At 38.1% G+C, this 71,086-nt stretch overlaps 5 protein-coding genes and 2 long non-coding RNA genes across 15 annotated transcripts; 3 read left to right on the top strand and 4 right to left on the bottom strand.

The window, feature by feature from the left end:
* Positions 1-6,205: 6,205 nt before the first annotated feature.
* LOC147548954 (Cysteine proteinases superfamily protein) lies at positions 6,206-7,901 on the bottom strand. The gene is made up of 2 exons (XM_086671763.1): positions 7,358-7,901; positions 6,206-6,983 (listed from the first exon to the last, which is right to left on the bottom strand). The coding sequence occupies exons 1-2, from the start codon at positions 7,863-7,865 to the stop codon at positions 6,370-6,372; spliced, it is 1,122 nt and encodes a 373-aa protein (XP_086527889.1). The 5' UTR covers positions 7,866-7,901; the 3' UTR covers positions 6,206-6,369.
* A 204-nt stretch (positions 7,902-8,105) lies between these two features.
* Positions 8,106-11,013, top strand: LOC147548955 (uncharacterized). 2 transcript variants are annotated; one of them, XR_015237250.1, is made up of 4 exons: positions 8,106-8,456; positions 9,130-9,281; positions 9,603-9,957; positions 10,661-10,939. It is a non-coding gene; the product is annotated as an uncharacterized LOC147548955 (long non-coding RNA). The 2 variants fall into 2 exon arrangements; XR_015237251.1 differs by having other exon boundaries at positions 8,118-8,456; positions 9,742-9,957; positions 10,661-11,013.
* SKIP (chromatin protein family) lies at positions 10,376-13,846 on the bottom strand. 6 transcript variants are annotated; one of them, XM_086667679.1, is made up of 4 exons: positions 13,739-13,817; positions 13,538-13,634; positions 11,290-13,158; positions 10,376-10,861 (listed from the first exon to the last, which is right to left on the bottom strand). In XM_086667679.1, exon 3 carries the CDS (start codon positions 13,148-13,150, stop codon positions 11,324-11,326), a length of 1,827 nt encoding a protein of 608 aa, XP_086523805.1. In that variant the 5' UTR covers positions 13,151-13,158; positions 13,538-13,634; positions 13,739-13,817; the 3' UTR covers positions 10,376-10,861; positions 11,290-11,323. The 6 variants fall into 6 exon arrangements, with proteins under 6 accessions (XP_086523805.1, XP_086523804.1, XP_086523806.1 ...); XM_086667678.1 differs by lacking the exon at positions 13,538-13,634 and having other exon boundaries at positions 13,739-13,846; XM_086667680.1 differs by lacking the exon at positions 13,538-13,634 and having other exon boundaries at positions 13,688-13,758.
* An 8,765-nt stretch (positions 13,847-22,611) lies between these two features.
* Positions 22,612-23,883, top strand: LOC147548957 (uncharacterized). The gene is made up of 2 exons (XR_015238768.1): positions 22,612-22,705; positions 23,441-23,883. It is a non-coding gene; the product is annotated as an uncharacterized LOC147548957 (long non-coding RNA).
* An 8,944-nt stretch (positions 23,884-32,827) lies between these two features.
* Positions 32,828-40,379, top strand: LOC147548958 (apoptosis inhibitor 5-like protein API5). 3 transcript variants are annotated; one of them, XM_086666307.1, is made up of 17 exons: positions 32,828-32,989; positions 33,145-33,238; positions 33,361-33,522; positions 34,336-34,435; positions 34,524-34,589; positions 35,448-35,545; positions 35,623-35,697; positions 35,850-35,999; positions 36,508-36,573; positions 36,678-36,743; positions 37,583-37,693; positions 37,942-38,031; positions 38,120-38,226; positions 38,904-39,018; positions 39,107-39,172; positions 39,256-39,359; positions 39,881-40,379. In XM_086666307.1, exons 2-17 carry the CDS (start codon positions 33,152-33,154, stop codon positions 40,062-40,064), a joined length of 1,647 nt encoding a protein of 548 aa, XP_086522433.1. In that variant the 5' UTR covers positions 32,828-32,989; positions 33,145-33,151; the 3' UTR covers positions 40,065-40,379. The 3 variants fall into 3 exon arrangements, with proteins under 3 accessions (XP_086522433.1, XP_086522432.1, XP_086522431.1); XM_086666306.1 differs by having other exon boundaries at positions 32,944-33,048; XM_086666305.1 differs by lacking the exon at positions 32,828-32,989 and having other exon boundaries at positions 32,992-33,238.
* A 456-nt stretch (positions 40,380-40,835) lies between these two features.
* On the bottom strand, positions 40,836-41,990 carry LOC147548959 (mitogen-activated protein kinase kinase kinase 20-like). The gene has a single exon (XM_086665291.1). The coding sequence runs from the start codon at positions 41,988-41,990 to the stop codon at positions 40,836-40,838; it is 1,155 nt and encodes a 384-aa protein (XP_086521417.1).
* A 1,458-nt stretch (positions 41,991-43,448) lies between these two features.
* On the bottom strand, positions 43,449-46,081 carry LOC147548960 (uncharacterized). The gene is made up of 5 exons (XM_086670002.1): positions 45,180-46,081; positions 44,984-45,112; positions 44,511-44,680; positions 44,139-44,352; positions 43,449-44,047 (listed from the first exon to the last, which is right to left on the bottom strand). The coding sequence occupies exons 1-5, from the start codon at positions 45,657-45,659 to the stop codon at positions 43,883-43,885; spliced, it is 1,158 nt and encodes a 385-aa protein (XP_086526128.1). The 5' UTR covers positions 45,660-46,081; the 3' UTR covers positions 43,449-43,882.
* Positions 46,082-71,086: the final 25,005 nt, after the last annotated feature.

Genomic DNA, 71,086 nt, shown 5'->3' on the forward strand with positions numbered 1-71,086 from the left:
TCGATTAGTCGAGTTAATGTCTCATTTACCGTTGAGAAGTGAATTATTCCATGTTCGATGTTGCTGTCACATCTTGAATCTAGTTGTTCAAGATGGTTTCAAAGTCCCTCAATTTAGAGAAATGCTTATACGGTTGAAAGGTCCTCCTGAATACATTGCTGCGTCGGAAACCAGAAATGCACAATTTCGAAAACATTGTGAATCAAAGGGTTTTTCTCCCAAAAAATTACAGTTGGATGTGAAACATCGGTGGAATTCAACTTATCTTATGTTGAAAATGTAGGGTTTTATCCTAGGGTATCTCATACACCTAATTGTCTAGTGTTGGTAGCGGAATCTCAAACATCAATATGTTTAACACTAGTTTCCAGGATCTATACATGAACATACCACTGAACTAGATTGGAAAGATGATTACCTCTTAATCGCTTTCCCACGAACTAAATCCTGACCAGTATTCGGAAGATAAGAGCTCCAAATGTAGCTCCTCTACTTGAGACACCGAGTAACTTGAACTCCCTCCTTTCAGTTAGCTAGGACCTTCTTGAAGGTTGAGATGAAGAACTCCTTCTTGACTAGATACTTGAGAAAACTCATTTTCTCTCCCTCTCTCTGAGATGTATATTCTGAAACTCTTTCAGTTAACTCTCAAACCCTTTTGAGAATTCTTGTCCTTCCAAAGGCTCTCTCAAAAGGCTCTTGAATTGTCTCTTTCTTTAGGTTGTATAATTAGGTATATATAGAAATCCCTAGAAGAAGTATTAGACTTAAACTAGGATTCCTATAACCTGATTTCAAGGCAACTCCCAAAATACCCTCTTTAGGGTTACTTGGATTGGCCGGCCAATATAGCCCTTTATGGGCCTCCTTGGCCGGCCCACTTAGGGCCTAACCGACCATGTTATGGCCGACCCCTTGCCTAGGTCGGCCATCACAGGGCCGGCCCACCTAAAGCCTTTCCGGGCCTCCCTTTTGGGCTCGGACATGTTTGTATCTCTTCGGAGTTCTCCGAATCAATATGGACTTATCAATAATGGATCCAATCCATCTATTTTCCATTCTCCTTCTAGTCAATTCTCTCAGTTCAAATCATTACTCTAAGTATTATTCGGGCACAACTTCTTGTGCTTAGAACAAGAAACGATAATCTTATCTAAAGGTATACTATTCTACGCAATCACATACATCCATACATACAATAATATGACAATCATAATAAACAAAGTATGTATCCTAGATTCGTTTCTAGGTTTCGCTATGTCTCGTATAGCTATTCGTGGGAATATGTGACATCTCTATGTCTAATGCGCTCTAAAGTTTTGTATTCACAATACTCAAACTAGAAGCACATTATGTTTCTTCCTTAATTGTTTCCTAAATCAATACAAGGAAAAACTCCGTTCGGGTTCTTCTCTAATCCGGGTCATGTCGGAAAAAACTATGCTTGGAACCGGGAGAAAAAGTCTGAAAAACTCCCTTTTAGGTATAGGCCTAAAAGCCCTTGAGTCACACTCAAAAAGACCTAAGTCAACCCTTGTCAAAGTCCTTTGACTGGTCTCAGGTCAACCCTTGACATAACCTGGTCAAGGTCCGGACCATGAGATAGCACCTTCCTATCGTGCTCAGTCTCCCGGGCAGACGCGTCCTAGTCTAGCTAGACGCTTCTGTCCTAGGACAGACCATAGACATCTCGGGTGAGATGTTTAGGATGCGTCCTGGTCGCGTCCTAGACGCGTCCAGACCATCGGGTCATCTATTACTCCTCTCGGATGCTCAGTCCGAGAGGTGTTGGAACATCCAGATGAAGGGATTTATACCCTTATACTAGTGTTTAACACTAATATCCCCAAGATCATCATGCAAAACTAGTAATTAACTAATAAGAAGACAGTAGATTACCTTAATCGCTATTTCCTTCGAGCTAGTTGAATAGATTAAAGATGACCAAGAGCTTCAAATGTAGCTCCTCTACTTGGGACACCGAATAGTGTATTTAATCTCCCTCCTTGAAAGCTCGCTAGCACTCCAATGGTGGTTTGATAATAAGAAGACCTTTTTCTTGCTTGACTAGAAAATAGCTTGGGAATTAGCTCACTTTCTCCTTTCTACTTGATGTGGTAGAGTAAGAAAGCTTAGAGAGAAATTCCACACCTTATTCTCTTCCCTAAGAGTGTTTATATAGAACCCTAATAAGAATCCACCTCCTTTTAGGTTTCCTAAAACATCCTTTAAAATAAGATTTAGGGAAATTGTCGAAAATAACAACTATTGATATTTTCTCAATTCCCTAAGGAGGAGGTGTCCAAACACCACGAAAATTGGCAAATATAATGCTTATTATATCAGCAACTAACCCTCCAAAATTCAGCCCAATCCGAGTCCTATAAGTACCCGAATCGGTCTAGGCCCAAAACCCTTATTTCAGGCCTTTTTGCTATCTTTTGCCCAAATTCTATTTAGGCCTATGAGATATGTTTATGGGACATTACCAATGTTATATCACACTCCCACTAGTCATATCATCCGATTAAATACCCATTCTTATGTGTAACCCGATGTGGGATCCGATCGAAGTTAGCGGCGAATTACTTCGTAATTCGACGATCGTAGTTAGTTTCTAGCTAAACACTACGACCCCTGAATCAGTCGGACTTGATGATCTTCTTCATCAATTGTCCTACCCGACATATTTCTCGCATTTCCATCTTGGTCGAAGGACATCTCCTTCAACTCCTTCACCAGACGCGTCCCATACGTGTCTCAGGCTGGGACAGCACATATGCCATCTCGGATGTTCGATCCGAGATGCACTCGTGCTCCACAGTCGCGTCCCAGACGCTTCTGTGCACAGACGGCACAGCCATCCTACTTGGGATGCCTTCTGGATGTGTCCAGATGCGTCCTAGACGCTTCTGGATGCTCCGGTCGTATCCCAGTCGCGTCTGGAAGCTTCCAGTCGCATCCTAGATGCGTCCGGTTGCTCCAGACGCATTCTGAATGCGTCCGGACCACTGTCCAGTGTCTCAGTCCTAGACCGAGACTTAATAGGATCCCTCGAGCGGGTCCAAGATGCGTCATGGATGTTCGAGACGCTCCTGTCTCGGACTCCTATTCAGTCTCGGACTCGGATATCTCAGGCGCGTCTTCCACGCGCTGGGACGTCCGAGACCCGAGAGTCTCGGACTCCTAGTCCGTGTTGGACTGGGATATCCCAGACGCGTCCTAGACGCTCTGGGATGTCCGAGACCCGAGAGTCTCGGACTAGGATTCCCGGTCCTTCACGGACTGGGATTTCCAGTCCGCGTCCCACCCTGTCTCGGACTAGCTGTCCTAGACGTGCTGGTCCGGCCCGGACGCGTCCTGTCTGGTCCGGCCAGCTAGGTTTCCAAAATTTGGAAACTCTACCGTTCTAACTGAATTCTTTTCTGTTTTTCTTTGTTCCAGCTGCTGTTAGGTACTGTGTTTGACAAATTCATCAACCAATCTTCATGGTTTTGATGATTTTTATCAAAATTCTTAAAACCTAAAGCTTGTTTATGAAAACCCTTTTCATAAAACTATGTTTTTAGTGTTTCTAGGTCAAGAATCACATTCAAAACCCTAATTTGATCTCATCAAAATATGCTTGAATCTCCATTCAAACACCATAAACACTAGTATCTAGTTGTTCAAGTTTGAATCTAATTCGCCTAGTCAAAGATAGTTCATGCAAACGGCCCGTGATGCCACTGTAGGGTTTTATCCTAGGGTATCTCATACACCTAATTGTCTAGTGTTGGTAGCGGAATCTCAAACATCTCTATGTTTAACACTAGTTTCCAGGATCTATACATGAACATACCACTGAACTAGATTGGAAAGATGATTACCTCTTAATCGCTTTCCCACGAACTAAATCCCGACCAGTATTCGGAAGATAAGAGCTCCAAGTGTAGCTCCTCTACTTGAGACACCGAGTAATGACTTGAACTCCCTCCTTTCAGTCAGCTAAGACCTTCTTGAAGGTTGAGATGAAGAACTCCTTCTTCTTGACTAGATAATTGAGAAAACTCCTTTTCTCTCTCTCTCTCTGAGATGTATATTCTGAAACTCTTTCAGTTAACTCTCAAACCCTTTTGAGAATTCTTGTCCTTCTAAAGTCTCTCTCAAAAGGCTCTTGAATTGTCTCTTTCTTTAGGTTGTATAATTAGGTATATATAGAAATCCCTAGAAGTGGTATTAGACTCAAACTAGGATTCTTAAAACCTGATTACAAGGCAACTCCCAAAATACCCTCTTTAGGGTTACTTGGAGTGGCCGGGCAGCCGGCCAACATAGCCCTTTATGGGCTTCCTTGGCCGGCCTACTTAGGGCCTAACCGTCCATGTTATGGCCGGCCCCTTGCCTAGGTCGGCCATCACATGGCCGGCCCACCTAAAGCCTTTCCGGGCCTCCCTTTTGGGCCCGGACATGTTTGTATCTCTTCGGACTTCTCCGAATCAATATGGACTTATCAATAATGGATCCAATCCATCTATTTGGCATTCTCCTTCTAGTCAATTCTCTCCGTTCAAATCATTACTCTGATGTGTAACTCTTGTAGGATCCGGTCTATGTTAGCCGCGGATTACCGAAGTTATCCGACGATCGTAGTTGGCTTCTAGCTAAGCATTACAACCCCTAATTGGACCGGACTAATGATCTTCCGATTAAGGTCATTAAGATCCTATTTGCCAAATTGTACGCATTGCAACCTTGGTCGAAGGACACTCCTTCGGAAGGATACCATTCCTTCTGACTGAGGCAATATATCCTTCAGAAAAGTGCCTTGCCATTTAAGGATCCGATTGATTCTTTCTTATCCGATCGATCTCCTCCGTTTGTTTTATCGAGTTATGATTGGCAACATGCCAATATGTTGTAAAAGTTTTTTAAGCCTATTTATGAGGCATCCAATTTCTTCTCGGGTGTTGACTATGTAATTTCTAACTCTGTCTTGGAATATTTGGTTGATATTGGTAGGGGATTTCTGGATAATCGAAATGATCCTATGTTTGCGGAAATTGTTAATTTCATGGAAGCTAAATTTTGCAAGTATTGGGGTGAAACCCGCGTTTTATTTGGTAGTGCATGCATTTTAGATCCACGAATCAAAATGAAAGTTGATATGCTATTAACTGAACTTGAGAATTGTTTTGAAAGTGCGGCTCATGTTATTAAGTGTTCTACTTCGCAATCCTTCACGATGGTTAGTAAATTACGCGAATTATTTTCTCAGTATACGGCCGATTTGAATGCCCCTACTTCTGTCTCTTCAATATCTATTGATGGTCCATCCGAGACTGAGACCGATGGCTCGTCAAGGTGTGGTGCTTTTTAGAGAAGTATTAAGAGAGCCCGGAGGGACCCTTTAGCTACTGCTTCCGAAGAAATATCTAGATATGATTCTGAGCCTGATCCCTCAGTCAATAATATTGAGAAATTTGATGTTTTGGGTTGGTGGAGTGAGAACGAGAAAAGGTATCCGATTTCATCCCGAATAGCACGTGATGTTCTTGTTGTCCCGGTTTCGTCTGTTGCATCTGAGTCAACTTTCTCTTTAGGTAAAAGAATTTTGGGGGACTATAGGAGTAGTCTAACTCCGGAGATGTTGGAGTGTTGTGTTTGTCTTAAAGATTGGTGGAAACATGAACTTAATGTTACTTTGGTGGAGTTTGATCCGTTAAACGACGGATTTCTCGAAGAAACTCCTAGCACGTCTCTAGTTCAATCGCTCGATTACCGAAGGAGGGAGATGTAACTTTTTGTTATTATTTTGGACCTATTGGTACTTTTTGTTATTATTTTGGACCTTTTGATAATTATGTAATTTTGTTCAAAATATAATCATATATAAAATGTTATTTTAATTAATTATTTAGGCCAATTTGAGTTCGCATCACAATATAAATCGAACTTTAACAAATTTAAACGAAGAGGTACGTTTAGAATGAAAAAGATACAAAACAACCTGAATGATAATTAGAGATAATATTACAGACATAAGCTACAATTACACCTAATAGTGTGACGCTTTTTAGTTGTTTGAAAAAGCCATTGATTTTTTGGCTTATTATGTGTAACATTTTAACTCAAATAGTCATGTAAAAAAGAATTATTAAGAAGGCACTTTCATCGGTGTCATCGGGTCTTTCACTCGTGTAATTTGTAAAATAGTACAATATAATTATACAAATTATATAATATTCATTCTTTATTTCTTAGGTTAATATCTTATCATATTTAAGATGTATTTTTACTTGTCACATTTCTAGAAGAAGAAGAAAAAAAAATAATTGTCACATATTCTCCAGATATACATATAAATTTAGTTTAGGTAGAAGCAAACATTCAAGTCTTTTTAATAGGGTAAGATGCTAACATTGCAATACCACATAGTCCATGCCTACTTGAAACATCACGGCTCATCCTTACATACCCACTTTCACCCCAATCTTTGCCCCATGAATTTTTCACAATCCAATACTTTCTCCCACCACTCTCTTCTTTTACTTTTCCACCTCCATACCCAACTATTGCCACACCATGATTCACATTATGATCACAAGGCCCACTAAATATCCCTTCTGAGTACAACTGAAACCCTAAACTACTCGCATCCATTGCCACCGATATGGGTTGTTTCGTGACTGCAACTCGGAGCCTTGTTTCATTATCGGCACGTATGTTTTCATACCCGCTTATAGTTACCATATTCTTTTTAGTTTTCTCTTTATTACATTTACCATCTCGTCCTATGTAAGGGTAACTTGATTCAGTAGTGAGTCCTCCACTCTTTCTTATATATTGGAAGGCTAAATCCATTAATCCTCCACCACAACCTTCATTGTCGCCGTCAACATCACAATCCACAAGTTGTTGTTCTGATAAAGTTAGTAGTTTCCCCGTTTTGATCTTGTTTATACCTTCCACAGCTACTACTGCTGAAAATGCCCAACAACTTCCTATTGACAAAATAATGAACAAAAAAGTAATAGGTGTTATTCAAATATGATCTTTTGAATTGGGAAATGAGGTTTGTACCACCCACATTACCGTTTAGATGACCGTTTCACGAAAGGCAGTGAAATTACGATGTCTTTTGTGGGACGGTCGTCTAGGCGGTAAAAAAGTAGTTTACTTGTAGTTGTATCTACTTTGCTTTTGATTTCCTCTTAAAGTGTATCAATCAATCAACCATCTTCAGAAATATTTCAACAAAAAAAAAAAAAAAAAAAAAAACCATCTTCAGAAATTAGTCGCCAGGTCACTTTTGTACAGGATAACAGACAAGGGTGTAAGTAAAGTGTAAGAAGACATATCGATATTAATCACATACCACAATCCCCTTGATCCTTAACTCTAGCAATTGCACCCTTCTTTCTCCAATCCACACTATCAGGTAAATCTGATACAAAGTAGTCCTCCTCACTCTTCTGCTCATCATCACTATTATCTCCATAATAACCAGAAGAATTAGGTTTTAAATAACCCAAGTACTTGGCTTTAAATTCCTCATTAGTCATATCTGCAAACTTGTTATCAGTCAACTTGTAAGAGTAATTCTGAGAGTTGAAGTAATTAATGAACTTCAAATTAGACTGGTAGACACGAAACCGAAAACCCCATTCATTTGGGTCGTCTAGACGACGATCCTGCCCGGATAACCATTTTTGGTACCTCTCTTTCATTAGCTTCATATTACCATCATATTCTGAACCAGCAATTGAAGAAGAAGAAGAAGATGATGAAAAAGGTGGGATAGTAAATATGGAAGCTAAAAGAATGAGAAGAAAAGTTTGTAACAAAGTAACTGCGTGGCTACGAGTTAGCACAATAATAGTCATGGTTAGGTATATGAAGATATTTGGGTTGTTGTTTTGTTATATACTAAGAAAAGATGAATTTGCTTGTATCAGAGAGTTTGATATGATGAATTAAGCGAATATTGCACGTTATTTAAAACATGACTTTTGTGCTTTTCAATTCTGTTGGGCCAAGGGTTGCGTTTTTGGTTCTTTTTAATGTTTCTTGTTTTACGGAAATGTAGTCCAATTTATTTTACAAATTAAAGAAGTGTGTTCGATGAAACTGGTGCTATAGAACTTTTTAGTCATGTAACTTCTAAGAAATACAAAATGTATGTACTTTTCTTTTGGATAAAGGCAAAATGTGTTGTTGGGCGGCTTAGAAAGCAACCAAATAACAAGAGAGAACAGGGGAGAACAGAGAAGACAATAAAAATCAAAATGGCCGAAGAACGACTTTAAAACACAAACTAGTTTGAATATACGTACAAATAACTGCATCCAAAGTCGAAGAATTGATAGTTTTGGCAAAGTTTGTTACAGCTCCAATAGAAATCCGTCGATTTCGTTTGAACAAAAAGCTGGGCATAGGAGGAGTTCGTGAAGGGGTTGTCGGCCTTGTCGCATAAGGTTCTGATGTTTCTTTGCAACCAAATGTTTCAGATGATAGCCTATTGATTTGTTGAGAAAGCGTGGCTGCTCCACCCCCAATAGGTGCCCGATGTGCAAGAAAGATGAGGAATCAAGTTCGCACCTTTTTATTCACTGCGACATATCCTACAACGTATGGCGGTATTTCATTGTCTCGCTAGGGGTATCGTGGGTTACCCCAGCTTCAGTTTCAGATCTCTTGGCTGCTTGGGGAGGGTATAAAGGGAGAAATCCGATCATAAACATGATCCCTAAGGCTATTCTTTGGGCAATATGGAATTCTAGGAATTCAATAATTTTCTCCGACAAGACAGGGACTGTGGAAGATATAATTTTTTCAGCTAAATGATTTGTGTTTCATTGGAGCCGAAACTTTTCAAGGGCTAAATATAGATCGTTTTCGGACATAGTGGGGAATTGGGGGGCGTTTATTTCATCGATGTAATCTCGCTATGGTCGGGTCTAGTTTCTTGTTTTTTGTTTTTTACTTTTGGTGTGTCGGCTTGTGGGCTTTGTCTCCCCTGTCGTCGTTTTCGCCTTTTAGGCTTGTACATTCCTTTCCCTTTCCTCTTAATTCAATCATCTTATTCAAAAAAAAATAATGATAGCCTATGGAATAGATGACTTGAAGATGTTTTGTTTTTCGATGTAGGCTTCTCCAATTTCCAATTCATGATAAGGTGAGAGGTACTACTAAAAGGAAGGGGATTAAGGAGGGGAGAGGTGGGATGACCCCAAAAGAACTTGGTTTAAGAGCAGGAAAAAAACAGATGATAATGTGTATCCATTTTGTTTGCAACCAAGGTTAGCTTCTCAACTCCAGATAATGCTTGAATTAGGGCTTCTGTTAAAGTTCATTGGTTTTTAAGATTACTAATTTAGATTTGACAAAATGCATATGAATTGTCCTTAAAATTCCTAATTTTGTGGTTGATCTTGAAATACTCCCTAGTGTTGCTAAACTAGTTGGTCAATTGTGTTTTTGCATAAACAAATAAGAGAAGTTTATATTATGTACGCAAGCATTATGTTCTAAGCATTTATATAACGAAAATTATCTCTTTTCCTACTTCGGTACTTCATAGGATTGGGTTTTCATTTTCTTCCAGGGTATTTAAGTTTCAGGTGTAATATAGCGAAAATGCAAACAAAACATTCTGATGTGCTTATATTCCTCGAACACATTTACATGTTCTTTTAGGAGCTGTGGTGCACTTACTAAACAAAATCTGGCATCCTTCTGACTCTAATCTTATTTCACCAGATTATGGAAGAAGGTGTCGACGGAAAAATCATGCATATGCAGCTTAGACAAGAAAAAGAAGACAGTAGGTAAGCCGTAAGCTTTAGCAGGAATTTCTTTAAGCACATGTGAACTTATTGTTTCTTCTTTATGTAAATGAAATTGTAATCTATTTGTAGAAACACGACCGACTGGTTCTGTTGATGCTTTAGTAAGGACGGAGTGCCGTCATGTAAAGTATGTGCAACTGCAAACCAACAATTCTCTTTTCTCGTTGCAAAATTCCTCGTGATTTATTATTATTCACGTTGTCGTTGTTAGCTTAGCCTTATTGCAGGTTCGAAAGAACAGAAATCCGTAATTATTTCATACAAGCTCTATATGTTAGTGGCAGCCCCATAGTAATAGATAAGGAGGAGGACGAATTAAAGGGGACTTAAAAGTGCAAACTATCTCTCTTTTTTTAAAACCATAAAATTCATTTTCGTGGGTATTGTGTGAGACAAGCGAAATCTTAAACCCCTTGCCTCAATGGCTTATAATCATGTTATAGTAGAAAGGAAGCGAAACTGTTGTAGATGGTCCAAGATGCAGTCTCTGAAGTAGAAAGGTAATGTCTTTAAAAATCACTTCTATATGAAACAATTCTCGGATAATCAAAGAAAATGCTTAAAGCTCTTCATGCCCGTATTACTTGTCTACTTACTTTTGGGTTATAGGTGTAGTTCCGGCTGCTGCCATTGCACTTAACAAAATCGCTTGTTTTTTATCCGAAACAGCAGACCTGACAAACATATTTTTATCATCTAGGGCCCGTGTCCAAACTGGGGAACAGAAGACATTTGTTTCTTTGGGACTATACTATCAAATGTATCAGGGTTTGAATTCAAACTGATGATTTTGTTGATGAAACATGGTTTATTTTTCGTGTCAAATGTAGAGAACTGTGGTAGAGTATGATTCAAGAGCACGCTTGATTACATTGCCTGAAGGAGCTGAAGCTTGAACAGAGGAAGTTTTCTTGTACACTTCAACCACAGTTCTTCAAATCAAGTCACTTATTGCTACTGTTCTAATCATCTTCTTTTCAGATTTATGGTGAAAGAAATTGTCTTAGGTAGAGTAACAGAAGTTCATTCACCTACGAAAAAGAGAGGTCTCATTCTTATCACGATATACAAATGCAAATTATAGTTTTGCAGCTGTTTGAGTTGCCTCAGGAGCTATTTCTTTGACCTAATAAAGGGTCAATGTCAACTAACAACATATAATGAGAATGTGACAAAAATTACAGGTATGGCAGCCTGAGTTTCTAGAGATATGAGAAAAGGTTGAAAATTATAAATAACTTGCTCAAAAAACTAAAACACCCATCTAGTAACTAAAACAAAGTTCATGAATATCTTCGATGAAATGAGATATCAAAGTACAAGTTAAAGCATGAAAATAGAAAAAGCAACGCTTTGGCTTACACTGTTACAAACTTGGTAGTAACCATATGTCTCTTAAGTGAAGGGAAAGATAGATAAGGCTAATACAAACCATTTCATGAGAGAAAGAGAAACTGACCTCCGTGCAACTAAGACATGAGAAGAGTTGGTGTTCATCGTCCCCCTCTTTCGAACCCAATACGAGTTCTACCTGAGCCACCATCATTGCCATCTCGCATTGAAGATCCACCACCAGCTCTCATCGTTCCTCCAGACCCAACTTTCTCCATTGCCTTCTTACCCTTCTTCACTTCGGTCAAGAAATCGTCTAAACCAAATGGATCGTCTTCTTTGGCTGATTGTTCAAATTCAACTGGACCAGTTCTTTGAGCTGCTTTCTCATGAGCACCGGTAAATCCTTTATCAGGTTTGAACCTTTCAGTCTTTCGAATCTTCTCAAGTTGTTCGTCAGCACCTCCATATGTCTCTGTATCAGTGTCTTTCCTTGGTTTGTAGAGTGTAGACATAGTAGATTGTGCAGTAAACAACCCTTTATCGTAAACATTGTACTGATCTTCGGTTCCGAATCCAGAATCCATTCCTTTCTCTTGGTTGAACAGTCTCTGGTCATACATAACCTCTCCACCTCGTCCGCCTCCAGTACTAGCCATACCCAGAGCAACTTTTTCACTGACATCACGATCTCTATCTCGAGTTATCTTACTCTTCTTCCCCATTGCTGCATCCTTAGCTTCCAACCTTCTTTCTCTCTCCCTTTCCCTTCGTCTCTCCTCACGTATCTTCTCTCGTCGTAAGCGTTCTTCTCTCTCCTCCCTGCTCTCCCTTGGGAGTTCCCTGTCTTTCTCACTCACCCTTTCATAATCACCCCTCATATCTTCATCATCATTCATTGTCTTGTCAGTAGGCATAGGAACAGCAGCAGGAGGTGGAACAGCTCCAGTCCTTTCAGACCGAGCTTTTTGTGCCAAAGCCCGTAGGTCCTGCTCCCTTCTCTCCTTCTCCTTCAACATCATTTCCTTCTGTACCTTCGATCTCATTGCCACTGCTTCTCTAGCCTTCTGTTCTGCAACATATAATGCCTCTGATAACTTAGCAAAATTATCATTAATTTGAACTTCTTGAAGACCTCTTCCATCTGCAGCTAAACGCTTATCCAAAGGAATCGTATAACCTTTCGGGTTTTTCCAATTTGAGATACAAGGTGGAATTTTCCAGTCCTGTTGATCCTTGACAGTCACTGGACGAGGTGGGGAATGCATAACTGGAACGGGCGGGGATCCAGATGCCTTTGGAACCCTCTTGTGCTTGAATTTTGGTGGCTCAAGTGGGTCAACAGGCATTTCCACCATTCGGATAATCCTCTCTTTCGCCCCAGAATTAAAAGCTGCAGATTGCTGTGATGGTTTATACTTGATGAACTTCGAATCAGATGACTGAGATGGAACATTCTTGGGTTGTGCAGCACTTAACCTAACATTCACTATCTTCTCTAAAGCCGCTTTTGTACTCTGCATTGTTTCTTCAATTTCCTTCTCCAATTCTTCATCAGACCCAGATTGTTCTCCATCTTCTGTCAAAATCTTCGGTACGAGATCTTTGTGTTGTGAATAAACAATCTTTGATGAATTTTCATTCTGCTTAACAATTGCATCAAAAGCAACATTCCCTTGAGAATCAACAGTCAGTGGGAGGATTCTAGATCCAAGCTTTTGCTTCCCATCTCTTCTACCCATACCAAGTGGGTATTGAGCAACATGAATCTCAGGAAACGCCCCACCATCGCCAAAATCTTCAGGCCTTCGAGGGATAAAACCCGCACGTTTTAGGTAAGGAGGGACTGGATTTGATTTAGCTGCAACTACAGCATCATCAGGTTCAGGCGCACTGAAACGCTGCTTAAACCATGGATCATTCGAGTGGTCGTAAAACGTAGAAGTTGTCGATTTTACAGGTGGGAGGAGATCCTTCAGAGACGCCATGCCCCAATCTGTAAGAAGAAGATGAAACACAAAGGTTTATAAGATAAACCGACAAATAAAGTAACTAATTCAACTTCAAAGTTTTGATTTTTACTCTGGATAAGAACTCTAAACCCTAGATTGAATAAGATCTCAAAAAAAAAAGGATTAAAACACTTTACACCCTAACTGGCTAATTCCATAAACCGATATAAATAGACAGATAAACTAGCCCAATCTGTTAAGAAGAAGATAAATATAAACCTAACACACAGATAAACTAGCTAATACAACATAGTTTTATTCCTCTAAAGTTTTGATATTTACTCTGGATAAGAACCCTAATCCTAGATTGAATAAGTTCACAAAAAAAGGATGGAAAAAACCCTAATTGGCTGATTCTACAACCTTGCAACACAAACAGAAGAACATATAAGAGCCCCTAGACGATCGTAATCAAGGTAATCCAGATCATGCTTCTTCGTTTTTCGAAAGTACCCTAACCCTAGATTGAATAAGATAGGAAGAAATAATTATGATCAAAGAGAAGAAAAAAACCTAGATTCAAATCATCGTCAGTCAAGAAAGAAGAAGTTGAAATCGACGTACCTGATTAGGGTAATTCCTTGTTCGATCTTATCAGAGCTGATAAATCCAGTCTGATATTTTGTTCGGCTACTTAAATATAGAGTATATATAAAGGCTAGATAAATACCCCTATCAAATTTTCGGTGATTATTTATCAAGGCATGGAACGGATCTTGTCCGTCCATTCATTCAGGGATCAGATTCGTTAGGAAAATCGAAAACGGCAACAATTTTTTTTTTCTTTTTTGTGGTCAATACATGGACAACCGATTATCTTACGTGGACAATTATTTTCGGGTGCGGTGCAAGTCAATTATGTTTGACTTTATTGACTTTGATTTAATAAGGAGACAACTCTATAAAACTTTAAATATTAAAACACTATTTTATCGGAGGACTAGAAACAAATACAGTATAATAAATTAAAATAGAAAATCTAACCACCATTAATCTTCATCATCTTTTTCTTTTTGTTAGTCTTATTCTTATTCTTTTACGGTTACTACAAGTAAACTACAACTTCTACCACTTCACTATCTTATTCTCAAATCTTAAATGGATGAGGAAGATAAAACCCCTCATTCTCCTCCACTTAAAGAAGTTTTTTCATGTGTTTCTATAATAGGAAATAATGATATTAAAGGGGTAAAATCCTAACTTTTATTATTTTGTTTTGTATTTTCGTTATTGTAGTTTGGAAGAATCGAAAAAGATTTAATGAACAAAATTTGAAGTGAAAGAGATGGGTTTCAGAATTTCGTAGAAAATCCACGAAAAGTTTCTGGGGTTTTACCACGAAATTATTGGAAGATTTCTTGTAGTTTGCCACGAAATTATGGGAGGATTTCCGGTAGTTTGCCGCGAAACACGAGCAGACATGCTTGTTATTTGATACCAAATATCATTTTCTAGTTTTATTTTTTTTTTATTTCAAGGTTTCAAGGATTCATCAGACCAAGTCTTCCACGGATTGGGTTTGGTTTTGTTCAACAACTTACACTTGGGGAAGATTCAAACAAAAACCTAAACATTTAACGAAAAAACATCTCAAATCTAAATGTTATGTTGGAACAAACCTTAACTTTCTCTTTGGAACAATTCTTTAACAATTTCCTTTGGTTTTTTTGGTGCCATAATCAACAATGTCTCTCCTAAGTTTCTCTATCTACAAATTTGTGGATGATGAAAAAGAAGAAATAAAATAAAGTATGGGGTTTATGGAAGAAAAGAGGGAGGATTTAAAATAAAACATCTAATTCTTAGAGGACATGAGTGGAAAATAATATGGTGACGTCCCCTTAAAATTGTTGTTCATATAACATTTTTAATTTTTTTTAGTTGTCCACATAAAATAGTTGTCCATATAAGAAAATTGTTTGTCCATATATTGGCCACCTTTTCTTTTGGTCAAGAGTTTGGGGCATCCTAAAAAAGCCTTCGCAGAATAAAGACTTTAGGCAACTAGATTTGATTTAAGGGGAAATTCATTTTTAGTGCAAAAATTGATTTTTCGAATTTTGTCCCTAAATTTCATCTCCTTTTCTCTTTCTCTCTCTCCATTTCATCCTCTTTTTATCTTTCTCTCCTGTTGATTCTCTTTCTCCTGTTTTTTTAAGGAACTTTCTCCTGATGATTCTCTCTCTCTATCTCTCACTTTCTCCTGATGACTCTCTCTCACTGTTTTTCTCTTTCTCGGCCTCTTCCTTTCAGCTTCTCTCTCTCCCAGTTTCGGTGAAGGGAAATGTTCCCTCCATCGGAATCAGACCTCGAGGAGAGTTTCCAGCGAAACCTTTTTCGACAGTTTTGTGGTTGGTCGGACACAAAATATTTCGTGATCGACCAACCATTCAGACTTCATCGCGGACTGACAACAAGAAATAAAATGTACATCTCGTGGGCACTCGACCTAGATCTCGAACCCTCGAGGAGAGTTTCCATTAAATCCTACTCGAAGTCCCTTTCACCTGAGACGAAGGGATTATCGACGAAGGGACCATTTTCCTTCCTTGAAGTTGCGTTTGTGTGAGAGAAAATAGAGACCTAGAGAGGCAAATAGTGAAAGAGAAAGACTTAGAGAGAATGAGCAGCAAAGAGTAAGATAAAGGGAGCAAAGGAGAACGATCAAAAGATATAGAGAAGGAAAGAAAGGGAAGAGAGACAGAAGATGTGAGAGTGGTGCTCAGTGGTCAAAATGGTGGTGGTGGATGAAAGGGGGAACTAAAGATTAGAGGACAAAATACGATTAGTTAAGTTTGCTACGCAAAATGAATATGTCCCTAGATCAAATCTAGTTGATCAAAGTCTTTATTCTCCGAAAACTTATACAGATGCCTCAAAGTTGCGATGGTTAAATATACTTTGATAGTTTTAAATACATCTATATTATTTATAAATGTAAAGTTATAATAGCAATACGAACATGCATTTATCACGTGTTATTTTCCAAAATGACCCCCTAATTTATGACAAACTTCCATCTAGTCCCCTAATTATCGAAAATACCCAGATGGGCTAACCCCTTTCATATATTAAAAGGGTTATTTTCCAAATGACCCCCTAATTTATGACAAACTTCCATCTAGTACCCTAATTATCGAAAATACCGATGGGCTAACCACTTTTTGGTGTGATAATTACAAGGTCGTTAAGTCAAATTTTCTATTTTAAAGTTACCCTTATTTAGTTCTTTCGCAACAACTGTCATTCTCTCTTTCATCATCTCTATCTCCTTTTCTTCTTTAGAGTTTATCTCTCCAGAACTTTACCATAAAACTTCACCAGCTGGTAAGGTTCAGCTAAAAGAAAAACAATAACATTCATCTAAAAGAATAAACCTTCAACAAAAAGAACCCTAACAACCTTTCTTACCAGAGTAAGGTTCAAAAAACCTATAAAAGTTTAAGGATCTGCTATTTCTCTTTGCATATGATAAGGGTGTGTATAGATAAGCAAAGTAAACATAAAGATTATACTCCTCCCATTTTTTGGGAAGTTGCAACTTTAGAAGTTGCTAAAATTGGCTTAGGGCGCGTCTGGGACGCATCCGACCAGTCGCGTGCAAGTCTCGCCCTTCTGGCCGAGATTGTTCCGGATTTGGAGTCTGGAACGTGCAAAACTCGAGTCTCGGTCGCGTTTGGCACGCGACCAAGTCAAACCGAGTTCGTCTTGGACAAGTCCGAGACGGTTACACGCGTCTAGAAGCTTCCAGCAAACGCGTCTCGGTTGCCCTAGGCATCTCGATCTAGGACCGAGATGGCCTAGGATCACGGGCCACCCAAAGGCCCGAAAAGGGGTTTTCTTAAAATTGATTTTGGAAATCATTAAAAGTCAAACCAATTTTTCCCGAAATTGACCTGGGCCCTCTAAAGGCCCAAACGGAGTTTTTCTTCAAATTGATTTTGTAAATCATTAAAGACAAAACCAAAACGCACCATTAATCAAATTCTTCGAATATAGACTCAAGGTCCGTATGTCCGGGCCAATGGCCTAGCTGGTGTATAGGTCCGACCCAAGCATGGTTCGGATCTAGGCCAATAGCTTGGGATGTGCCTAAGCACGTTAGGTTGACAAAATAGCGTTGTTTCATGGGTTATAGGAATAAAGTATTCAAGTCGACTACGTGGGTGTATTATTAGGAATATACACTGGATAACCCACAAATGAGAAGTACATCAATAGTGATGAACGTCAAATACTTCTCATTGACAAAGTTGAAGAAATTCCTCAGAACATGAGTGCTTCACTCATCTTATGTAAAGAATGTCTGGCTTCTGTTCTGTTAAACGTCGCGTCGTAAAAGGGGGTTATAAAGGCAGACACTGGGTCATGCATGATAGACATAAAGCTGAGTGGGAGTACAAGAATGGATTGTGTCATCCTAATTAAATTAGGAAAGAGTATCTCAAGACCACTTGATGAGTAGCAACTGAAAATGCATGGTCGCACTCAAATGGATTAAAAGTTAATCATTTGTTTTGACAGTTGTGCTCGGGATCAATAAAGTCTGAAAGATGTGACGTATCAGATGAGATACAAATTGACACGGGAATCGAGCATTTCACTTGTTATAAGTACAAGTATGAGACTGAAGGAGATGTCCTTCGACCAAAGATGCAATACGAGCAATTTTTCGGATAGGAAAATTGATGAAGGAGATCACCAAGTCCGGATGATTTAGAGGTCGTAGTGTTTAGCCTGAAACCAACTACGATCGTCGAATCGCTTTCGCGATTCGCGACTAACTTCGTCTGGATCCTACAACGGGTTGCACGAAAGAGTTCCAACTTGATCGAAAGATATGACTAGAGGGATGAGACATATATGTGTGGGTAAGACCCATAGATATGTCCAAAAGGCCTAAAAGAAGTTTAGGCAAAGATAGTACAAAAGACCCGAATAAAGGGATTTTGGGGCAGACACCAAAAGGGATATTTTGGGCCCAAAAGAGGACGGGCCATGCTTGGTCGTGTGCCCTTATAAGGGTCGGCTAGATCTGCCCAAGATGGGCATGCCATGGTCGGCCACGAGAGAAGGAAATAGAAAATAACAACTAGTTGTTATTTTTTACTATTCCCTAAATCTTATTCAAAATGGCTTTTATGTAAGCCTAATTAGGGGATCACTTTAACTTAGGGTAATCTCTGTCTCAAGTGATTGCTCGCTGTCTCAAGTAAAGGAGCTACAATTGGAGTTCTTGGTCTTCTAAAGTGATTAGAAAGGTTCAAGAGAAAACTAGCGATTAAGGTAATCTCTAACTTCTTAGTTCATTATTAGCTTATGCATGAGATCTTAGAGATACTAGTGTTAGACATATTAGATGTCTGGGATTCCGCTAACAACATTAGGAGACACCATAACCCACAACATCTTATCGACAATGTGTTATTTATAGTAAACCTTCCTTGTATACAAAGTTAAAAAAAAAAGGGTTATTTTGCGAAAGGGGCGTAGATAAGTACCGGGTTTTGCGAAAGGGACATGACTATTTGTTATTTTGCGAAGGGGTCGTGGACTAACATTGACCGTTAAATAAATGTTAAATTTAACATCACATTACATGAATAGTTAACATCATTCATTTTCTTTTTTTTTTCTTTCTTCCACCTTTGATTTTCATCGGAAAGTGCAAGAGGTGTTGTCGCTTGAGTTTTACAAAGAGATTGTGCCGACAAGAGAAGAGTTTAGGGTTTTTTTTGTCAGTTTTTTGATCTTTTTTTTTAATTCTTTTTTTTTTTTACGAATCCTCATCACACTTCTTAAATTCCTTTTACTTTCTAACTCTTTAAATTGAGTAGACATAATAAAGTTTAGATTTATATTCATGTGCTTTTAGATTTTTTTTTTCTCTCTTGTTTATGCCGGAGTTGAAATTTTGCTTCTTTTTTTATATTTCACATAAATATATTTGGATTATATCATTTATTCATCATGTATTAGATTATGAAATTCATTATTTAAATGTGTAATGCTAGAAAATCTAGAAAAATAATGTTTTTCAAGGTGGATGTCTTATTTTTCACCTTTGCTAATTTAGTGTCAAAATCGCATAAATTTCTTAAATTGTAACAATATATTTTTTAAGTAATGGAATTAGATTAACGGTGTTAGAACTTAACTGGTCAACATTAGTCCACGACCCTTTTGCAAAAAAATAAAAAGTCATGCCCCTTTCACAAAACCCGGTACTTATGTATGACCCTTTCGCAAAATAACCCAAAAAAAAAACTTCCTTGTATACTAATTCAAGAAACTTGCTTTCTCTCTCTAGAAATGAATCACTAGAAGCTACTAGTTTAGAATATTTTGGGGATACCTGGTTCTTCTGATTAGATGAATTTTTCTTTGAGATCATCAAAATCCAGACTTGAAGATGAATGAACATTTTGAAATCTTTCAAGGTTTTAGGGATGTGAGAAAATTGAATCAGAGATTTCATTTCTCTCTGCCAAGATTTTCTTACGTGGTGTAGTAGCCATTTGTTTCAAATATGAAAAACAAAAATATAAAGAAGAAATTCTAGATTCTATATGACAGCAAACCAGAAAAAAATGAGCGAGAGAGAAAAAATACAAGAAAGAGATGATGAGAGAGGGAAAAATTTTTAAAGAGAGAAAAAGAGATTGTATGTGAAAGAATTAAAAGGAGGGTAATTTTGATATAGAAAATTTGACTTTAGCGGCCTCGTGACGGTAATGACAAAAAACAAACCACCTTAGAATTTTTGATAAACTAGAGAGCTAGACGGGAAGCTGGTTATAAACTAGGTGGCCAATACGTGGACAACCGTTTTTCTTATATGGACAACTATCTTATGTGGACAACCAAAATAATTAATTTTTTTATATGGACACCAGTTTCTAAGGGGACAACTCTCTATTATTTTCACTCAAGTCCTCTTAGAATCAGATGTATTATTTTAACACCTCCATTTTTCTCATAAACCCTAAGTAAGTTTGGTCTTCTTCTACTATTTCATCTTCATCATCAACCAAAAATTCTAGAGAGATAATTTTTTTGGAGAAAATTATGACATCAAACAAAGGGAAGGGAATTGTTGAAGGATATTCTTAACCAGAAAGATCAGATTTAAAAACCCTAAACCCCGTTAAACTTTTAAAACCTAGAAATCAAAAATTTCAAAACCCTAGATTTTTTTTACAAACAAGTAAGTTGCTCGTGCTTCGTGGAAAATCGACAAAACACGAGAGATTTTTAATTTCTGAGTTTTAGTAAAAAAAAAAAACTGACTTGCCAATTTCGTAGATTTCCTACGAAAATTTGGCGAGACAGAAGGAAACTTGCCACGAAAATCTAGCATATTTTCGTAGATTTCCCACGAAATTCTGGGAATTTTTTCTTCACTTCGATTTTTTGCCTTGAAATCGTTTTGTATTCTTTCAAAACCCATCAATGTAGGGTTTGATTAAAACCCATCTAGGATTTGATAAAAAACAAAGGAAAGTAGTAGAAACTATAGATCACTAAAAAACAAAGAGAAGTGGTAGAAACTATAGTTTACTAAAAAATAAGGGAAGTGGATATTGATGAGTTTTATCTTCTTCATTCATCTAAGGTTTGATAAAAAAACAAAAGGAAGTGGTAGAAACTATAGTTTAGTTTTAGTAGCAGTACAAGAATAAGAATAAGACTAAGAAGAAGGAAGAAGAAGAAGATGATGAAGAAGAAGACAACTTAGGTTTTCAATTTTGAACTATTATTTTGTTAATGGTCCACAAGTTAGTAACTGTTAGTATTTAAGACTTCATGGAGTTGTCCCCTTATTAAATCAAAGTCAACTAAGTCAACCATAATTGACTCGCACCCGGTCCGAAAATAGTTGTCCATATAAAAAAAAACAGTTGTCCGCGTATTGGCCACCATAAACTAAGGGGCCATTTCAGAAATAACACATTTATAAAATACAAGTCTCGAGGTACACTCTTCCGAGTAGAGCATTAAGTTGCTATCCTGATTAGTGGAAATGTGAGATCCGACAGTTTGGTATTCGATAAACGCAAAATGTTTGACGGTCTGAGACGAATTTTGGACACTAAGAGGGTGTTTGATTTTTGCACTTATTAAGTCATTTTTACTTATTAAGTGTGGGCCGGGAATTTTAAGTTGTTTGTTTTTTCACTTAGTAAGTGAAAATCACTTCTAAGTGGTGGCAAAGTAAGTGCAAAAAAGTAAGCTCCAAGTTGGAGCTTATTTTTATGCACTTACTTTCTAAGTGCTAAAAAAAAGTCATTTTTATCCTTCTCCTAATATTATAATTACCAACATAATTATAACTAAAAAGAAATTTTAATCAATTGATAAATACAAAATCTTTTTACGACTTTAGCGATGATTCTTCTCCATCTTCACTCATCCTTCATCTAAGTTTTTATTCTAATTCTTTTTTGCATCTCTTCCTACACTAATCACTAAACCCCCAACTCTATGATACAACTAAGCTCTTTCTCCTTCATAATTCTTAATGATTTGCGATTTTTGACATAATATTCATAAACCGTAATTCTCTTGTACCTAAACTTGCGAACTTAATGAATTAGTATGAAATGCCAATGTGTAAATACAACAAGGTTAAAATAGGCAATTTCTAATTTTTATAACATTTAAAATTAATATAAAAACAGAAATCAAGCACTAGCGACGAAAAACAAACGACATACCACTTACAATTGATATCACTTACTAAGTGATTATCACTGTGGTAGCACTTCTAAGTGCTAAAAAAATTAAACACTCTCTAAGAGGGTGTTTAGTTTTGCACTTATTAAGTGATTTTCACTTATTAACTGTAGGCGACAATTTTTTGCCGTTTGGTTCTTAATAAGTGAAAATCACTTCGAAGTGGTGCCAAAGTAAGTGCAACAAAGTAAACTCTAAATAAAAACCTACACGAAATATAGAAATTACTAACTATTAACCAACTAAACCCTAAATAATTAAAGTAAACAAAGCGTTGGAACTTGTGCCACCCAAAGAGATCCTAGTCCAAAATTACTAGCCCAAAATTGTTTTAGATCTTACCAATTCCTATAAATACCTATACCTATAAATACTTGTACTAATACCTAAAATCATTACCTATTACAAGTACTATTACCTAACACTAGTCATCCAAATTAAATTGGAAAATGATAATTTACCCATCTTCCCTACTCCCCCACCACACCGTCTAAGCTGACGTGGAGAAGGAAGATGGGTAAAGTAATACAAATGTGATGAGTGGCCGTTACATTTAACAGATTCAAACCTATCTACATTCCCTGTCCGTCAATTTCTAAACCAAATCCTAGCCGTCCAAATAAACTAATGGGTAACAAAATCCATAAATCTCTCTCATTCACTCCTTACCATATCTGCACCTTCACAAAGAAAACAAAGTCTTCACAGAGAACATCATCAAGAACAGTACCCAGCCGTGAAGGATCTCTCCTCTCTCTTACTCTTTGTAAAATTCAATCTTAGCAAAGAACACATGTAAGTTCATCTCTCTCACTCTCTCTTTGAAATTTCAATCTTCAACCTTTGATTGTGTGAAAAATGAACGAGAGATTCACCCTAGGGTTTGTTCGATCTAGGGTTTTTTGAACTTAAGGTTTCGAGATATAGAGTTTTTTCGACCAAGTGTTTGTTAGACGTGTTGTGCGATCTAGGGTTTGATAGATCTATGATTTGTTCGTTAGTTTTCTTGTAGATTTTTTATTTCCCCTCTCAATAATTTCACCCAAAATAGTAAATTTATGAGAGTTTTCTTCAGATTTCATGTAAAAGGTTTTTTTTTTGGAAAATAAAGATTTTTCTACATATTTCATATAAAAGATTTGATATGTTAGTGATTTCATATATAAAAGGATTTGATATGTTAGTGATTTCATATATAAAAGGATTTGATATGTTACTGATTTCATATATAAAATGATTTCATATGTTACTGATTTCATATATAAAAGGATTTCATATGTTACTGATTTCATATATAAAAAGATTTCATATGTTACTAATTTCATATATAAAAAGATTTCATATGTTACTGATTTCATATACAAAAGGATTTCATATAATAAAGGTTGGGAACAAAGATTGTTTCTTTAGCTAAAGATGAAGTCAGATTTGGTTATATAAGTAAAAGATGTGTCATTTTCTCATATTTGGTTCCCAATTGAATTTCTCCATGTGATACTGATTTCTTCATGTGTTATTGATCATGGATAGGAAAATTTCAAATATAGCTTGTTAATGTGGTGGTGGAAACATGGAAATAAAAGTATCGGCGTCGAGAGCAAATCCGTTAAGAAAGTATTATAAGTGCCCTTTGGGTAGTGATCACCCGAAGGCTTTCATGTGGGCCGAACCTCCAACATGTGAGGATTCTCAATCTTCAGTTCCGGCCAATTCAACATCACTCAAAGATGAAGTCGTAACATCTCAACCAAAGATAGGGGCAAAAGTTGAAGATCTTCTAGCTACTTTAGTTTTTTATGTACAAATTTTGATAGTTATTTCTATTGTACATCTTTACCATGATTGGTGAATATCTTTTTGTGTATTTTGTTGTTATTTGTGTAAAACTAAATGACGAACTTGTAACCATATTTTGTATTATGACTAAATGTTGATGTTTGTTCTTTAATTAAAATTAAAATTAGGTTGTTCAATATCACATGATCACATGGATATAAGTTCAAAAAACATAGATCCAAAGTAACAAAAAACTTCTTCAATCTCACATGAATATAAGTTCAAAATACATAGATCCAAAGTAACAAAAAAGACATGGATATAAGTTCAAAATACATAGATCCAATGTAACAAAAACTTCTTCAATATCACATGGATATAAGTTCAAAAAACATGGAAAGTTAACAAAAAAACAACTTCAATATCATTACTTCAAGAGCCATAAACTTCACTTCACAACTTCAAGAAACATCCTATTAACCTGCATAATGTGGAAAAATCCTATAAACCTTCGTGTCAAACATTTCAAAATATTATAAAAGTTAAAGAAATGTAAACTATAAATTTACCGTTATATCTTGGCTCTACTCGATTTAGTAACTCCTGAAAGTTAAAGCACTGAGATGCATAATCTGATTGTTGATTCATATCGACCTACATTACACAAGAATTAAAATGCAATACAAAATCATAGATGATAACAGGTATAATAGAAAGTGTGGTGAATACATACACTTCCATAAGGATTATAATGACCGTAAAAGGATTGTTGTGTTTGCTCAAAAGTGTTGCTTTCTTGGGTGAGCGGGGCATCATTAAGAATTTTCTCTTCGGTACATTTAGCATCCTGTGAATAAAAAAATTATTAACATGCCCAAATGGTTAGTAACAATAAAATACTTTCACGACATTGAATTTTTACCTTGTTCTTCTTTTTACTCGAGGGTTCGAATTTTTTAGCTTGTAACCGTGTAGAACGAGGTCTTCCTTTACGCCTACTACCTTGTCGATCGAGTATTACGGCTTCTTCACCATTAACATTTGAAGGGGGTGGATTAACATTTGAGTGTTGAGTTGTCGTATCAGCGGATTTATATAAAGGTATTGTGTTTTTTTTCGTTTTCACACCACTGAAAGTATCTTTGAAAACGTTGCTCTTCATCACAGGCCAAGTCTGCTACTTCTGTAAAAGCACGACACAATTGATCATAACGGACAAGATCATCACTTAATTGCGAATTTCGTCCCCAATTTTCATCTTCGTGTGCGATCTCTTAACATCTTTTCTCCATCTGCGTAAAATATATGCATCCGGAAGAGAGTCACAACCGTTGTGTATCATCACCATCAAAGCATGCCTACATAATAAACCTTTAAACTCGAATAAACGACAACTACACTTAACCAACCGATTTGTTTGACTAAAGGACACTGTATATACCATTCTTTTCAACCCGTTTTCTCCAATGTGTATATCCTCTTGTATGTCGTGGTCTGTATACATGTGAATTTGACGAACACCTAGAGGATAAAGGTATAATAATGAAATCAACTCTTTTTGAAATGCTCTGAAAATATTATTAGTGTAGACTGCTTGAGCTTCAAACTCAATCCGATATCTAGTCACACATGGTATCATTTGTGAATAAGACCCAAAGTCTGCTTGTGCCTCCTTTTCCGCCTTCTCTCTCGCTGCACGACCGTATTGTTCAACAAATTGTTTGAGAGAAGTTTTAGGATGCACATAACCATCAAAAAATGCATTAACACTCTCACTTCTTTGTGTACTTGACATATCAACCTAAAAACTTGTTTTAAGATAAACTGGGACCCAACGATGCCTATCTTCATATAATTCTCCAAGCCATTTGTGTTGTTTTAAGCCATACAGTCGAGTCATATCCAACCAACCTCGTTTAAACTCATCTTCGTATTGGGAATCATATACTAAATCATGCAACTTGTAGTTAATTCTGTTGTAATTTTTGTCACTTCCTAACTTTTGAGGCAACTTCTTCAATATATGCCATAAACACAACCTATGCCTAGTGTGAAGGAAGACTTTTACGATGATTGCTTTCATGGCTGCATGTTGGTCTGTAATTATTCGTATAGGATGAGAGTTATTCATGCAAGTAAGCCATGTCTTGAATAACCATACAAATGAATTTATATCCTCATTCGCAATTAAACCATACCCAAGTAAGACTGTATGACCGTGGTGGTTTACACCAACAAATAGAGAAAATGGCATATCATACCTGTTTGTTAGATACGTAGTATCAAACGTGATTACATCTCAAATTCTTTGTAACACTTTCTGCTCCTCCCGTCTGCCCAAAATAGATTATTCAAATGACCTTGCTCGTCCTGGTCCATGGAATAGAAAAAGTCTTTGTTCTGTGTTTGCATATTCAAAAAGTAACGTTGTATTGCAACAACATCACCTTCAGCAAGGGCTAATCGCTTAAGTTGATCTACATAATTTCGACAATCTCTTTCTGTTGCGGTAACATTTTCATAACCTTGTGCATCTTCAACAATTGTACCATAACTCTTATATATTTGAATTCCTGCTCTTTCATTTAATTCTAATCTTCTTCTAACAGAAGGCGTAATATTTCGGTTGCATTTGTAGAACCGAGATTGAGTAGGACTAAGAACATGGTTGTGATCAAGGAAGGACGATGTTATTCTCCATTGTTCGTCTACTCCAAGTGTCGCTCTAACACAAACTTTGCAGCCTGTTTGAGATTTGGGTCTGGGTTTTAAAACATTTGCAGAGGTGCTAGGCTTCCTTCCTTCACGAGCACATGAGAAAGTAACGTATCTAAGAATACCATCAGAGCCCTTTTTACTATATCGCTTCCGGATCGGAAATCCTGTCAAAGCCCCATATTTCTTAAAACATTCATATATCTTTTTACTCATGGTAAATTTGTATCCAACCTTTAGTAACTCTTGTAAATTTTCTATACTATTTTCTGACCCATCATGGTTTTTTTTCACTCTTTTCCCCTTCATTGTCATTGTCCATTTCTTGATTATCCTCATAACTGTCTATCTCTACATCGTCGTCTTCCACCTCTACTACTTTTTGTTTACAAGGTCTCCCTTCCATTTATGCTACAAATATTATCCGGAAAAATGATAAAACTATAAATTTTTCATAAAATAAATCTATAAATGATGATAAAAGAAAATAATGTAAATATTAACATTATTGGAAAGAAAAAAATGAAAATTTTGAAATCGAAAATTACCTCAACCAATTGAAATCTTGAAATGAACCAATTGAATCCTTAAAAATAAAAATTCCAATAAGCTTTTTCCACACCTAGTTTGCTTCCATCTTTAGCTCACAATTACAGACAGTTTCCTTAACGAAAAAAAAAATTTACACACAGTAAGATTGAGTTGGTTTGTTTAAAGATCAAGGTTATTATATAGGAAGGTTATAGTTGGGTTCCTATTAATTAGATGGGCACTTTGATTGACGGGTTATTAAATCTCAACTGCCAACAAGAAAGAAGGAAGCACCATCCTTATCAATTACGTTTTTTTCAAATTTAATTGTCAAAAGACAAAACAGTCCTTCCTTTACTCCGTTACCAACCTTTACTCCGTTAACTCCCCTCATCTTTACATTTTCAAACATTTCCAACATGTTTCCTGTTTCCAAGAGAAAAGTGACTTTTTCCTGGACACGTCAGCAACACGGTAGGGAAGGAAGTAGGGTTGACGGGTCCCCTATCACGATTGAATTAAATTATGGAGAAAAGTTGAAGAGGGAATCTAAAGAGAAGAAGACTTACCGGAGAGAGAAAACAACTTTAAGGTAATCCATTAGTTTTTCTTATTGTTCATAATTTAATTGATTTTTTGTTTGATGGATATTTTGGTGTCTTCATCATGATATTGATTCCATTAAATTGATATTGATTATTTTTTTTTATTGATATTGATTAATTTTTCTATTGTCTATAATGTTATTATTTTTATTTTTTGCTATTCATTCATCATTATTTTTGCACTATTCATTATCGAAAAACGATATTGTTTTGTTTACAATAGTCATACTTAATAAAATTTATCCCAATTTTTTTTTTCATATGCTTAAATTAATTGTTCAATAAATATTATTGTATATGCTTTGTAACACAACAAATATCTCCAACAATAAATATCATTGTTTAGAAAGACATACCCACTTCATGAACGACCTTCAATTATAAATCTTATGATTATCAAAAGAGTTTTAACATAATTTTTGAGAAATTTGAATTAGTTATTAAATATCTGTGTTTGTTTACTTCTATTGTTTGAGAAGAACGTTGAAGCTAAATATTGTGCGTAAAGAATCTGTCGAGAAAGAAACGAAAAATATCCAAATCTGGAAATTGAACCTGACAATAAAGAAGGATTTCATCGATTTATGTTTAGAGTTAGTTGCGGCTTTTGGTTACTCTGGAAGTTCTTTAAAAATTGGTCTAACATTATTAAGGGTTTGAATACCAAATACGATCAAAATTTTGACCAGAAGACCTTTAAAAATAAGTGGAATTATCTAAAGAGCGGGTTTATGGTCTGGAGACAACTCACACATAAGACTGGTCATGGTTACAACGTTGATCATGGAACATTCGACTGACCTGATGAAAAATGGAAACTTTAATTGAAGCAAGTAACATATTTAAGATAAAGACTAGTTTATTAAGTTTAGTACAATATAAGTATTAATTTAGTTTGCCAACAACCCTTGGTTGGAATGGTAAGAGGTATATCTTCCACCTAGAGGTCAACGGTTCGAGGCACACGCTTAACAATTCAAAAAAAAGTATTAATTTAGTTTCTTTCATTTTGCATATGCAGAAAGACAAGAGGGTTGCAAAGTTTAGAAGTCAACCTTTAAAACGTTTTAAGGAGTTAGAGCAACTCTTTGAAGGTACACTCTCAATTGGAGAAACTGCTTATAGTCCAATTCTATTTGATCAAGATGACTATGATAAGTTCACCACTAATGAAAGTGAAACTTTTGTGGATCTTGACAAAGATGACTATTTCTCAAAAAATAATGATGCTTATGTGGAAGAATTTACTATTTTACTAAGTCTTACTCTTGAAAAGTCTGAAGGTTCAGAGAAAAAGATCAAGTACGGAGTATAGTGAATTACTTGGAATAATGAATGCCCTTTCATGTTGACCCCAAAGCTGATAGAGAGATTCTTATGAAGAAAATCAAACATGAACTTAAAGAAGATGTAGAAACCAAAACTTATTATGTTGATGAATGACTTAAGATAATAAATGCAATGCAGGTCATACCTGATGTTCAGTTAAACAAAAAAATTTATGCTGCTCCTATAATAATACTTTGTAAAAATACTGAATTGCGAAAGACTTTCATGATATAAGAAGACGTAAATGATAAGGTAGTCTTTTTATAAGAACTGGTGAAACAATCATATGATTGAATTATTATTGTTTATTTATTTAGATTTCTGTTTTTATTCTTTAAGTTTGTTCTTGTACGATTCTTATTAGTTTTAGTGTCATAAACTAGAATTTTGTCTTTTTATCACAGTTTATCTTATATGAGATTTAGATTTCCATTTCAATTTTAAGTCATGTCTGTGTTGCTTATGATCTTATAGTGTTTTCCTTTGTAGATTTAATAAACTTGGTCGGCATGGTATCAAATGCGGATATACTTCTACACTTCACTAAAGAAGATGAAATGTTTATTTATTTTGCATTAATCATACTCTCATGTTTCAAACCTAACAAAGTCCGTACTCCCAACATTCGTCGAAGTTTATGTGTTTCTTTGCTCACTGGCAAAGCGTATATACGGAAATTGTTAGATGATCCATCTATAGTGATGTATCAATTATTAAGAATGCATAAAGATGCGTTTATTGAGTTGTCTTCTCATTTAAGAGATAAAGATTTTTTTACTAATAGTAAACATGTAAATGTTGATGAAAAACTTGTCATGTTCTTAATGACAGTTGGTCATAAAGAAACCAATGGTATGATTAAACATCGTTTCCAACACTCACGACAAACTATTAGTAAACTTTTTCATGAATTGTTGAGGGTTAGGCAAGAATTCGCAAAAGAAATGATAGTTCCGCCAAATTTTAAAAAATCAATGCCACATATAAGAACACATAAGTGACTTAGAGAAGGGGCATTCAGAGGAGCTATTGGCGCATTAGATGACACGTTAATCCATGCAGTGATTCCTCCTTCAAAAAGAATTCCTTTTAGAGAGCGAGGTGGGAAATAATATATTCAAAATGTGATGACAATATGTGATTTTGATATGAAGTTCTTGTTTGTGGTAGCTGGATGGGAAGGTGTAGCCCATGACTCCAAGTTATTGTTCGAGACTGTGGGTAACCCAACTTTGAATTTTCCACTCGGGGTAAAATTTGTTCATTATTTACAATAAGATTTCATTTAGAACCTTAATATCGACTTTATTTTGTATTTGTTTGTGCAGATAAATATTATTTATGTGACCTTGCTTACACGCACAGTAAAAGTTTTATGGCTCCTTATCACAATCAAAGATATTGGTTCTCTAGTTAAAAATCTAGACGTGCTATTGGCAAAGAAGAACTAATTAACCGCACGCATGCCCGATTGAGAAATGTGATTGAGCGAGCCTTTGGTGTGTTGAAGTGTAGATTTCCTATATTAAGAAAAATGCCATCTTATAGTTTTGAAACTCAAATACATATTGTGGTTCCATGCATAGCTTACACAATTATCTTCGTCGACATTCACTTGACGATTCATTGTTCCAACAATATGAAGATGTTGACGCAGAGATAAACAACGTTCATATAGACTTTGAGAATCCAATCCCACATTCTCAGACATTTCGACCTCAAGATCAAGCTGCAATGATCCATGATGGGCCTAAAAGGTTACCCTAAAAGGTCTCCGCCCGCAAGTATACGGGCGTCAAGTAATAACCCGGTAAGACCGGAATCGATCCACGAAGATAGGAAGGTAATACGAATACCGAAAGAGTCCAACCCACCGGTTTAAGTGTCAGTCACTAATTCAGACTAAAAATGAAAAGATGATAAGTTGGGTTTTTGGATTGATTTCAATTAAATAAACAAATAAGGCGAACTAAACTAAAGGTGAGAGATTCGGGAAGAGTCGAGCAAGAATCGAATGAGAGGGATACTTCGATCCACAAAATCGATAGTGACTAGTACTAATAAATTATGAGCATGAAAAGTTAGTTAACTTCACCCATTTAATTGGATTGGTCAACGAACTCTTTGTATAACTCAGATTCTAGTCCATGAACGGTCTAAAAACCCGGAAGATTTTATCATTAAAAGCATTAAAACTCATTTGTCACATCAAAACATGTTTTACGAGTATCCGAATACAAAAGCTAGCTAGACATGGTGGAACACATAATAAACGAGAAGAAAATAAAGAAAGACATGAGTTAAGGTGAAAATTTCCCTATTTCGATGATGGTGCGAGGCTAGGATTGACGGAATGAATGGTTCATTAAGTGCTGCCGATCTCCCCTAGCGATGTCCTGATTTCCCCTCAACAATTCAGATTTGGTGTCCCCTTAGTAAAACCAGGGTTCCCCTTACCAGATATGTCTTCTTCTTCCTCTTAACACTAAACCACCATGAAAGCTTGCTTGAAGCTTCCTCTCTCTAAAATTTAAGCACCAAAACAGCAAGACAAACACAAAGGAAGCAACCACAAAGATGTATCAATCAAATCTCAACTTTCCGGCCAAGAGAGACGAAGTTCGGCCGAGCTTTAAGGTCTGGCCGGAAACTTCAAAACCGAGCAGTTGAGTTGCTGTCCCGAGCTGATTCAATGAAGCCCGAGCTGCTGCAAAGAGGAGTCCGAGCTGCTGCAAAGAGGAGTCCGAGCTGCTGTTCTAGCTATGCCGGTTGCTCTAGCAAAAGACCCGAGCTGCTGTCCCTTCTAATCCCAATCAAGTCCCGTGCTTTGCTCCTTCAATGGCAAACCGAGCTGCTGCTGCTGTCCTTCTTTGTCCCGAGCTGCTGTGGAGGAGCTGCTGTGCCGGCCGGCCAAAGCTATGGCCGGCGGCTGCCTCCTTTCTTCTTCTCTCTCTCTACTCCAAAAAAACTCTCCAAACCCTAGCTCTTTGATTCCCTTTTTGAACAAAACCCTAGTTTTCTAAAAAATAGAGAAGATGAAGTCTGACTTAGAAGATGAAGTCTTTTTTTTTCAGATTTCTTTTCTATCCAAGAGTAAAACCTAGGCCCACATGACTTAGCCCACTTCTTACTTGCCCATGAAAGGGGGTGCCTATAATTTTCTCACTTTCTTTTTTCTTCTTGGCCTTTTGGAGTTTGAGCTTGGGCTTGAATTTTGGGCTTTGACAAGGGGGTGCCTTCACCATGTCTATGTACACATCTAATCTCCAGAAAAGACTAAAATGTCTCACGACTTCGTTCCTTCACAACTTTTCCATCCGAACTCCGATTTGACTTCCGTCTTCGCCGTCGGACTCGTCATTGATTCCACTTGCCATTTAACCTCTGAGTTTCACAAAATTACCAAATACCCCTGGTGCTATTTCCTTCCGGTCTCTTCCACATGAAACGAAAATGTGATAAATACTTCGTTTTATTCCGAATCAAACATCAATCTTCATATAAGCCACCTGACAAGAAAAACTCATAAATTATTAGAAATAAAACACGAAATGAACTAACTCATTGAAGTTAAGTGATCTAAATGTGGCATTTTAACGCCACATCAATCCAACTCCGAAACGAAATTGTAGATGAACTAGTTAATAGTGCAAATGTTATTGCATGATGCAAATCTTCTTACATTACTCTATTTGACATAAAATTGATGTACCTTGTGCATCTATGATGTGAAGTATGATTGACTTTTGAGTAAATACATATTAATAAAAGATACAAAATTAAGAGACTTTATGGAAAGATAATCTAGACACTTCCTCTTCAACAAAAAAAAAAAAAAAAAATCTAGACACTTCAAATTTTTTATAAGACTTATAAGTGATGAAAAACAAACAACATTACACTTACGTGATAAAAAACAAACAACTGCTTAATAACACTTAGTATGTGAATATCACTTATTAAGTGCTAAAAAATCAAACACCCTCCTGAAGGGTGCTCGATAATTTTAATGGACGTATAATTGCAAAGCCCAATTGGCTCGACCTGATAGGGAGTAAGCCCGTGGTCACCCAACCCGCCAGATTCCCACCCTTACACCTACGCCCGATTTTAGACCTGCAAGGTGCGTGTGTAGTTATTCCAAAATCCATTGGGAGCCCTAAAATTACTCAGATATACTCTGTCTCTCCCTCTCTTTCTGTACAAAAAGTTCCATTTCTCTCTCTAGATCTCCCCATAAATCTTCTCTGATACTGTTTGTGTTTCTGGAATTAACAGTCCCCTGATGGCCGATGTTACTGAAGACGCAAGTGACATCGAGAAGCTTTACGAGTATGGCGAACGTCTCAATGAATCCAAAGACAAGTCTCAGGTTCTTACTACTTCCTTTTTTCCCCTCTTTTTCAATTTCTAGGGTTTCTTTACTTATCTGTTCACTTATATGGTTTAAAGTTCTGTTTCCTAATGTATTTTTGGATTTTGAGGCGTTTTTAGAACGTGGAAGATTACGCTGGTATAATCAGAGCAGCAAAAGGAAGTATGAAGGCAAAGCAATTAGCTGCTCAACTCATCCCTAGGTTTTTCAAGTCCTTTCCTAGTCTTTCTAGACAAGCCGCTGAAGCTCATTTCGACTTGTGTGAAGAAGAGGAACTTGGGGTTAGTGTCTTCAACCCTAGGTTTTATAAATTATGTTCATTTTCTACTTTATCTTGGTACACATGATGAAAGGGGAATTTGGTTGGTCAAATTTTTGTCTCCACTTAATTACATTAGGTTTGAAACAATGAAACCAGGTTTTTGTTCCTGGGATCTATTCGAATAATGGAACTCTAGTAGCTCGGTTACCAATTTTACATTTTACCTGGTAAACCATTATAGTATGATTAATGAAAGATCTAATTTTGATGTTTTTATTGTCTCCTGTTTGTGTTAATTATGGAGTACGTATAAGTTTTGAGTTTCCAGATGATCAACTAGAAGTATGTATGTTAGTGGTAAATACCTCCTCACTCATTGAATTAACTTAAATAGAGAAAGTATATCCATTATTTAGGCTCATTCATTGAATTAACTAAAAAAATATGCAAAATTCGAAGCTTCCCATTTTCTCTAAGATAATAAGAACCTGTAAAACAAATAACCTAATTGCTAATGGGTTAGTTCATAGTATGAGTGTTTCACTTAAATTGAACCACATATCATCGATCGACTAAGAGATGCTAAAAGCCTAAAACTATGTTGGGATCGAGTAGGTTTGTCATGTTGCTCCTCATACTTGTACGAGAAATGGGATGGGGGGATGGGGTAAACCTGTTGCATGTGTTACTCTGAGAGGTAGCCATCATTTGTTAGTGATTCACATTTTGCAATCAAGTATTCAGTGGATGGCTTATATCGATCCTGTTATGCGATCATGATTTTAGTGTTGGTATTACAAATTTATAATTCCTATTTTTGCATTGATGGCAGGTCAGAGTACAAGCCATTCGCGGCCTTCCTCTTCTTTGCAAGGATCAACCTGAATATGTATCAAAAATAGTTGATGTTCTTGGACAACTTCTTACTGCTGGTAAGTCAAGCGTTCACCATTATCTTTTGTGGAAATGTTTTATGATTATGTGATACTAATTGATCCTCTGTGGTTGTGATTATTTCAGAAGAAAATGTGGAGCGTGATGCGGTGCATAAAGCCCTTATGTCTTTGTTGAGACAGGATGCAAAAGGTAATGTGTTCTACTGTTAATTTTCTTAAAAAGTTCTGTTACCTGATTCAAATACTTGGTTACATGTGGTCTTTTTTGTAAACACGTCATGTTTTACTATTGATATACAATATACTCCAATTTATTGTGAACGCAAGGTCATTGTTTTCTATTATCTGCATTATTTTCATTCACACCTCTTTAATATGCATGCTTTCATTTTCTACATCCATTTAAGATCTTAGCCAAACTAGCATCTCCCTGGATATTTTCTAATTAATGAGGTGAAAAATATGTTAAATTTTGTGTAGAGAGATGTTAACTTCTAATGGTACGAGTAAAAGGATATTGGTTGTAGCTTGTAAAAGGCAGCTTGCTAGTTTTTTGGAGTGACCAAATCGTCCCTTTTGGAAGTTAATAAAAAGTTTCAAAGCAGTTGGGGTTGCTATTCTTATTTAAGCTGTAAAGGTTTAGATGATAATTTGAGTAGGACAAGGTTGCCTTTTCCTATTTGATGATTTCAAGGAATTAAATTTCTTAACATTTCTTCTGGGAATCAACCGAAATATTTCCATTCTATGCCTACCTTCCACTAAAGCCGAAATTTAATTACTTTTTGTTAACAATGCCTGATTAAGGAATTAAATTTTGTAATATAAAGGCCAAATGACCGAATATTTCCATTTTCATGCGTACCAAAATTTAATTCCTACGTTTGATTGCTTAATAAAGTCGTTAAAATTAACGTGGTATATTTTGAATAACATGAGAGTAATTTGCGAGTTGATATATTCTGACATCGTGAAGCTTGTTTAATGAAACTTAATTCACAATACATTGAACCTCGTATATCCCTTTTGCTCAATGTTTTGGTTGCAGCCTCTCTGTCCGCGTTGTTTAAGCATATTGGAATCACTGATGAACCAGTTGCTGATGACACTCTTCGTGAGAAAGTTCTTAACTTCATAAGGGATAAGGTGAGCAGCACAATAATCATTTATGTGTTAGTACTGTTTTTTTTTCTATCAATTTTAATGTTTAAGCTATATATCAGGTGTTTCCTCTGAAAGCAGAACTCTTGAAGCCTCAAGAGCAAATGGAAAGGCATATAACTGATTTGGTGAAAAAAGTAGGTTTTCTTCTCTCTTCAGCTTTGAGTATATAAAAATTTATGCATATATATTGTAATGCATGATTGTATATGCACGGTGCATCCACATTGTCATGGTTTTTTTAGGATTTAACTCAGATTGCAGACAATTTGACTATGTGATAATGCAGAGTTTGCAAGATGTTACTGGGGCAGAATTTAAAATGTTCATTGATTTCCTGAGAAGCTTAAGCATATTTGGCGAGGGTACACCTCCGGAGCGAATGCAGGAACTTATCGAAATTATTGAAGGACAGGCTGATCTCTATGCACAGTTTAATGTAAGTGCTTGTTTCGTTTGATTCTGGATGCAATGAGATTATGTAACAGTTCTCTACAGACTATAAATGATGTTAGTATCATCATAATCTTCATAGCTGCACTGAAGTTATGCAATTTGCGTTAAAAAGAACTTTTTTTGTATGTAAGATCTTAAAACTTTGCAATCTTTTTGAAATTCTTGTGATACTTGGAGGATGATACTAATAATTCCGACTCTCAAGGATATTAATAGACACCAATTCCCCTCTGATGATGAAATAAATTTTCTGACTACAATTGGCTTTTAGTGAAATGTTAAAATCACGTCTTGTATTGGCTCACAGGAACTATTTCAGATGCTAGTTGTAATGCTTCTATTCTCGTATCTTCTCACCCTTCTTTGTTGTTCTTCTGAAGGTTTTTGTTGAAATGTTGTTGGAATTCTTGCAAACTTGGAACAGAACATAGTTTAATATTCTAGTTATCATCTTTATCACACTCACCAGTGGTCTTGATACTGTTTTGCAGGTCGAAGATGTCGACCATATTGACAGGCTAATATCATGCCTATACATGGCTCTTCCTTTTTTTGTGGTATTAAACTATCCATCCATTCTTAAATGATTTATGTCCAATTTGTTTACGCAGAATGTTTCGGTTTACTGAGATGGCTCTGTATTCAATATTAATTTCTACAGAGAGGTGCATCAAACAGCAAGTTTGTCAGCTACTTGAACAAGCACATAATACCTGTTTTTGACAAGGTAAATGTTTTTCTTCTTCTGGCCTAAGATGGTACAAACAACTAAGTGTAGATGATCCATAGTCCAAATGCCATTTGCCATTTTATGAGGCCAGTGACTCGGGCGAAAAGTGGGGCAGTTAAGGGAGTCTAAAATTAGACAATGTCAGGGTGAAAGCGGGGAAGTGGAGGAATCTAAGACTAGTGGGAGGCGGGTGGGGACCCACATTGTATCATATATATAGATATGGCATTGTTACATCTTTGTAGTTGATTCCTTGCTGTAGATTAGATAATAGTCAATTTTCAATAATGATGTAATAGGGTACAAAAGTAATAGTGGACTAACTTGTTACGTAATGAGAAGTTTTGTTATTTCTTTCATACAATTTGTCATTGACATACAAGATATTACAAACACATTAATTCATGAGTTCCTTTAGTGTTACAAGTTTCTAAAAACGTGTCTATTAAGATGATTTGCATACTTGATTGTTTAAAATAAAAGGAAAAATTTTCTTTTCTATTGATACAAATTGTCAAATGTGATAATCGCATCTGCATTCTGCTTTGATTTGTTCACCTGGCTTGTCTAACATAAAATAATAATTGCTGTACATTTACATTTTCTGAAGCAATTTGCTTCTGAAATGCTTTGCATAAGTCGTCTGTTTTATTTTTGCTTATTCAAATTTATGTTAGAACCAGTTCCATTACCCAACAGTAGAGACTAGAGAGTGAAGAAATTACGCTTTGCAGGGGATACAAAAATAGATATTGCTGTATGCACCATATTTCTCGACTGGAAAATGTGATTTATGAGATATTGACTTCTTTACATTTTGGTGCTTTTACTTTCAGTTGCCTGAAGAAAGAAGACTTGACTTGCTCAAGAACCTTGCTGAAAGTTCACCTTATACAAGTCCCCAAGATTCACGCCAGCTTCTTCCATCAATTGTTCAGCTTCTAAAGGTAACATCTTTCCTGTCTTATCTTGTGATCCTCTGGCACTAGCGTTATACAATCGTTGAGTAGAAACAGTACATTTGCTGCGGTCTGTATCAGTAGGATATTTAGTGGGAGTCATGATCCCTAGAACTGCGGCTAATTTTCGGGTTCCTCTTACTAGTCTAAGTCATGCAGTTAATTCAGACTAGAAATATGAAAGTTTCAAAAGATTGTTGCCTAATGGTGTCTTTGGTTTCTTCTTTTGTGTTCAGAAATACATGCCCAGGAGAAAGACTGGGGAGGAGATGAACTTTACTTATGTCGAATGCTTATTGTACACCTTTCACCATTTATCTCATAAGGTTACACGATTTGTATGGTTCATTTCTATTGAGATATTTTCTTACTGGTTCTATATTATTTATACTTTTCAATCCTCTTATGCTGCAGACTCCTAATGCAACAAATTCTCTCTGTGGTTACAAGATAGTGACTGGTCAACCATCAGACAGGCTTGGGGAAGATTTTTCAGAAAACTACAAAGATTTCACTGAGAGGTGATTATTCGATCATAAATTGCTACTCTATTTCCCTGTACAAGTAATTCTGCATGCTTACGGGCTTTGACCAGAAATTGTTTGTGTTACTCAGGTTTAAGATAAACCATGTGAGGATCCTTCTTACTTTCCTCTCCACCACAAAACCATAAAATGTTCAGATTTCCGATATATTAGCCACTACTCGATAGACGAACTTATTTTAGTAATTCTGCAAAAATTGTTAAAACCCGCTTTCTTTTTTGACAGCACTAATTTCTGTGTCTATAAGACTATAACCGACGAGTTCGCATAGATACTGATGAACGTATTTATCGTTTTATATGTTATAAGAGAAATCAATATATTTTATGTAGTAATGTAGAATCCTATATTTTGTGATATCGTCCCCAACGTATTCGGTCATATTGCTTATTAGGCATAACTGGTACAATAATGTTCAACATCAACTACTTCACCTCGAAGAACCTTCTGGAATTAAACATGGAAAATCCGTGTGCCTCTCTGCACATGCATATTTAGCACTACATATCTCCACCAGAACTATAAATTTCACAGATGTCTGCTGTTATCTGATTCTTTTATAAAAGTATCCACTCACATGGCTAGTTGTGTAATGGAATAATTGAACAATATGAAAATGAAGTTAACGTCACCTCGTTTCATGTTAATTTCAGGTTGACTAGCGTGGAGGATTTGGCTAGGGCTACAATGAAGAAATTGACCCAAGGCATGGCAGAGCACAACAAGACAATGGCTGCTGCTAAGACTGAAGAAGACAAGGCCAGCATTGTAAGTTACATTTTCTTGACGTCTGGGCCCTCTTGCTAAGTGAGAATGGTTAGAATGTATTTACGATTTTATTCTGCAATATCTGCAGAAAATAAAGAAGCAGAATACTACGAGTGGGTTGCGAACCTGCAATAATATTCTGGCAATGACACAGGTATGACGAGTAAAGTTTCTTGTTTGTATTTACTCAAATTTTATTTCAAACATATTTTGATCATTACTTCTACTTTATTATAGCCCTTGCACGCAAAATCACCTTCATTTATTGGTGACAAGAAAATCAGTCTATCATGGAAGGAGGCAGTGAAGCCATCAGTGCCTTCAACTACTGCTGCTCCAGGGTATGTAGAGGAACTTACCTTCTTGTACTTCCTGCCTTTTGCAAATGAAAGTTCCTTTTCAATTTTAAGTCTTCAATTTGACTAGTTTTTTCACTAGGAGATGTTAGTACCTCAAATTTAACAACGCTATCAATCCTGCTAATATCTTGTGCCTGGTTGCATTAAAATGGGGAGTGGGTACTACCGTATCCTGGATAATCCCGTGGGACTGATTTGTTCCAATTTGGGGTCTAAAAATTGGGTCGATGTGGGACAAAGTCTTTTCTCACTTTGTGCCACATCGGATCATAGGTAATTGGAAGTGGTTGGGAGAGTTTGGAGCGGGGCAACACCTCGTACAACTCATTTAAGCGCAGCCCACCATGAACCGTTTAAGGTATGGATGGCACGGCACAACCAATTTGCTGACAATAGTCTCCCGATCAATAAAAATGTCCTGAGATTTTCTAACAAAGGTTTCATGTACTTTATTCTTCTACGGTTCTACCCATCTCATGAAAATTATCTAAAATATATTGCAGATCAAAGAGAGTTTTTCCTGCTGTTAATGGGGCGAATAAAAGAGGACGAGGAGGCAGTGGTGTCAGGAACAACCAAATTGTAAACAGGGCATTTGAAGGCTTATCACGCGGTGGTGGGAGACATAGTGGAAGAGGCAGAGGATGGAGTAGCCGTGGAAGAGGAAGGGGCAGGGGATATCATTAAACCCTAAATTAGCATCTCCACAAAAATATCCTCAAACACAGATCATCAGTCTTCTAGTGCCGCATCAGAAATTGTCCTTTTTGTTTCAGAGAGAAAGGAAGTTGTTCAGAAATCAGTCAAGATTCAGTTTAAACTAAGAGATAGTCTGTTAAACTTCTTCCCAAATTTGTCAAAACTATATTAGCCTTTTTTTTAATTATGTCTGTAAAAAAACAGAACAAAAGAGAACTAGTTTAAGAGTGTTCTTTACCAAGGTTATGAAATATTTACAAATTCTGAATGTTTACATTTAATCTTAAATTGGGGGTTTCTTCAGTTCTATCCATCTCAGATGGCCTAAGAGATATCAAAGTGATGTTGATCACAAAGTTCATGCTATTTATTGGTTCATAACATCTATAACAGCTAACAACCATTCTAAGCATTAGAAAATAAACCCTAGAATCACTTAAAAAACATGAAAGGATAAGCAACTATTGTGATCAATTTGAGCAGCAATTTGATTCATAACGAACAGTAGGTACTCTGTTCTGATATATGTACTAGTTTCATGTTTACAAAGAATCGACATACTCTATTTCCAAATGGGAGATGCTAGAGTGCCCAGCTGATGTGGAATCACTAAAAGACAAATTTTTTTCAAAGTTTGACTACAGTGGGGACCGCTTTTATTTCTAAATGAGGAAATATGTCACCCTCTAAGTACCAATTTCTAAGTCACTCTATCATTTCCCTTTCCAAATACAACTAAAGAGGGAGTCAAAATCAAAATCATAAAGGAATGCAATCATGTCCCTCTGCAAAACTCCTATTGCACCAATACCTTGCACTCCTATTTGTGCTGCTAAATTTTGACCTATTCACTTGTGCTTCCTCAACTTCATTCATGTCTATTATTTTCCTCCTCTTTACATCACTTAGGCCAATAAAGTTAGACTCTGCAACTTTCCCAAGCTTACCCATGGCTGCCATGATCTTCCGCTTTCGACAAAGCAAACAATTTCCATCAACATCATACCCATTGATAGCACGCTTTCTCATCAGCAAATTTGGCCGAATATCGTCGTCATACTCATCTATCCATTGAACAAATGGATGTCTCAATAACATATCAATAGTCCATCGATATTTCGGATCTTTAACTAAACATCTTTGAATAAAACACTTAGCATCACTTGGAATCTGATTTGGTATTAATGGAATTTCATCGCTATAACCAATTATTTCAAGCAGAGTGTCTACCTCAGTATTTGGTGGGAGATTCCATGGATTTTTACCAGTAAACATCTCTAAAACAACACAACCCAAAGCCCAAACATCACAAGCTGGTTCATATTCACCAGAAAAAACAGATTCAGGTGCCATATATAGGTAAGTTCCTTTCAACTTGAAAAAGTTACTCTTCTTTCCTTTATTAGATTTTGTCGATAACCCGAAATCAGCAATTTTTGCGACATTGTTCTTGCAAATCAGAATGTTATGTGGTTTAATATCACGATGAACATACCCACGATTATGAATATGATTTAAACCCATTAAAATACACTTAGTGTAATTTCGAATTTCAGTTTCTCGCAATCCAATTCCATTATTATAACTCTTAATCCGATTAGATAAACTTCCACAAGGAGCAAATTCCAGTAAAAGATTGAATATTGTCTCATTATTTTCTAATGTAAATTTCCCTCCATAACAATCAATGATGTAAGGATTTGATCCTATTTCTGAAAATATCTCTCTCTCTTTCACCAGATAACAGTAATATTCAAGTTTACATCTTTTAACAGCCATTAATGGTGGAACAGAGCTTGTAGAGTAATAGCTAATAAGGGTTTCTGGGTTTGTATTTCTTGCCAGAAAAACAAGTGCTGAACTTCCTTCACCGATGAGTTTCTCTTTCTTCCAAAACCCACCATTGATCTTCATTGTTTTAGTGAGATATGCAGATGAATATGGAACGAGAAGTGAAGTGAACTGATTTCTTTAGTGAGATGTGTTTATGAAACTTGAAATGAATCAAGTGTTAATATTCTAAAATTCCAACTAGGGTTTTGTTGGTTTTATATTTCTTAAAGTTGGAAAGTTTCTAAAATTTTGATCAGGGCTTAACGAAGAAGATTTAGGAAATTTCTAATTAGAGGCCAACAGGGACCCGTTACAAGAATATTTGGTGTTTGTGTCTAATTAGATTTAGGAAGTTTCTAATTAGAGGCCAAACGGACACATTACCGTTGAAGAATATGGGTGATTCAAATTTAAAAATATCAGGGTATATTTTTTGCTTCACAGGTAGACCTAGACCTAGAATTTAGAAATGTTAGGTGTGCCTAAGGTAAGAGTGCCCGTGATGGGTCTCTCTCTTCCGGAGAGCACTATTAAAACCCCAAGGGGCCACACCCCTTACACCTAATTTTCTCCTTCTAAACACAAATTTGTTTTTTTTCTTTGAAAATGTGGGACAAAACATTTAGTTTGAAAGTTTCCGTTTCTATATTAGTAAGGAGGATGAAAGTGTTCTCTACTTTATTCTATAAAGTGTTGTAAGTACAAAATGTATTTTGTTTGTTTGTGGATAAAAATAGTTCCCTCCAAAAGGGACCAGTGTTTCGGGAAGATAAGCAAAGTTTCCGGAGCAATAAGTTTTGGGTGGAAACAAATTTTCTTTGTTTCTTCTAAACATCACCTTTTCAATTTTTTATTCTTTCTTTTTCTCCTCTTACCTTAACTAAAATTCCTGCGACCTCCACCAAATTCCACCATTAATGCCGGCGACCTCAACTAGTTCTCTCTTCTCTCTTCTTCTTCTTTCTTCTTTCCTCTCTCTTTTTTCTTCTCTCTCCCTCTCACAAAAATCCCGGCGAAGGGGATCTCCCTTCGCGAAAACTCGTCTGTCCAGACACCTTCGTCTGATTTCTAGACGAAGGAAGCGCACCTTCGTCTGGAAGCCAGACGAAGGTTTCCGGCGAAGGAAACCCCTTCGCCGGAACTACAACAAAAAAGAGAAAGAGAAGAAAAGAAGGGAGATCGAAAGAAGAGAAAGAGATAGAGAAGAAGAGATCGAAAGAAGAGAAAGAGATAGAGAAGAAGAGAGAGAGAGAAGAGAGAGAGAGAAGAGAGAGAGAGAAGAGAGAGAGAAATTCTGGTCGGCTAACTTTATTCCAGCGACTTGAGGGGGGAGGGAGTGTTTGGTTTGAGTTTTTTTGGGTTTGCACCGTCTTTCCCGGAAATATTTTTACTTTCCCCAAAACAGTGGCCCCAAAAGGTAAGCTCACTTTAGCTAATTTTTTAATTTCAACATAAAAACTAAATAGTATCATATTTTATTCAATGGACATCGACTAGGTGAGTATGTTCTAAGTATTTATGAAGCAATCAACGTAAATAAACCGTGAAAGAATATACATGCTTTACATTTCCATCGTCTCCGTATCTGAATGAATCAACATTAAAAACAGAACGATTCAATGAACTTCGTCAAATTTAAGAGATATTGTTTAATCGAAGACAGTTTCTTGTCTCTTTAAAAGGGAATCCAAACCTAGTAACCTGGCCCTTTTTTGCTTGTGCTCATTCTTATTAAACTGGGAGAAGAAAGGAACAATAAACTAGATACACGTAAAACAGAACAACATGAAAATTGCAATCTCTCTATCTCTCTCCGAATCAAACACGCATCCTTAATCTCTCTTCTTTCTGTCACTGAATCAAAATAGGCTCTGGGTCTTTTTGGTTTTCTAACCATTCAATATCGATGGCAACGCCACAAGAAGAATAACGTGTGGGAGGCTTTCCTCTAAATCCTTTAAACAGCTTCATACTTATAGCCTTAAACTGAGATCCATACCTTCTCTCGTTTCGCTTCTTTGATTATTCAATTTTGGTGTTAACCTATCAATCTGCTTTGATTGGAAGACGCTACATAGGTTCTGCTGATTATGCTGAACAATCTCTTTCGAACCGAGGAATGGGTCTCCATTATATACCTTCACAGTCGATCAAATCACAAAATCATCAAAATGAGTACTTGAATTCTAATCTCTAATGAAAAATTAAGTTTCTATTCTTCCAACTTACAGTAAAATTGGGAAGCATATTGAATTCAGGGAATTCTTGATGAGGAAGAACTGGAAATAAGAAGGGTTGCTTAGACTCAGAGTTTGTTGAATATGAACGGCTTGGGAGAGGGCCTAGGGTGAGAAAATTTCCATATTTTGTTTCTTCTTCTTTACTACTCCTTTTCGAGTTTCCCTCCGAAACATAAATGGAAGGTATATTTGATGCATCCTCACTGCGAAACAGAGCGTAAAAATAACATGAACTAACTAACACCGTAATGAAGAGAGTGAAAAAAAGAGAGCAGTGTTACAAAAGGCTACAAGTCATAGTTACCCTAGACCTAAACGAAACAACGACTTCAATCATAGATCTTCAAAGCACCAGGGTTACCTGAAATATGCACATTCTGTCTCCAAATTGAATCTAGAATCACCATTCGTACACAGAGACCATTCTTCAAGTCGGCATATTGGAGGGAGGAGTTGGGGAACTTTGTAGTTGAAGGAAGATTCAGGTGGGTAGTCTAGAGAGAAAGGCCACCGCCGTTTCATGCCAACCATCTATACTACATTTCAACAAAATCTACCTTTAAAAACACTACAAATGATAATACCCAATAACCATATGCAGTTCCAACATTCATAAGAATAGTCCCACATGGGTGAAAGACGATCAAGCATCCAAGAATATAATGTGTAGTCCTCTCCACTCATTATCAATTGCTAATGAGTTGGATGACCACAAACTTAAGCTAAGTCCGTCTCTCTCTTCACAGTAGAGATCTGGTTTTGAGTTGGATTACCACAAACTTGAGAATTACTTTCTCTCTCTCCAAAATGGAGTTTTAAATCAAATGATAATACCTTATCTTCCTCTATGCAAATAGGAGGTTTAGAGTAATTGCTGTAATTTCTTTGGATTGAAGGGAGCTCTATCTGAAAATTAAGTCCAGATGATGAGGATGATGATGATGATAAAGTTGAGATATTCCCCTGCAAAATCCTCATATTGTTAACTATTTTCAGTTCAATCTATACAAATTTGAAACAACTTGCTTACCAATGGAGAGGGTGATTGCTGCTCTCCACTCTCTGTCTTCCACGAATCCCATGTTCGGTTAAACCTATAATCAAACTTTGGGATTTCTACTGCAAGATCATAAGAAGTTTTATTGGTGGAAGAATAACCAGAGACACCATTTTCACCACTACCTTGTGGTGGGTACCCATAAATACTGTTTGTTCCAAGAGATGGTGGAGGAGGCGGTGGTGGTGGAGATGGGATGAAGAGATCAAAATTTGAGAAGGGTATTGAAGATGGTGATTCTGAGAAGGAACTTGATGAAGATAAATCTGTTGGAATAGAAGGTGTGACAAAGGAGATTGAACAAGATTGTTGTGGTAAAGGAAGAAAAACTGAAGAAATTCTATCATGTTGTTCTTCTAATCTGATTTTCTCAAGTTGAGCAACTCCAAGTCCTCTTTGTGGGATTCTTTTATGTTTCATTTTTCTAGACAATCTACTCTCTTCTTGCACCATTTCTTCTTCTCATCCATCTAACACCATAACAACCCAAAGACAAAACAGAGTACCAACCAACAGATACCTAGAATGATATAAATCAGTAAAATTAATTCAAAACCCAAATCAGAAACTTCAATTTGATCAATACCCAAATCTACAATTCTGGAAATGCTTTAAAGAGAGAGAGAGAAGTTAAAATCACGCAGGTTTTGGAGGGAAAATAGGCAAGTTTTAAGAAAATCTAAAAAGTCGACCCAAGTTTTTAGCAAAATTTATAGACAGAGAAGAAACAGCTAGTATCTCATAGCTCCAGATCTTACTCTTCTTATTTTTTTTCAATTTGTGTAAGTAACAAAACCACACAAAATCTAAGCTTTCACGTATCTCTCTCTCTCCATCAAAATTTTCGCCCAAATTCTCTTTCTCCTCTCAAGACCGCCTCCTTCTTTTATCTCGAACTCAAAAACCAACACTTGTAAAGGAGGTTTTTTTTGGGTGCTTCTAAAGGCACTGAGCCAAAAGGCTGTTAGCACCAGGCCCAACCACTCTTTTCTCTATTAGCACCGTCCAACTATGTAGACACCGGTCAAGTGGAGTTAACCCTAACCCCTCCATCCATCTCTTGCTATACATCAGGCTTTTTTTTTTCATGAATGAATTACAGTCGGAAGTTCTCTATCTAAAAATGAAGAAAAAAATGACGAGATTTACTTAAATTTGAAGCAGATGATCTATTTTAAGAATATGAACTATTGAGCATACAAATCCATAAAATGAGTTTGATTTCATAATATAATGAGATTTTTTTTATCATCAAAGATATTGAATCAAAAGTCGTCGTTTCTATTGGAACCAAATTTTCAACAATAACTGAACTAATTGAAGCATCTAGAAATTAAACAAAACCTAAACTATAATGTTTTTAACTTAGAAATCATCAATGCTGCGAAGTTAAATTCTAAATCTAGAGCTTAAATAACAAGAGTAAACTAAAAAAAGAACGATTCAATTTGAAAGATCGTGAACTTGAACAGTTATCAAAATCACCTCGGAATCTCAATCCCAAAAGAAGTGAAAATTTCATTTTCTCCATGACAACTAAACAGAAGCATCTTCACTTTGGGATGGCAGAGCTGGACGAAAACCGACGGGAAGAGTAGCAGCAGGATCAGCAGCAGAATCTCCAATTGCTTCAGCTGCTGCTGATGAGGATGAAGAAGATGCTACAAGCTCCTCGATTCTCATGCAGACATTTCTCTTCATATTCAGCAGTCTGTTCCTAAGTTTTTGTATTTCTTCGAACGATAGTTCATTAACATTTATGTCTTCCCGCCAAAACTTACTACTAGTATCTTCACACCAACACTTTTTTCATCATCATCTGGTTTCTTCTTCTTGTTCTTGTTTTCTTCTTCTTCTTCTTCTTCTTCTTGAACACCATTTAAGTAACTATCAAGTACTGAGTCCACATAATCATGGCCGAAAGTATGCACCTCGCCAGAATCATTATCGAAAGTAACTATTGCAATCTTAGCATCACATTCGACGCAAAGTTCAGCAGCTTCCTTGAAAAGACTCTTACGTTTCTTCGAGATCATCTCCCTCTCTCTTGTTTTGGGAGAAGATGGAAGAAACAAACGACCGTCAACGTCACCCACATTAAAAAAACCGGTGCTTATAGAGAACTCATTGACCCGAGTCAATAAAGTTTCCGGATGCTAACAGCTTTTTGGCCTGGTGCCTTTAGAAGCACCTTTTTTTTTCTTCTCCTAATTCTTTCTTTATCTAGTAGTATTTATTTGTGTAATGGTCCCACATTGCTCACAAGAGTGTCCAGAGACTGGGCAATAGGTGTACGCTCAAGCTTAATAAGTACCGAGGCTTTTTGGGGGAGCTCTTGGCTCGCCACGAACAAAACCTCCTACCACCTGTGCGAGGTGGTGGACAAAGGGAGGACAATATCGTTGTGGGGGTCCACGATGTCATTGCGTACTCAGATTGGTAGGGCGAATTGTGTGTCGTCGCCCATGGCAAGGCCTTTTGGGGGGACTCATGGAGTCTTCGCCAAGAACAAAACCCTCTACCCGTGTGTGGTGCAAAAAGGAGGGACAATATCGTTAACTACCTGGAGGCTTGGGGCGTCACAAGTGGTATCAGAGCCGAGGACGGCTCTTCGCTGAGGGTGGGGGATTGTAATAGTCCCACATTGCTCACAAGAGTGTCCAGAGACTGGACTATAGGTGTACGCTCAAGCTTAGTAAGTACCGAGGCCTTTTGGGTAGGCTTGGGGCCTTCGCCAAGAACAAAACCCCGTACCTGTGTGAGGTGGTTAAAGAGGGGACAATATCGATAATTGCTAAGGCTTGGGGCGTTACAATTTGTCACTCACATTTGGGTCTACCTGGCTAGCACCCCAAACTCCTCAACTTAACTAATTATTCATAAATTTTTTCAAAGAAAAATTGTCGGAACTCAATTTTTCTTCAAAAACTCTCTAGAAAGTTATGAAATTCTTGTGTGACTTTACATACGAAGACCAGCACTTGAAGACATGGAAAGGGTTGGGTTGTGTAACCAATCTAATGGGACAAACACATGCATTCCATATCATTAATAACTAAGAGCATTATTATAATGAAATTGCGAAATAATAACTTGAACTAGTATCCATGTCTTGTCTTCGTGACTGTTTCTTCCCATTTTGCTAATTTATCTACCTGTTTGTGGTAATTCTTTCATCATCTGCTTTATCTTTGTGATTGTTGATATGGCTTGCCATCGTTTGTTTTTTTTTTGGATCCTGTAAGTGATTAATGATATTCATGTTGTCACTTTCGATAATAATATATTTGTACTCCTTTTCTGCCGCCCAATTTATGCTCCATAATTTAATTTTTTCTTCACTTTCTTCGATTTTTCTTGCCCCGAGCTTGATTTTTTTGTGCAATAAATATAACATGGTCATCATAAGTGATAATTCCAACCCATATGTTTTCATTACAATTAGTAAAAGAGGCATCTATATTCATTTTGACATACTGACATGGAGGATGAGGCCATTCATGCTGTTTGGTTTTACAACTGAGTTTAGGTATATTTTGCCTGATTGACGGAAATACTAGAATTTGTTCTAACACTTGGTTGGGATCGATAATTGTTTGCTTGAAACATCTGTCACATCTGAATTTCCAGATGAACCATAAAATTGTAGTAAAGTTAGTCCCCATTTCACTGTTATGTTCATAAATGAGTCTATCTATGAAATAATCCAATTAGAAATCGAATCTATGTTGCTAGAGTTGATATTGAAATAAAATCACATCCTTTTCGCAAATGGTCAGTGAAATAAAGCATGTTCCATTGTTTCAATACTAATGTACGAAGGACAAAAAAACTAATTATTAATATACTTACCTATTCTATGTTTGACTGGGAGGTGCATCACTTCCACATTCAATATCGTTTTGTTGTGAATAATGTTGATATTCCAAATAAAATATATAGACAGATGTAATGGCCAAAAATCGTATTAGGCCCAGTTCGCCTAAATGCCGCCTAGGCCCAACTTAATTTGCATTAACATCACTTGGGTCCATCCCACTTGCCTACTGGTTGGACACTCTCCAACGTGGAATTAGATCCATTAGAAATCTAAACGGCTCTAAGCCCTTGTGAGCGTCCATCTAGACGAACAATAACCCATTAAAAGTAACAATACTCCAAGCACCCCTTGGTCGCCCTCAACCGAGCCTGCCGGTTGCCGAGTCAACCTCAACTCCGGAGACCTCGTCACGTATTCATTTGACGAAGTCACTCTAAAACCCCACGTCGCCTTAAGTACCTTTAGGCGATCTCAGACTACGAAGAGTCTAAAGTCGAGGCGGCGTAATCGTACGGTCAAATTGCTCTAGGCGACAGATCGACGACTAGAACGAGTCTCCCTTAGGGTTCAGAGTCACCCTCAACCCCAAGTATTTCGGATTTGATAGACTCCACGAGTCCATCAACCGCCTATAAATAGAAGGAGACTCGGACTCCAAAGGCATCAAATACCGACTAGAAAACTACTGAACACTCTCCTCTCTCTCATCTTTAGTATCTTCAGTGCTCTAGACGACGATAATCGACATTCGAATTCCAGAAGACTTGAAGGGTAATCTTCTAGGGGATTACTCTAGACGACGATATTATATCTTCAAGCTCCATCACTCTCGAAGTCCTTCTACAGTCCTTGTTACCTCCCACTTCTCCATTATCCAGAATCTCCGATCGAGACGACCTCTCGACCTGCTCTAGGAGATCAATCCGACCAACTATCCCGTAGAGTCGAAGCTCCGGCCACTCTATGAGTCTAGCCATCCTCCGACGATACAACACGGTGACACCCTCAGCATTCAATCGATTTATATTTATTTCACTTATAGTTTGCTGACTTGACCGTCAGAGTGCCCTTGGCAAGACACCATCCCGGTGTCCCCAAGACTTCACGGTTTCTGCTCGTTTTTGTCTGTCTACAGGTCCAACCAGAACTTCATCCGTCTCGAGGTCTAGAGCCCAAGTTGTCGGTGGCCCACCAATCGACGATCTATTAATTGTGTGATTTTCCACCGTCCATAGTTTGGCGCCCACCGTGGGGCCCCTTCAACTAACATCTCAGACGACCTCATCAATGGAAGAAGGAGTGGTAGCCTCACCAAACGATGTCTCGACCCAGATCGCCGAACTCACAGCTCAGATGCGAGAAAACTCCCAAAAGTTTAAAGCCTTGGAGGAGGAGAATGCTCTGGTTCGAGCAGAAAACTAACTACTTCAAGAAAAAGTTACTGAACTCGCCATGGTGTATCCAACATGACTTAGGTTTCGAACTCCAGTCAACCCGATGCAATCCTTGGTGACCCCTGAAGTAGGAAACTCCTCCAGCCAACCAACCGTCCAGTCTGGCACCATTGGCGTCTCGATTTTGGAATCCAGTGACTAATACTATGACTCCGACAACGACGTTATTACCATCTTTCAAAAGCTCAGCTCAAACCAATCAACAATCGCAGTCGATGACTGCCCCTCTTTTCTCATCCTTATTTACCATTCCTACTTTACTACCTACTAGTGTACCCTTTAGTCTGTTGACTGATGGTCTGAACTCTGGCTTTGCAGGAACCCCCTTGGAGCAGGCGATGGCTAAAAAATTGGCGGAGATGGAGGCTCTGATCACTCGCATTCCAGGAGTCCCCCCCTTAGAAAGAGTCTACCATAGAGTTATACAGACTCCCCTTTCGTCGACGCCATCGCCTTAGTGGAGTGGCCGAAGAAATTTTCATTCCCAAGTATGATACTGTATGATGGCACCTCAGATTTAGACGACCATATTGCATCCTACAAGCAAAGGATGTTCACTGCAGCCATACCCAGGGACCTTAGAGAGGCTTGCATGGGCAAAAGCTTCGGGTCGAGCCTCATTGGTCCAGCTCTCCAGTGGTATACCAACCTACCGAACGACTCCATCGCCTCATTCTCCCAGCTGACAGACACGTTCGTTGAACAGTTCGCGAGTAGTAAGAAGTTAGAGAAGCTCTCTAGAGACCTTTACCGACTTAGCCAGAGGCGAGGTGAACCACTTAGAGATTTTGTAGGGAGGTTCAACAGAGAGAAAGTCTCGATCCCCTATTGTAACCAAGAGACGGCAGTGGATGTATTTCGAAAAGGATTACTAATGCACCCGATAAGGTTGCAAACCCAAGCGGAAGTATCAAGTAGTAATCCGGCAAAGCCGGGATCGATCCAAGGATAGGAATGTAGCTTGGATATCAAATAATCTTGTTCTTCGGTTTAGATATCAAAGGCTTATTTAGACAAAAGCAAGAAATAAACGAAGATAATGAGAGGTTTTTCAATGCATAAGCAATAAGAGAATAAAACAAGTAAAACAAACTAAATTATCAAATGTAAACGGGCGAGATAGATTCGAGAGAAGAGTCGAAGGAATAAGAGTCGGGAAGCAACAAAAGTCGGGAGACATATAAGTGAGCGATGTATCGAATTCCGGAATCCATGATAATAAACCTATAACTATGTACGGTCCAATTGAATGGATTGATGTAAAATCTAGTCTCGATTCCTAAGGTGGACGTTCTTAAGCACTACGTATGTCCGGAGATAATACTTAGTCAAACAAACTTCCTAAATGATTAAAACCGAATCATCGAAATGTCGTCTAGTCGCCTAACTATGTGAAGTGCATGACAAGACACATGAAATTTGAATCTAGACTACGATCGATATCGATCACTTTGCCGAATCGATTAACTATGCGAAGTACTTGATAAGACACATGAAAAACGATTGAAACAAGTAATCAAAATAAGAGAACATCAATTTATTATCAAAACATTAAATCATATCAAACATAATCACAAATTCATCACATTTCATCCATATAATCGACACACTTGATTTAGCTAAACATGGTGATATCAAATCAAACCATATGGGAAGCTAGCCAAGGATGAGAGGGGAACAAAAGCCCTAAAGTTTCGGATCAAGAAAGTTGCCGGAAAACTCATAAAAGTCCGGCCAAAGAAAAAGAAATTCCGGCCAAGATCCGGCCAAGATCCGGCCAAATGAGCTGTCCCTAGCTATGTGGGCATGTCCCTTGACCGTTCCGAGCTGCAGCCCGAGCGAGAGGATGCCGTACCTAGCAGTCCGAGCTGCAGGTTCGCTGGAGCAGCTGCTGGTCGCATCCACAGCAGCTGCTCCCGTGGACGCGTCCCGTGCTCCTGTACACGTTTCGTGAATGCGTCCAGTCGCTGTTGCTGCTACTACTGCTCTTGTGCGCGTCCCTTCTTGCAGCTGATCCGAGCTGCTATACATGGCCGAGCTTGCTGCCATCCCGAGCTCGTGTGGTGCCGGCCTTGCTTGGCCGGCCTAGCTTGACCGGCCAAGCTAAGGCCGGCTACCCCTTCTTCTCTCTCTTGACCTCTCTTTCAAGTTTCTCTTTTAGTGATGAAGAACCCTCAAGAACAAACCCTAGCCTCTTTCTCTCTCCCTTCCTTGGTGCTTGGTGAAGAAGATGATGAATAGTGTTTAACTTGAATAAAAGCCCTAGACTTAGTCAAGTTGACTAAGTCTTTAGACTACTTCAAACTCTTGACTTTGTCCATCATTAAAGACTCTTGACTTGGACCAAAAAGGGTGCCCATAGAATCTCTATTGTTCTCTTCCTCTTTGGGCTCTTGGATTGGGCTTCTTTCTAAAGCAAGGGAGTGCCTTCATCTTGTCTCTACATTTAGAACCAAGGGAGTGCCTTCATAGAATCCTTGTTTCAAGACCGAACCTCGGCTTCTTTCATTCACAACTTTTCCGTCCGAACTCCGAATCGACTTCCGTTTTCACCGTCGGATTCGTCATTGACCTCACTTGTTGTTTGACTTCTGATATTGACCAAAATGACCAAAATACCCCTGGTGCTCTTTTCTTCCCTTTTGCCGCATAAGATGAAAATGTGATAATTCGCTCTCTTTATTCCGAATTATACGCCAAACCCCAAATAAACTACCTAGCAATGAAAACACATAAATAATTAGAAATAAAACTCGAAACGAACTAACTCATCAAAGTTAAGTGACCTAAATGTGGCATTTTCACGCCACATCAATTACTTCCAGACAGCGAACGCTACAAAGAACCCACCAAGTTCAACTGCACCACCATGGAGGATGTCCTTGCTCGAGCTTGGGTAGAGATCCGTTGGGAAGAAGACGAGTACCATCGAATCCGACACTACCTTAGCGACGAGCGATCCCGAGAACGTCGCTTGAGACGAACAGATCGTAGGTCAGATGGTAGACACTTAGAGCCCTACACTGCCTCAAGGCGACCTCAATCCCGAGAGGACAGAAAACCACTTGATCCACCAGGTCTAATTGACGAACGGACCAGTTCGCATTAGAGTTCCAGACTACAACATGAACATCGAACCATCTGAGTAGTAAGGCAAGGTGGACAAACTACAACTCGAAGATGAACTCAACATTAATAAGAGTTGGAATGCAGCACATCTAAAGTTGTACCATTTCTAAACTCTAAACTGTTTTTATTACATTTCATCTTGAATAAACTTACTGACTTAAGCATCGGAGAGTCGGTGGCGAACTTTTTTTTAACTACATTTCATCTTGAATAAACTTACTGACTTAAGCATCGGAGAGTCGGTGGTACGCCACCGACCAACCCTCTAGCTCGATTTTTTGCAAGTTAGAGCATCTTACCCAGAGAAACAGACGTCTCGCCAGAGGTGTATCTCTAACCTTCTAAAATTCTACCTCAAAAGTTTACACTGTCTTAAAAACTCTACTGAATAACTTTTGTACTGGAGGGTCGATGGTTCCACCATCAACCTCCCCTCTTACCCAATCGCAGAGCGACTAAACACAACCGGGGGACAAGCATGGCTGGAAAAAAACACCTCCATCATCCACCAGCTTTAGTCGACTCGAAAGATAACAGTCTGGAAAAGTTGATTCAATTTCTAGACCAAAAGGCGTGAAACATTCTCCACCTTCAGTCAGGGGCACAAGAACTGCCAATGACCCCCCTAGAAGCACGAACAAACCAAACCATTCTCGAGTCTTGCACAATCCTAGACTCCATACAAGGTTAAGCAACGTTCTTCTCAACTTCCATACGCGCAACTGAAATTATTGAATGTTTTCACCCCTTACTTTTATCCTTTCATTCATTGATAGGACATTACTGATTTGGGCGTCGGAGGGTCGATGGCGCTGCCATTGACCATCATTTTTATGTGTGCAGGTCGGCATAAGCTCATGGACAAGCAGGAGAAGCACAACCTTCACCCATCCACTGAAGCTAACCGACCGATATTCAGCCTAAGCCCAGAAAACTATGTTTTCACACTTAGGCTGGGGGGATAAATGGTGCCTAAAATGCAAGCTTGAACTCCCTAATAGCCAGAGGGAGACTAGAGTTATAACCTCAAACTTCAGAAGAAGAACATAAGACTTCGACGAAAGACCAAAACTTTCTAGAAGTTTACTGTCGCTTCAACAAAGCAGCAAGGTTCACGCTCAAACTCCAGCTGGCCTAACAGGGACAAACGATGCATCGAAATACAAGTTGAACTTCCTGTATAGGCACACAGAAGAAGAACATAAAACTTTAGAAGAAGAACATAAAACTTCGACGAAAACACAACAATTTCTAGAAGCTTACTGTCACTTCAACGAAGCAGCGTGGTTCACACTCGAGCTCTAAGTGGTCTGACAGGGAGTACTACCACATTATACACCTTCTTACACCCCAATTTCAGCCACACAATACACAAAACGCCACTTATCTCCCTTCCTCTATTAATATTTTGTAACTCTTTCTACACATTGTAGTTTACGCGGGTCGAGACGTCTTCCAGACTCATCCCAATCTAAGGAAGGTTCGAGATAGTCACATCATGGGGAATATAAACACTTCGGGTGTTACCTTAAGAGAAGGAATGCTCGAGACCTCGAAGTCATCAAAACAATACAACGACTTTGGGACCGCACTTTCTTCCAGAAAGAATGCTACCTCGAGCTTCACGTGAAAAAATGATGCCTCTAGGCTTTTGACTCTTAAAGTCAACTATGGTGCCGAAAGCCTGCCATCACAAATAGCCTTATTCAAGAATGGTATCTCCAGGTCCAAAGAAGTAAACGACAAAGGGGCTTCAAAGGTCAACTTAAAAACGTGCACCTCAAAATTAAGGCGAATAGGCACGAGACGACAAACCTCAACTCTAAACTACTTGCTTGTAATATTTTCTTACTCAACATGTTCAAACTATGTAACATAAAGCATGAATTTCTTTACCATCCTTTCAAATGTTCAAGAGTTTAACACTACACTTCTATTAAAAGTCCCATGGGCGTCCAAAGTCATACATGCTTCGAAGGCGTTCAATACCTATCTAGAATATGAAACAACGTAAAAGCCCCATGGGCCCTTTGCCAAACTCTCTAGAGTGTCAACTCTCTTTCTACATCACATTATGTACGAAACCCTTTCTCGTAATTCTCCATTACCTTGACTCGAACACACAATCTAGCAGAGTTCCCCATCTCAACGAGGTCTGCCTCACATGTGTTATGCTCTGCCTTGAACCCTTCATAAGCAACCTTCAACTCGTCGAGTAGCTTGCCATCGACTCAACGAATTACTCCTTATAGTCAGAGGGGACCTTCTGAGCATGAATTTTTTTAGATACAATCCACACCAAACAAAGAGGTATGTCAATCACCCACATGAGGCGACATTTGTGAAGTCTAAAGCTTCAACAGTATTTCCACTTCACTCAAATGGATCGAGCCGACACTAAGTCTATCTAGATTTTGTTGCGAACTCCATTAAAATTGGAGGTTATAATTACGGAGGATACGATCATTTCAAGTCTACAAGTGTGACAAGTAAAAGCTTTGGTAGGTCTGGTTGACATATGTGAAGTCTAAAGATTTAGAAATGGCACCATTCCACTCAAATGGAGCGAGCCGATACTTAGTCCACCTAGACTATTTTGGGCAACTCCATGATCAAAATTCTACCAACTTCAAAACATGGATTTCGACAAGTGTACTTACTACCCCAGAGAAAAGGTATGTGTTCCACATATACCCACAAGTACATATATACACCCACATATGTATATAAATATTTACCCACACATGTATATATATACATTAACACATGTACACACTTTAAAGAAAAAAAATGGGAATAAACCCCCAGACTGCCTAACGACAGTTTAGACTCTTCCTCCAGACCGCCTAAAGGCAGTCTGGAGGAAATCAACCCCAAACCGCCCATAAGGGCAGAAAAAAGGTATGTGTTTCACACATTGGTCGAGACCTTTGAAAATAAATGTGCCGCATAGTTGTTGAGACCCCCCCACAAAAAACATGTGTTGTCTACATGATTATATGTCACTTGAATAAATATATATATCTATGCACACATATGTATATATATATATATATACACATATACACATATACACACATTAAAAAAAAAAAAAAAAAAAAAACGAGGTAGATTCCCAAATTGCCAGTTTGGAGAAAATCACCAAACTGCCTAACGGCGGTTTGGAGATACCCTCCAAACTAGCCAAAGGCAGTTTGGAGAATCCTACCTCCAAACTAGCCAAAGGCAGTTTAGAGAATCCTACCTCCAACCTGCCTTTGGACGGTCTGGAGGGGTTTTCCCCCAAACTGCCTTTGGCCGGTTTGGAGGGTTTTCCCTCTTCTAGATTGCCTAAAGGCAGCTTCGAGCCCCCGAGACTGCCCAAAGGCAACTTGGGGATATCTCCTCCAAATTGCCTTTAAGGCACGATTAGACGGGTCTTTCTCCAAACTACCTTCGACCAATCTAGAGATTTTCTTTTTCGATTTGGAAATCTTTCTCCTAGCTCGAAAATGTTATTTTAGACTTCTCATTTTAGATACCCAGATAGTGGTCTCGAGTTATCTGGCAAACAATCAAGATCTCTAGGTCGACGAAGTAACGGTTGGACTTAGTCGAACTATGACTCCAGTACGACACTAGACACAGGTGGTTCCTCAACGCTACCAACCTATTCTCTAAGTGAGCAACTCACTAACTTAGAGAGTGGGGGACAAACTGTAATGGGCAAAAATCGTATTAGGCCCAGTTCGCCTAATTGCCGCCTAGGCCCAGCCTAATTTGCATTAACATCACTTGGGTCCATCCCACTTGCCTATTGGTTGGACACTCTCCAACGTGGAATTAGATCCATTAGAAATCTAAACGGCTCTAAGCCCTTGTGCGCGTCCATCTAGACGAACAATAACCCATTAAAAGTAACAATACTTCAAGCATCCCTTGGTCGCCCTCAACCGAGCCTGCCGGTTGCCGAGTCAACCTCAACTCCGGAGACTTCGCCACGTATTCATTTGACGAAGTCACTCTAAAACCCCACGTCGCCTTAAGTACCTTTAGGCGATCTCAGACTATGAAGAGTCTAAAGTCGAGGCGGCGTAATCGTACGGTCAAATTGCTCTAGGCGACAGATCGACGACTAGAACGAGTCTCTCTTAGGGTTTAGAGTCACCCTCAACCCCAAGTATTTCGGATCTGATAGACTCCACGAGTCCATCAGCCGCCTATAAATAGAAGGAGGACTCGGACTCCAAAGGCATCAAATACCGACTAGAAAACTGCTGAACACTTTTTTCTCTCTCATCTTTAGTATCTTCAGTGCTCTAGACGACGATAATCGCCATTCGAATTCCAGAAGACTTGAAGGGTAATCTTCTAGGGGATTACTCTAGACGACGATATTATATCTTCAAGCTCCATCACTCTCGAAGTCCTTATACAGTCTTTGTTACCTCCCACTTCTCCATTATCCAGAATCTCCGATCGAGACGACCTCTCGACCTGCTCTAGGAGATCAATCCGACCAACTATCCCGTAGAGTCGAAGCTCCGGCCACTCTACGAGTCTAGCCATCCTCCGACGATACAACACGGTGACACCCTCAACATTCAATCGATTTATATTTATTTCACTTATAGTTTGCTGACTTGACCGCCGGAGTGCCCTTGGCAAGACACCATCCCGGTGTCCCCAAGACTTCACGGTTTCTGCTCGTTTTTGTCTGTCTACAGGTCCAACCAGAACTTCATCCGTCTCGAGGTGTAGAGCCCAAGTTATCGGTGGCCCACCAATCGCCGATCTATTAATTGTGTGATTTTCTACCGTCCACAACAGAGAAGAAATAACTAGCATCTCACAACTCCAAATCTTACTCTTTTTATTTTGTCAATTTGTTTAAGTAACAAAATCAAACAAAATCTAAGATTTCACGTATCTCTCTCCATCAAAATTTTCCCCCGAATTCTCTCTTTCCCCGGAAGACCGATTCTTTCTCCCTCTCTATCTGGAATTCAAAAACAAACACATTTTAAAATCAATTTTTTTTTCTCGTAATTCTTTCTCTATCTACTAGTATTTATTTGTCACTCACATCTGGGTCTACCTCGATGGCACCCAAATCCCTTATGTTGTGAAATTTCATTATTTATGAACATAAGTTAAACATATTATTAAGTCTAAACAATGAAAACGTTTCAGGAGTCATATTTGATGAATAGAGAGATGAAAGTTAAATAAGTTACTTACTTGAATCACTTGAAGCATGATGATGATGAAGCAAATTCTTCTGAACCTAGAGAGATCTCTTTAATAATTTTGTCTGGATGGGAAGAGAACAAAAATCAGAGTTATTTGCCCGTTTATCACTGAAACTGCCAGTTAGTTATTGGAAGTTACCAAAATTATTACTAAAGAGCCCATCATTCTTTAGTAATAATACTTAAGGGCTTTACACAATACATGTCGATAATATGCCCCCCACACAATGTAACTGATATGAAATATGGCCACAAGACAATTAATTAGACCATTAAGGACCCTTAATCGAAATATCCTGTGTATTATATATTATAAGTCTTCATATTAAGTCCACACAATCATTAGTATTGAAAAATTCTAACAATCTCCCACTTGGACTCCATATGATTCTGAATTATATAATACGAAAATCTTTAGTGCGCACATAAAAAGGCTATTTCTGAGCACAATCTGGTTTAATTCATTAATCACCTTAGCAAAGGATCAACGCGGTGTTCGTCGCATTTGTTCATGACTAGACGTTCAATAATCACATTACTAACGTAATTAACAACATAGATCAAGTGTGGATGTGTAGCTTGGAAATTACATGTTATGATCTAAACCTGCCTATTTCCAACTAATCCAGCGACTCCATAGAGCCCAACTTTTTCCAAATGATTCCTCGATAGAAAGTTGTAGTGCTTATATTCAGAATATGGAGGTTAAATACATACTTTTATTAAAACTTGTACAAGATCAATACAAAAGACAATTACGTTCAAAGAGCATAAACTGAAGGATCCAACAAATTGACCAAATAAACTCCCACTACCTAATGATATCAAGAGGTTCTAGAACCCCATACATACCACATGTTCACAAAACACTTTAGGCGGTAAACCTTTGGTTAATGGGTCAAGCTTTATTGAAGTTTGTGTCAACGTGCTCAATGTACACTAAACCATTCTGGAACTCTATCCTTTACCGCAAGATACTTTATATCGATGTACTTACACTTCGAAGAATTTATGTTATTCTTTGAGTACAACTCAGCTGCCTTATTGTCACAATAAATCTTCATTGGTCGTTCAATATTATCGACCATTTTCAATTTAGAGACATAATTTTGAAGCCATATAACATGATTAGATGCTTCAAAGCAAGCTATGAACTCTGCTTCCATGGTTGAAGAGGTTACAAGAGTTTGCTTAACGCTTTCCCAAGAAACCCTCCAGCCATCACGTAGATGTATCCCGATGTTGATTTTCTAGTATCAATACATCCAACAAAATCTGAGTTGGAGTATCTTATGGTCTCTAGGTGATCGTTTCTCCTGAAGGTGAGCTTGTAATCCTTTGTAAATATCTCATAACCCGTTTTAGAACCTTCCAATGATCTAAATCTGGGTTACTCAGGATTCTGCTCAACATTCCTACAGTAAAGGCCAAATTTGAACGTGTAGACGGTACAGACCTGTGCATAAATAAGACTCCCAACTGCAACCGAGTATGGCATCATCTCCATTTCTTTCTTCTCAAGATTCAGTTTTGGACATTGGAGCAAACTAAATTTATCACCTTTCGCCACAGGTTTATCTCCTAGTGAACACTTTTTCTCTTCAAATACAAATCCGTTATTTTGACTACTCCCACTGTAATCAACATCCTCAATGAACTTAGTGTTCTGTGCTTTAAAGAATGCCTTGTTTTAGGGATCATAAAATTTATAACTCCTCGATCTTTCGGAGTAACCAACAAAATAAAATCTAATTGTTCATGAATCAAGTTTCTTTTCATTAGGCTTGTAAGGCCTAGCCTCAGCTGGACAACCCCAACATGCAAGTGCCTAAAATTGAGCTTTTTGCTTGTCCATAACTTGTAGGGTTTTGGTTATTGCTTTACTTGGTACTTGTTCAATATACAAACTGTAGTTTTTAGGGCATCGCCTCAAAGTGACTCAGGTAAGAAGAATGACTAATCATGCTTCGTACCAGTTATTTGAGGCTACGGTTTCGTCTCTCAGCTACACCATTTTGACTTGGAATTCTCGGCATGGTGTATTGAGTGATTATACCATACTCACTCAAATATTAGGCGAATGGTCCTGGACGTTGTTCCCCTGAACCGCCGTATCTGTCGTAGTACTGTAACGCTCCAAATCTAGATATCCACGTCGGCCGTCATGAAAACCTAAACTCAAAGCATTTCTCCGCAAAACAGTAAACATAGTCGATATACCCATCAAAAGAGACAAATAATATCAAATGTGAAGCTCATAAGAATCAATAAATCATCTAAAAGAAATCCATTAAACTTTCAAAACTCAAATAACGTTTCCAAATCATCGAGACGTAGGTCGGACAAGAACGAATGAAAGAAATAATTATCTAGGAGGCAACACTCCAAATAACTACCTAATCTCGAATGTGAAAACTAAGAAAGGAACTCTGAGCTGACGAACTGAGATCAACCCGGTGGAAATCCCCTGTCCTTGTCACCTGAAAAATAGTAGGTTGGGTCAGAACCCAGCTAGTAGATTTCCAATTACCTAAGGTCTAAATAGACTAATTCAACAACACAATCAAGTATCGAACAGAAGAAAAACAATAACATAGTCAATTGTGTTACACCTTTCGAGTCAACACCACTAAAGTCAACCTGTTACACAGTTGAAGAGATTCAAACAATACAACTTCCCTTTTGAAGGGGTACAACCAATTTTGAGGTCCACAAGATAGTTTCACTTGCCATCCGTGTTTGGATCGACTTAAATCTCTCAATAGACAAGGGATACCACACACAAAGGGGATCCACGCAACACGAGCACAGTGCAACACGAGTACTTCACATATGAGCAGGAGGCGAGCCAACCTCTAGTTGGTAAATTACTTCTCAAATTAGAAGTATGTGGTCTACAAGAATGAACTTGTGTTTGCATCGATCGTCCTGTCGAGCCAACCACCGATTACTTATGGATTACAACCGTCAATCCATATCAAAACTCAAGCCCCTGGTCCACTGGTTGTCCAATATCACATTGACAAACCTGTGTTTGCATCGACCCACATGTCGAGCCAACCAGTCTTAGTTCAATCCATTAACGGAACTCAAGGTCATGGTCAACCAAGTTATCTAATATCGCATTAGTAACTGGTGTTTGTAATCGACCCACATGTTGAGCCAACTATTCTAGGTTCCGATTAGCCTATGCTTTCTAGGTTAACAACCTAAAGCAATATATCACACACAACTATTGATAGCAGTTATGCTCCAATATCAAACATATCATCTAATACAATCAATTATCAAAATCAATAACATAAACACAAATAATTCTTAGCATTTAGGCTGCTGTCTAGGTGTATTTATACCATATTTATATTATCTAAATAATCTAGGTTGCGGTCCGGGTATATATATACTCCATTAATATAATTATAATGGTCTAGGGTTACTATTTTGTTGCTGTAATTAGTTTCTAATCATAGTATAGGTCTATTGTATCACTAATTGGTGCTAAGATGATGATGGCCTAGCAAAAATTCATGGTTTAAAGTTATTATATTTCTAACCATTTAAATCTAGGTTTGAAATTAAAGAGGGATATGTAAACCCTAGGGAAGAAGAAACCTACCTGATTTTTTAGCACAAAAAAGGAGAAATCAAGCCCCTAACAAATCTCCTTGAAGATCCTTCTTCATCTTCTTCACACTCTCTATACTTCAGGTTCTCACTCTAAAACCCTCACTTTCTCACTCTAGAACTTCTCACGGGCTGCACAAGAAGGAAAAAGAAAAAGGGATAAGTGAGTTGCTGTTTGGGTTATTAAGTGGGTGTATTGCTATAGGGAATCCTAGCTTTTGCTTCAGGGAAAGTGAACCCTAAGAAAAATCTGGGCAGCAACGTGGGCATATGGTGATGCCTTGTTATAGGCAATCCTTATTATATTCAAGGCTGTTACAATCTTCCCCACTAAAAGAGGATTTCGTCCTCGAAATCGAACATACCTGACGAGAGAAAAAGATGGGGATAACGAAGCTGCATATCATCCTCCCGCTCCCAAATAACTTGTCATTGTGGTGATTCCACTGAACCTTGACCATGGGAATCGTCTTTCGGCAAATAACATGCTCTCTACGATCAATGATACGAACTGGTTCCTCTTCATATACATTTGGCTGGAGTTCCCAATCATGGTAATCTATTACTGAATTTTGATCTACGTCTCTCACATGTTTTTGAAGCATCGAAATATGAAAGACATTGTGGACTCCTGTGAAGCTTGCGGGTAAGTCAAGACGATAGGCTACTTTTCCCACCTTCTCAACTATTCTGAAAGGTCCAATATATCTGGGAGCCAACTTTCCTTTCTTACTGAATCGTAAAACACCTTTCATAGGTGACACCTTCAACAAAACCTCATCTCCAACAATAAACTCTAAATCCTTTCGTTGTTTGTCGGCATAACTCTTTTGACGACTTTGAGCTGCTTGGAGCCTACTCCAAATCCAAGTAATCTTCTCAGAAGTATCACGAATCATCTCTGGTCCTTCAAGTTTAGCGTCACCTGCCTCTGTCCAACATAATGGTGACCGACAAGGTCTCCTGTATAATGCCTCGAAATGTGCCATGCCAATACTACATTGGTAGTTATTATTATATGCAAATTCCACCAAAGGCAAGTGATCTTGCCAACTCCCTCTAAGATCTAGTACTGAGCATCGCAGCATATCCTCAAGTACGCTGTTAACTCGCTCCGTCTGCCCATCAGCCTGAGGGTGAAAAGTTGTACCAAAATGTAAAGATGTCCCATAGAAGTTTGGAAACTCTTCCAAAACCGTGATGTAAAGGACGAATCTCTGTATGAAACAATAGACACTAGAACTCCGTGCAACTTGACTACCTCCTTGATGTAAAGTTGTGTCAGTCGATCCCCACTATCTGTCGTCTTCACTGGTAGGAAGTGAGCCGACTTGGTCAACCTGTCAACTATCACCCAAATGGCGTCAAAGCCTCTACTAGATTGCAGTAAACCTGTAATAAAGTCCATCGATATATTCTCCATTTCCACTCCGGAATGGGCAACAATTCCAAGAGTCCTGATGGATGTCGATTTTCCGCTTTCACCATCTGACACACATTACACTTCCTCACATACTCAGCAACATCTTTCTTCATCCCTGACCACCAATATTGCCTCTTCAAGTCTTTGTACATCTTGTTACCCCCAGGGTGAACTGTGTACTTACTTCGGTGTGTTTAATCTAATATATCTAGTCTCAAGACCAGATCTGCCGGTACATATAATCTCCCTCGGAATCTCAATCCGCGTCCTGCCCGGTACTGAACTCAGTCTCGGTCTCTTGCATTAACAACACCTGTTTTTGACACCACTCATCATCAATTTGTGCATCCACAATACGGTTCAACAAAGATGGTTTAACAACCATACTACCCAGAAATAACGAGTCAACTCCTGACCCGACAACGTCAATGGCATATGTTATTGCCACATCCTCCAACATCTTCCACTGGTTCATCATCATTGTTGCCACGATACCCCTTGGTTGTCGGCTTAGTGCATCAGCTACCACATTTGCCTTACCCGAGTGGTATTGCAACGTGAAGTTATAATTCTTCATCAACTCCAACCACTTGCGCTGACGCATGTTCAACTCCTTTTGTGAGAAGAGATACTTGAGGCTCTTATGATCGGTAAAGAGATCGAAATTCTCACCATATAGGTAGTGCCTCCAAATTTTTAAAGCAAATACTATAGCTTCCAACTCTAAGTCATGAGTTGGATAGTTTTGCTCATGTGGCCTCAACTGCCTAGAAGCATAAGCAACCACTTTATTTTTTTTGCATCAATACACAACCCAAACCCTGAATAGAAGCATCAGTATAAATCACAAATCTGGTGCCACTCTCTGGAATGATCAACACCGGTGTCGTAGTCAACTTTGTCTTAAGTTATCTGGAAGCTTCATCACACTTTGCATCCCATGAGAAGACAACTCCCTTTTTGTAAGATTCGTCAAAGGTCCTGCAATACTTGAGAACCCCTTGATGAACCGTCGATAATACCCAGCCAATCTCAGAAAACTTCGAATCTCAGTAACCGAGGTAGGTTGCTTCCAATTAAGTACAACTTCAACCTTAGAAGGGTCAACCAATACTCCGTCCTTAGAAATAACATGGCCTAAGAATTTTACTTCATCTTGCCAAAAATCATATTTCTCGAACTTTGCATATAACGTATGTTCCATAAGTCTCTCTAACACCAATCTCAAGTGATCCTCATGATCCTCCTTAGTCTTAGAGTAGATAAGGGGAGATTTTATCGAGCCCCCTCCCTTTTGTTGAAAGGCCCCCCCTCAATGATAATTTACCAAGTAAAATGGTTTATGGGGAGGCCTTTTAACAAAATTGGGGAGGCCTTATAAAACTTCCCGTAGATAAGAATGTCATCAATAAAGATAATGACAAATTTATCCAAGAAGTCCCTGAACACTCGATTCATGAGGTCCATAAACACTGCAGAAGCGTTAGTCAAACCGAATGACATAACAAGAAACTCATATGAACCATAACGTGTCACAAATGCCGTCTTAGGAATGTCCTCCTCTCGGACTCGTAACTGATGGTACCCTGATCTCAAGTCAATCTTAGAGAACCACTTGGTCCCTCTCAGTTGATCAAACAGATCATTAATCCTTGGTAAAGGATATTTATTCTTCACAGTAACCTTGTTGAGCTCTCTATAATCGATACACAACCGCATCAACCCATCTTTCTTTTTAACAAAAAAAAAAACAGGTACACCCCAAGGAGAACTACTCTGACGTATGAACCCTTGATATATGTGGTCTCCAGCGAAGTCTCGCTCACCCAATCTAATAATACACCCCTTATAGATGTGGTATCACAATCAAACCACCCCAAGCAGAAGACACTGAAAAAGATCTCCCACATTGATCTAGCTCTATGGGTAACTGACGAACAAAAGAAACAGAGATAAATGTGCCCATGACACCAGGATCAAAGAAAATTTTACCCATTTTAGTATGAATAAGGAATGTACCTTCCACCACATCAGTAGTTGCGCGATCATCTCTAGGAACGATAGCATTCAAATGTGGTTGTTGCCCACGTCCCTGTGGTCTGCCCTGTGGGTTACGTTCATGATGACGCCCCTGATTTCCTGTCCGAGCTCTATTCCTCCTCGGACAATCAAAAGACATGTGCCCTACTTCCTGACAATTAAAACAAACCCCTCTAAATGGTCTCTGTCCCACACCTTCACCACTAGCTACTGGTGGTTGTCTATTTGTAGTCACCACAGTCATATCCCTGTTGCCTCCCTCGACCCGAGGCCTCTTACCATCCCGCTGACCGTTATAGTCGTTGCGCTGATTCTAACCAACCTTCCCATAATTTCTACCGTTCCCCTTTTGTTCACCCTTGCTTTGCACTTTGATTCCTCTCTACTTCTTTGCCTCCTGTATCCGAGCATCGTGAACCTTAGCACAAGAAACCACCTTCTGATAGGTGTCGAAACTAGGTTGCCCAACAATGTACCTAGCAATGTTGTCACGCAAACCATTTACAAACCTCTCGATCTTTTCCTCCTCTGTGGGAATTAGCTGAGGAGTGAAGAGGGAGATTCTGTGAAACTCATTCTCATATTCCAAAACTGATTGAGTCTCCCCTTGCTTTAACTCCTGAAATTCCCTCTAAAGTGTCTGTTGTGCTGACAAAGGAACAAAGTTGTCCATGAAGACCTTCTTAAATTCTTCCCACGTGAACCTTAATGTATCCACTAGCCTAAACTGAGTGTCTCACCAAGTAGTTGCATTCTTCTTTAACTAGAACACCGCCATCCGTTGCTTATACTCCTCAGAGCAATCAAACGCCACTAACATCCTCTCTATCTCCTTACACCATTCATATGCATCTACCGACCCTCCAGTCCCATCAAATATTGGCGGTCCCATTTTCTTAAACTCATGGTGATGCGTTTTCCCAGAAGCGTGAGTACTGAGTGAAGGTAAGGTCGTAACAAGTAACTAGGAAGATCCAGATCACCACACTTTGATAAAGTTGCCACCACAAAGTGATAAAGAAACCGGTTGAGCTAACACCACACCTGGATAAAGTTTCCACCACCAGATGATAAAGACGCTCGAAATCCACCACCAATGGCTCTTCCAAAACCAGAGGAGAAAGGAAATGATCTAAACAGATCGAAAGTCACAAAAGACTCTATGTTTTCTCAAATTCATTTTCTTCCGTTTTTCCATTGATAATAAGCCTCATTATATAGAGGAGAATATATTAAATGAGAAATAAAAGCTAGTTTACATGCATGGAAACTAGTTACATTGGAAACAACTTAGTTTAAATGCATAAATGTAGAAAGACGAGACGAAAATGATTCTTCAAATCTTCGAGAACCTTCTTTAAAGACCATATTTATCCATTTGAGTGGTCCAACTTCAGTAAAGTAACGCTCAGCCCATTGGTAGGCGTGTTTGCGGATTCCAGCTCTGGCTAATTCAGCACTGGTGCTCCAGCATTAGACTCTCCGGGTTGGAAAGGATTTGCCCTCAAATCTGATAGCTACTCGTCTTCAAGATAGGGAGAAAGATCACCCAAATTGAAAGTACCTGAAACACCATAGTCATCCGGAAGCTCTAGTTTGTAAGCGTTATCACCAAACTTCTCAAGTATCTTAAAAGAACCCTCTGCTTTTGGCATCAGCTTCGACTTGCGCTTGTTTGGAAACCTCTCATTTCTTAGGTGTAACCAGACCAGATTACCTGGTTCAAAAGACTTAGCACGTCTATTTTTGTTGGCCTTTTTCTTGTACTTCTCATTGGCTCTTTCAATTTCTGCCCGAACAATCTCATGTAGCTTCTTCATTGTAGTTATCCTTGCCTTTGCTTCAAAATCTGCCTTAAACCCCAAAGGTATTGAAATCAGATCAATAGGATTAAGTGGATTAAGACCATAGGCAATCTCAAAAGGTGAACATCTTGTAGTTTAGCTTGTTGACCTATTATAAGGAAACTAAGCTAACTTCAGATTCCATTCCTTCAACTTCTTCTTTATCAAGCCTCTCAAAAGAGTAATTAATGTGGGATTTGTCACCTCTATTTGGGCATCAGTTTGCGGATGACAAGTAGTACTAAAAAGGAGCTTAGTACCAAGTAACCTCCACAAAGTCTTCCAGAAATAGCTGAGGAACTTTGAATCACGATCGAACACAATGGTCTTAGGAATACCATGAAGTCGTGCAACCTCCTTAAAATATAAGTCAGCAACCATACTATCATCATCAGTCTTGTGACAAGGAATAAAATGTGCCATTTTGCTGAATCGGTCAACTACCACCATGATAGAATCTTTTCCCCTCTGAGTTCTCGGTAGTCCCACAATAAAGTCCATGCTCACATCATCCCAGGGCTGTATTTGAACAGGTAAAGGAGTGTACAGACCTGGTTGGAAATGGCTTTTCCTCTTTTGACACGTGACACATCGTTCTATGATTGAATGAACATCTCTTACCATCTTGGGCCAAAAGAAATGCTCCTGAAGCATGTCCAATGTTTTGTTAATCCCAAAATGACCAAAAAGACCTCCACCATGTGCTTCACGAATCAGCAACTCCCGAACAGAACTCCTTGGCACGCAGAGCTGGTTTCTCTTAAAAAGAAATCCATCATGCAAATGGTACTGAGTTGTAACTCCCTTTTTGCACTCATTATAGACTTCAGCAAAGTCTAGGTCTTCATCATATAAAGTCTTCAACAAATCGAATCCCATAATCCGAGAATCTAGAATAGAGATTAAAGCATACCTTCTTGAGAGTGCATCAGCAACAACTTTTTTTTTTCATAACACACATACAATCAACCAAAACAAAACAAAATAAAACAAACACAACTCTATTCTTGCAATCAACTTCTTTCCATACTTGCTTTTGACATTCTTCTTTTTCTTTCTTCTCATGTCTTCATTCTCGGGATATAAGATGATGGATGGTGGAGTATTTGTCTCCCACTAGTTGGCATTCTCATCGTGTTTCATGGACTATAAGGGTAAGGTTAATTCGCTATCCTAATGTCACTCCTAGTGGCTAATTAAAATTGAGCACACAAGATCAAATGAGTTCTTTTAAAAGTTACGAGGTTGAATAACCCTTTATTATGCTCGGAGTTAGCGCAGAAGAGTACACTCGAATGACAATTTAGGCTTTGAGCTCTCACGAGGGTTAAGTCTCCACTACTGACTACCCTAGTTCTCTTAGAGATGTTTCTTCTTCACTAAGATGTCACTCCTATGGTACAACACAAACACTAAAAGACTCGACTCTCATGCAAAGGTCATTATCAATTACGAAAACTCATCAACTCAACACATATGCATCAATATTCTTAAAACTATCACTATAATCACATGCAAATCTACTCAAAATGTTCAAAATTTTCAAATTTTGGTTAATTTGAACCCTCTTATCTTTGAAACCCATGGTCATGCATTGGTTATGGTCATATCTCCGCATCCCCAAACTTAAAACTAGCATTGTCCTCAATTTTCTAAGCATACACTCACCAAAAGATTAAGATACACATCAATTTAAAGAGAAGAGTGGAGATATATTACCATAACCGAAGGAGATAAAAGATGATACTACCAAGATTCATGTATAAGAGGTTCTAAGTTGATGGCAAGCTTACTGCCACCCCCAAACTTGGAACAAACCACGCCTTAGAAGTAAAACATATAAGAAATGCTCCTAAAATATCAACCAATATAATGAGAATGAAGCACAGAAATGACATGACCATATACAAATCTACCACTAACGCGAGTATACACGATTGCATTGAGCTATGTAATTAGCCTTTTATTATCTTGTTTTCACACAAGAGCACGAGTTATGTCTCGTGGAAGGTTTCCAGAGATGCTACTCACAAACATCTAGACCCATCTTAATCCGTCTAACGATCATAAAGCAAAAGACGGAAGATTTGAGGGTCAACCCAAAGAAAGCTATATAAAAATGCTAATCGTCTCACATGAAAATCAAAGCAAAGAAGTGCACGTGAGACAACAAACGAAAAGAGGCCATCCCCAAACTTAGTGGATGCACGGTCCACTAAGTAAGCATAACTGCTAGGGACGAGGACTAAAAAGTCGTCAAAAGGATCGACATATAAGTGAAGGGTCAAGAGGTCAGTGGAAGGCAAAAAGTCATCCTCAAGTCTAATGAATAAAGCATCCACTAAGTCCCTAGACATGCTAGGGAAAACGTCTGAATTGTCCCAAAAGGAATCAACAACCGAGTCTGAGATCATGTGGAAGGCCGAATTAGACTCTAAGGGTAAGGCAATAGGCTTGGGGATCAAGTCAAGGTCCACGGTTTCCTTAGGTAAATAGTCCGACAAACTATCCATTATCTCTCCAACTAGTATGTCATCGACGTCCTTAAAGGCATTTGTAGCCTCATAGTCAGTTATAACACCTTTCATTCTACATAACCCATCCAAATAATCACAAGTGCTAAATGTTAGAAATTCAAAATCGTGTGAAGCCCAAACTTGCTCATAGAGCTATCATCCCGAATATCAAAATTTAATGTAGTCTGATCATGGTGAGGTGACAATGGTCGAGGGAGTGAGCAATAAGGGTCATCGATCAATTTAATCTCAAAGGATCTATCAGGAGCTTCTTCGACATTTAACTTAAGACTAGAGTTAGGTGTATTACCCTCACCATCATTCATAGTCTCCTCTTGAGTTTGGGGTGCGCAAACCCCTTCCTCGTCGATGATAGGCTCCGACTCAATTCTATCAACAATTTTGAAAATTCGTTCCGTGATCTCTGTTATATCTCGATTGAACCTAGTCTGGTACTCCAAAAATGCTTGAAGACTATCTTCATAAGTCTCCTCGTAATGAGGCACATGAGTATAACTAGATGAAGACTCTCGGATAACACAGATCATGGGACAATACTCGGTCAAATGGTTTAAGCTCGCACAAATGGCACAAACCGGGTTAATGGTCTCCATGGTCTTTTCTTCACTACCTTCATGTAGATACATAGACTCGAATCTTTGAGTGGAATCATCGAGTCGGGAATTGCCATCACTAAGTGAATCGTCTATATATGCTTGTCGATAGTCACGAAGACTTTGACGTGGTCGATCAATGGTAACAAATTTACAATTATCATCAAATGACAAACTTATACATG

The sequence above is a fragment of the Eschscholzia californica genome, unplaced genomic scaffold (assembly GCF_041429995.1).
Source record: "Eschscholzia californica isolate CP2 unplaced genomic scaffold, dmEscCali1.0.p SCAF_3, whole genome shotgun sequence".
NCBI classification, from domain to species: domain Eukaryota; kingdom Viridiplantae; phylum Streptophyta; class Magnoliopsida; order Ranunculales; family Papaveraceae; genus Eschscholzia; species Eschscholzia californica.

Bases quoted from the DNA above. Each gene is read 5' to 3' on its own strand.
- LOC147548959 (XM_086665291.1), bottom strand. From the start codon at position 41,990: ATGAAGATCAATGGTGGGTTTTGGAAGAAAGAGAAACTCATCGGTGAA.
- LOC147548960 (XM_086670002.1), bottom strand. From the start codon at position 45,659: ATGGTGCAAGAAGAGAGTAGATTGTCTAGAAAAATGAAACATAAAAGA. The intron at 45,113-45,179 runs GTAAGCAAGTTG...AGGATTTTGCAG, and splicing joins AGCAATCACCCTCTCCATTG to GGGAATATCTCAACTTTATC. The intron at 44,048-44,138 runs GTAAGTTGGAAG...TCGACTGTGAAG, and splicing joins ATATGCTTCCCAATTTTACT to GTATATAATGGAGACCCATT.
- SKIP (XM_086667678.1), bottom strand. From the start codon at position 13,150: ATGGCGTCTCTGAAGGATCTCCTCCCACCTGTAAAATCGACAACTTCT.
- LOC147548958 (XM_086666307.1), top strand. From the start codon at position 33,152: ATGGCCGATGTTACTGAAGACGCAAGTGACATCGAGAAGCTTTACGAG. The intron at 39,019-39,106 runs GTAAGTTACATT...CAATATCTGCAG, and splicing joins AAGAAGACAAGGCCAGCATT to AAAATAAAGAAGCAGAATAC. The intron at 39,360-39,880 runs GTATGTAGAGGA...AATATATTGCAG, and splicing joins TCAACTACTGCTGCTCCAGG to ATCAAAGAGAGTTTTTCCTG.
- LOC147548954 (XM_086671763.1), bottom strand. From the start codon at position 7,865: ATGACTATTATTGTGCTAACTCGTAGCCACGCAGTTACTTTGTTACAA. The intron at 6,984-7,357 runs GTATGTGATTAA...TTTTGTCAATAG, and splicing joins TAAGGATCAAGGGGATTGTG to GAAGTTGTTGGGCATTTTCA.